General features: G+C 45.5%; 1 protein-coding gene and 1 long non-coding RNA gene across 3 annotated transcripts; both read right to left on the bottom strand.

Moving 5' to 3' along the window:
- Positions 1-12216: 12216 nt before the first annotated feature.
- TLX3 (T cell leukemia homeobox 3) lies at positions 12217-14071 on the bottom strand. The gene is made up of 3 exons (XM_071443725.1): positions 13642-14071; positions 13015-13258; positions 12217-12427 (listed from the first exon to the last, which is right to left on the bottom strand). The coding sequence occupies exons 1-3, from the start codon at positions 14069-14071 to the stop codon at positions 12217-12219; spliced, it is 885 nt and encodes a 294-aa protein (XP_071299826.1).
- A 5898-nt stretch (positions 14072-19969) lies between these two features.
- LOC139597546 (uncharacterized) lies at positions 19970-65375 on the bottom strand. Of its 2 annotated transcripts, XR_011681641.1 has the most exons (5): positions 64785-65375; positions 61525-61594; positions 58108-58251; positions 39574-39734; positions 19970-22157 (listed from the first exon to the last, which is right to left on the bottom strand). It is a non-coding gene; the product is annotated as an uncharacterized lncRNA (long non-coding RNA). The 2 variants fall into 2 exon arrangements; XR_011681642.1 differs by lacking the exons at positions 58108-58251; positions 61525-61594; positions 64785-65375 and adding an exon at positions 42226-42394.
- Positions 65376-72089: the final 6714 nt, after the last annotated feature.

Here is a 72089-nt window from a genome sequence, read left to right as displayed (position 1 = left end):
CACTAGAAGCAAGCCTGCTATTTTAATGCCACCATAGAAGAAGGATCTGCGCGCTCGGGTCTGTGTTTGCTCCCTGCAGCTGTGTGCAGCTCAGCCCGAGGACATCCTCGGCAGCACCGCCCTCGAGGGCGCACGGAGCCCCGGGGAGAGCCGGAGCCGCTCCCGCCGGAGCCGCTCCCGCACGGCGCTCGCTCCAGACCAGCCTTTGGACCCGCCACCAGTGAAACCGAACGCATGCATTTATGAAGATGAAAACTCAAACTGAAACGTGCACTGAAAATTTGGCAACCAACGGGATTGTGAAATGGGGCCCCTGAGCCAGATTTTCAGTAAATCAGAACAGCTCTATGAACGCTCTATCCCAGCATACGAGGCATCGTCGAAGAGCTCCGAAAAGACCTGGGCAGCAAACATCACGACACAGCGAGTTCCTCATCTGCCCCGAATTTGACAGACCCTGATGTTCCTGGCACTTAAACAGAGAGAAGGGGGGAAATTCCCTCCTGGCTCTGCCTGGGCTACGGCAGGACTGATCGGGGGTACACAGCCCGAGTTTATTGGTGTTACTCAGAATTCACTTTGGCCTCTACACCAGAGCTGACTGTTGCTCGAGTACTTACTGAGCTCGGTGCAGAGGGCTGCATCCTCGGCTGCTTCAGTCGCTTTCAGCCCATTCACTCCCTGGCAAGAGCGATGCCAATTTCGATCAAACCCTATTGTACACTAATGACATTCAGGCGGCACCAGCCAAGCGCTGGGAGCAGCTGAGCTCTCCCACTGCCTGGTGGGTTCAGGAAGAGTTACAGGTGTAGGATTTGGCTTGGCTGCTTTGTTTTTGCCTCATCTATTTTCATACATGTTTGAGCCTTCCATGACACGTCACTGAATTCCAGTCACAAAAATTATCTTAAAGGAGATTTATTATTTTGGGATGAAGAAAAAAAAAATGCTGTTCTCTACCCAAGTGAAACCTATAAAAGGTACGAGCTTGACCCTTCCGCAGCTACTTTAAGAGCCCTCCTCCAGCACAGCCCGCATCAGTGGGTGTCAGTCTCCCTCCCTACCTGGGGGCAGCACTGGCCACCCCCCAGGGCTGGGCCACCCCTCCGGGGCTCGGATGCGGCGGAGCTCCCGCGGCAGCCGCGGGGGACGGGCACGCAGGCGGCCGAGCAGGTGGCTGCACATGCTGCCTCTCCCACCTGCTGCCCCGTGCCGAGACACAATGAACTTGTCAGGCCGTGCTATTGTCACCGAGAGCAGATGTCGGCTGGGCAGCGCGGCCCCGCTTCGCCCGGCCGTGCTCCAGCCGCTCGCTGCGAGGCGCTGCTGGAGCCGCTTCTCGGAGCTTCCTGTGGTTCGGGGGGGCTCGCCTGCGTTTCCTCGGGCCTCATTCCTCTCTCTTGCTTCCAGCCACTTTCTTCAGCTGTTCTGTAACCCCTGCTTACTTCACTCTGCGGGATTTTTGGGTCCTTCTTGCCGAGTTTTACCCTGTTTGCTGTTTTCTGTCTTGCCCAGTGGCATGGTGATTTCTCCACGGAGCTGTCCCAGTGCTCGCTATCCAGTGGGACCCCAAAACACTGCACAGTGCCCTGTGCACTCTCTCCCTGCCCCTCAGCAGGAACTCATGCCGAGCGATTTCCATTTCTAAGGCAGTACCTGGTTGCTTGCTCACATACAGCCCCACTGCACTGAGGTTTTAAACAAAAAAAAAATTCCTTTTCCACCTGAAAGTCCAGCAGAGCCCCACGGCGCAGCTTCCCATTGCTCCAGGCATCCTCATGTCTCTTCCTCACCACTGCAGCTCTGCACAGTGCTTCCCCTGCTCTCTCCCAGGTGTTCCCATCACTCCCACTTCCAGCTTTGCTCTTGTTCATTCCTGGCTTTCTCCCTGCTTCTCAGTTTTCTGTGCACGCTCAGAGGTCTGGGATGTCTCCTTTCTCTGATCTCCCCCTGCAGCTTTCCCAGTTGCTACATTTCCATCCCTTCCTGCCCTCCAGTCCCACCAGCTCGTGCTCCATTCCCCTTCAACCCATCAGTTTTCTCACCTCAGTGCCACAACCGATGTGGTCAAAGTGTGGATCACACCTCGTGCATTTCTGCCTCTGCCCCATTGTTAATTTGAATTGATAAGAAGGAAAAGTCTTGGCCAGAGAAGAAGACGAGCAAAGCAACAAACTCCTCTGAGAAAATGAGCCAGCACTGTGGGAGGTGTTCCAGCTGCAGCTGGGAAACTGTGGCCTGGCATCCAAAGCAAGTGAGGAAGCAGAAGTAAACAGAGATGGATCAGACTGAGGGAGGGTCTCTTTTTTCCATCTGAACTAGTGAACAGTGATTTACGTTGTGCACATCAACCCAGTTTCCTCTGGTTTCGCTCCCAGCCATGGAAGTCTCATCTGTAGGACCACAAGTCTGGATGGACAAAGGACTGACAGACTCTGCTGTGTGTGGTGTGACAAAGGCCTTTGCAGACCTATCTGGGACTCTGCAGAGCAAACAGGGAAAACCAGTTGTTCATGTGAACCTTGAGCAGCACAGGGAGGTAAAAGCTTTAACAGGAAAGAGAGATTTGTGCCAGAAGGATCTCCCTCAGAGCAGTTTGACAGAGTCAGTCACACAGGGGTTGGAAGCTCCATCTAAGAATGTTTTTGGAAAACTGCCTGCAGTTTGAAGGAAAATCCTGATGTGAGGAAGGGTCACAGGCTGCTTTATTTTCCTGCCTTATTCCTTATGGCAGGGAGAAGGGGCAGTGGTTTCACCCAGCCCCTCCATGCAGCAAAAGTACATCTTTTCCCCTCTGAGCACTTGGCTGCAGACAGAGAAGGTCAGCTTCACAGAGATCAATGTAGGAAAGCCACGAGCATGACAAGGCAGAAAAAAAAAACCCTAAACCCCTATAATTTCTACCCTTGATTTAGAGAAGGATCACATTTCAGATTTCCAAAAAAGGTCCTCCAAGCATTTATATCCTGAACACTTCACTTATTTCAGGTACTCCAAAATATTTCATCCCAGAAAGGGTGGAAAAAGCTTTTTCCCTGCTCAGGCTTTCAGAGACAGTCTCCTTTTTCACACCCACCATTGACCTCCTGCTGAATAAAGGGGACAAATTCGAGTTGAAAGCATTCCTGATGAACAGTCTGAGGATAGGGGAACCTCCACAGCCCATGACAGTCTGGAAGCAACGCTGGGTACAACAGCTGCTTCGCTGGAGCACCGAAAGGCAAAGCTCCCCAGTGCAACACGACAGCTTCAGCGAGCGAGTCCCCAACTGTGCAAACTGCTTTCAGAATCAATTACCCATCTCAGCTTCTCTGGGCAAGAAGCAACATCCCACTTTTTTTCCCCTTCCAACCCTACAAAAGAAAACAGAGCAACATTAGGGTGCCGTTTGAGCCCTGAAATGCCGAGGGGGTCTCTTGGCTCCAGGCAGAGAGCAACTATGCACCTGTGCAGAGAGGAAAGCTGGGAACAGAGGAAAGCTGGGAGCAGGGGACTCAGAAGCTGCCAAAGCTGATGGAAAATAAAGGCTGGGGAGCTGCACAACACCAGAAGTAGGCAGGCTGTGACCTGAGAGACAACAACATGTGCCTCAGCCAGGAGCAGAAAGGCAACATGGAGACAGGATGCCCACAGAAGACATGTCACAAGGACGAAAAAGAGTATTTTTAGAAATTCCAGGAAAAGCATGACTAAGTACTGCTTTGAAGTTCTACTCAGGAGCACAGATTAGGGTAATCCATGATGCAGGGTGCAGGACTGCAGCTCCCCATGTGCCAGAACCAAAACAAGATTAATTACCACAATTTCTCTGTTGCCTACAAAGGAACCATCTCCTACACATCACCCTGCAGATGCATCCACCTGCCTGCCCATGTGTCAACCTCAACAGTATAAAAGACATAAGAAAAGGGATTTGATGAAAGATCTAGAAGGATCACTGTTTCCTCTTCCCAGTCTACAGTATAAAAGACATAAGAAAAGGGATTTGATGAAAGATCTAGAAGGATCACTGTTTCCTCTTCCCAGTCTACAGCTCTGTGACAGCTAAAGCATCCCCATCTTCTCTGTGCTGCTAGAGCCAGAATTGGGCACATCTCGGGGGGCAGGAGAAGAGCTGGCATGGAGGAACAGCACAACCTGGAGCCTCTGCCTGTGGGCTGCAGTCAGGAGGCTTCATCCCAGGTTGCCCTTGGAATACCTTTTGTCCAGATCTAGAAACATTTTAGCTGTGCTAAAATTCCCTATTTTCCAGATGTCCAAGGGAAACACAGCTCAGGCCATGGTTCATGACATACCTACCTGCAGCAATGGCATGAGAGAAGCTACTGTCCCAGCCACTCCAGCCTCATGCCCTCCTGGCAGGGTGCCCACCTGGTGAGGCCCACAGCACATGCCCAGCCCTCACAGGTGCCCTCGGAGCTCTTGCTCCATTCCACCAGTCCAAGGGAGCTGAAGGCTTCTTTAATTATTAACTGTTTTGCTTTGGTTTCCCACTTTACTTGAGAGCATGGGCTCTCTGGAGGCCAGGAGCAGCCTAAGAGGGCAGCAGCCCTGGTGGGAGTAGCCCAGGACTGGCACCAGCCGTGCCCACCTGTGGCTGGCATTGCCCACAGGCTGCTCCCATCACCAGTAATGGGAACAGCATGTGCAGGTGAACAAGAGGCTGGAATGTCTTTACATTATTCCACCAATTGAGCTCTCAGGGTCGTGTCCTCAGCTGATGTAAAGCAGGGCAGATGCACAGAAGTTAATGGATCTTTGCTGATTTACACCCTCTGAAGGGCTGGCCCTCTGCCTTGTATAAAAGCTGCTGAACCGTTCCAGCAGCCCTGGTGTTTAACAGCTCCATACTGAGCCAGCCTTCTCTATCACTCCAGTCCATAAACCACAAGCTTTATTAACTAATAATTAGTCCTTCAGTTAAGTTTCAGGGTCATGTTTTAAGAACTGCTGCCCTTAGAGCTAGTGTGGAGTTTTGAAGAGACCTGAAGCAGTGGAGAGAAGCAGAGCAGAGGTGCTGCCAGGCTGCCCTGAAGATGCAGAGGGTCTTTCACAACCACGTTGGCACCCACTGCCCTGTGGAAGTACCTGGCAGTTCAGCACCTCGAATTCAAGCTGAGGGATCACTCTCGCAGACACAGAGGTGATTTTAGCCCCTTAATTTCAACAAGGCTCCTGAGCTGTGCAAAGATTAGTTTGGGTGCAAGTCTCTGCCTGACCAGGGCACAGTGTAAATGCTGGGGGACATCAAGCTATAAAGCAGGGCCCAAGTGCATGGAGCAGCTCTGGCACAGGTCAAGCAGGATGATTTGGGAGGACAGACTAACAGCTACCCTCATTTTTTTTTAGTTGTACATAATGACTAGTCAGAAAAATGCTGTGAAGCTGAGTCACATCCTTCCCTTGTGTGCTGCTCTCTGGACACCCTGGTGTCACAAGTGTCCTGAGATGAGTAACACACTAGTCCAGTTAGGAGGCTAAGCTTGGGAAGAATGGTGGATAAAGCTATGAATAAAATAAGACTTTTCTAATCATAGATTAAAACACAATTTCCCAAACATTAGCTTTAGCTAATGCTCCTCTTCTTCCTTCTCGATGTGAAGAACATCGAGTGCCTTTCTGCCACCAGAAGGAATAAAAGTTCTGTACAGAGCTGGGGAATCACAACAGCCTAGCACACAAATGTTCTCAACAAGGAATGTAATACGGGCAGCTCTCACTGAGACGGTTCTTGTGCAATAACTTAAACAGTACAGATTACTACTTGGGGAAATAAAAGAAAACATAACTTTGAAACTTGAAAAGCTCTTTCTTTGTTGTAATCAATTGCAATAATCCATGTCAGTGATTTAGATGAAGATCAACTTTACCTTTCTTTGCTGATGACACAAAACTAAGAGCAATAAAAAACTTAAGTGCATTTGTGCACAACTAATGGATTGGATGTGGCATGTGCCAATGGAAGTCGGTATGTATAATGCAGCATATACTGGATGCCAAATTAATGGTATCATTTGGGCATTCTGGAACACTTGTGGCATTGAGTTTAAGTCATTTAAGGAGTCTGGCAGGAGTTGATGGCCTTCTGTTTTCAAAAGATTGAGGAAGCCTAGTACTTCTGTAGGCAAGCCATGGTATGAAAGATGAGAGACAATAAAACCAAGGCAGTGAGATCATGCCTGGGATCCCTATTAAGAAATACAAGAATGCAGATTCACCTGAACAGAGAGCTGGGGGTTCAGGCACACAGATGATGGGCCAGATGGTCCAACCTCCTGCTAAATGTGAGGACCTTCACCAGGCCACAGGGCTCACACCAATTCACCATGGCACTGCTTCCTACTTGGATTAGTTCATTTAGGAGAAAACTGGTCATAGCACGGAGTGAAATGCATCTCACTGCCAATGCGCACCATCCAGAATTACCTGATGAGCTGCAGAGATTCATTCAGGGAGCTCAGATGTGCAGCAGAGTTGGAGACAGGGCAGTTTTCTCCCACCTGCCCATTCCAGCAAACTGGCCCAAGCTAGGGTGAGGCACAGGGACAGAGGAAGCTGGGTCTGATCCCTTGGTCCTGCCATTGGGCAGAGCAGCAGAAAAGGACCCAGCAAATTTCACATGCTGGTAATAACAAAGGTCCTGCTCTCTCTGCTTCTTCACATGGAAGTGGGAGATGCTCCACAGAGGTGCAAAATCACTCCCTTGAACTCCCAGGAGGAAAATATTTGCAGGCTCAGCTCAGAACATCCATCAAGGACCAGCTCAGCACCCTTGATATCTGTGTAGATACTGCAGATGTTACAGGGAGATCTCTGGAATCCACTATCCACAGGCAGATTTCACTATTTGCTTTATTTTTATCTTTTGAAGAATGACCTAAGGTCTGAGCTTGTGAGGCTGTTTAGAGTCTGCCCAACTCAGCACAGCAGCAAGCTCAGGCTCCACTCAGTGAAGCACAGTCTGTGGATACCCAACACCACCTACACCAAAATGTCCAAGGCCAGGCTGGATGGGGCTTGGAGCAGTCTGGGCTATGGAAGGTGTCCCTGCCCATGGCAGGGGGTGGAACAGGACGAGCTTTAAGGCCCCTTCCAACCCAAACCATTCCATGATTCTGTGATCACACAGTTTGTGGGGCTGAGGTGGAGCACAGCTCACACCCCTCCTGCAGAAGTGTGGAAACTTCCATCTGTGCTGCCTGAAGAGCACAGATCCCTCTCAAATGTCTCTGCTTGGCACTCCCAGCATTTCCAGCTCTGGGCACAGCCTGCAAAGGACATGTGGACAGTTCTGAATGCAGAGATGCCTTTAGGCAGCTGGCTTATTTTGTAACAATGATCTGGGAAGACTATTTTATTTCTCATACTAAAATTAAATTAATGGGAGTATTTATCTAAATACCATTACTGCTCTGATCTTAACAACAGATTTTTAAGATATCTGAAATGTTTAGAAATGCTGAGACCCTCTCAAAAAGGGGAGAAAAGCACATAGGTGCCAAACTGCCACAAAGTGCACTATAGCTCTGCCCATCAAAGCCACCTGGGTGCCAATCAGGAGGCAAATCCAGATACCCAAAAACAAGTGGGCACCAAGTAGAAATATTTATTTTGCTGCTGAGTCACAAAAAAGATAGGAGCTTAAAAGACTCAAAAGACTGGGCAACGCACAGCATTGAAGGGAAATGCTCCAAATAGCCTAAACCAAGGGTGTAAATACCTCTTCCTCAAAAAATGCCCACCTGCACAGAAGCAAATACTTCACCCACCTGGTCCAACTCAGGCAGCACATAATCTACTGACTGAGGAGGAAGAGCTACATGAGCAAGTGCTCACCTGAGTGAGTCACAGCCCTTAAATTATTACTCCTCAGCAGAGGGGATGATTTTGGTGCAGAAATAAATGCTTCGGGGAAAGTTCAGAGGTGTGATGTAAATCTCAGTATTATTTATGTCATCTATAAATGAGCTAAATTATGACCTAGCTGAGCAAAACACTTTTGTAAACCAAGACATTGAATATTGTGTAGTTTGCATGTTTAACAGGACCAGGCTTTCATCACGGAGTGGAGGAGAGCTAATAACCCATTGATTTTAGGGCCCATTTAGGAAAAGAATTGCCTATACAGATTTGATCACCACGCATTACTTTGTAACATCTAATACCCTGGGCACAAAATAATGCTGAGAGAGGCAAATTGTGGAGCCATTTTTATCCAGAGTGTTTTTGCATGAGGGCATGGCACAGGGGCTGCTTTGCGCTGGGGCTCACAGCAAAGGCAGGAGGAGCTCTGAGGAGATGGTTGATGTTCCTCCAGTTTGCCAAGCTCTGCCTTCTGCATCCACCCACGGAGCTGCTCAGCCCTACCCGGGAGATCATTCACACAAACAATTAAGCAAAGCTTGGAAAACCACCTGTCCAAAATTAAGTCCCACTGACAGTTCTATAATCCTTAATTCTCATTGTATTTTTCCATCCTTGTTCAAGAAAGTGTTTCTGGGCTTAAAACTTCCAAACAGAGGAATTTGGGTACATAGAATGGGCTTTTCAAAACATAAATTCACAGAGGTATTTCACTTGCAGATTTAAGACTGCTTGGGAAAGATCCAAATGCTACGAATTATCAATTTCATAGCAGCATCAAGCATCAACAGATTAAAACTCAGCTTGATGGGAAGTGCAGCATCTTCAGCACTCTCAGACCACATCTCCATCATGACTTTCACTGCCTACCCTGAAACAGCCATGCTGCAGTACAGCTGCAGGAGCTTCTGCTGCCCTCACCTTGCCTGCACACCACTGATCTTTTCCAAGGCTGACTGGAGCACTTTAAGGAGTCTCCCACAGACGTAAAGGAGCATTTAGCGATGAGTGGGGGGGGGGGGGGGGGGGGGGGGTGAGAGATAAACCATGCTCCCCACATGCTCCCCCACAGCTAGCCAGTGCCTGTGCTGCCAGAAGGGTGTTTCAGAAATTGGGAAGTCAAATGGCTGCCCATACACAACAGCTCGACTTAAGTTGTCGAGCACAGCCCAAGTGCAAAATGTGGACAGGACAATCAACAGGATCAGGACAACAGCCAGCCCACTCCCAAAATGTGTCCTCTCCTCCACCTGGCACTCAAATGCTTCACAATTACAATTCCTGGGATGAAAAGGCTCAAGCTGGTAGGGTCTAAAGTCTGTGCAAGTCCGTTCAGGCATCTCTCTCTCTCTCTCTATTGACAGACCTTCAGAGAGACACAGCAGGGATCGTCAGACAATCCTGTCACACCTGAACCAGGCCGGCAGGGAACACTGCTCTCATCCACATGGACAAATACCCTGTGTTTGTTCCAACTGGTGTTTCCCTGAGGCTCCTGTAAACACTGGATTAACTGGGCAGAGTAATTGGAGGTAACCCCCACTTGTGTCCCCCTCAGCACGGCCGCACACGTCGAACCCCTGTACCGCCCACGCACTCGTCGTAGGAGACACGGATGCACGCGGCAGCCTGCGTCCCTCGTCCTCAGCACAGCTCAAAATTCACCTCGAGACAGCTCCTCGGGAACAAAGACACCAGGCACAAACACCAGCAAGCCCAAGGCAGCTCCCGGGACATAAATCCTGCTATTTGATGACTACTCAGATGGTTGAAATGGAAGTTTGGTTGTGATTTATGAAATCCTTTGACAAATTGGGGTGCCCTGAGGCTCAATCTCTCTGCCTGTGGCACAGCCCATGGGCAGCAGTGGCGAGGGGACCTCCTGGGCTGTCCCTGCCGAGCTCAGACCCACTTGGCACTGCCGTTCATTACAGGGCTGTAAGCATCCCGTGGCTTTGCGCAGGATCCTCGCCCGTCACAAAGCCGGTTCCTGAAGAGCGCAGCAGCGTTTTGTTCTCCGCAAATACACTGCTCCTGGGCTTACAGCAGTTTGGGAAAAACAGCAGGGAAATCGGGAACGTAGAGGCTTGTAGTTGTGGGATGTTCGAGCAGTAAAAGAAAAACGATGTATTGAACTAAACGCACTTTACAGATGTTCGACGGTGCAGATAGAACGCAACACCAATACACACGTGAATATGTGTGCCCGTGTATTCCATCCCCATTCAGAGCCGGATTCTTCTCCGCTTTCACTGACACTGGGGGTTCTCGGGCTGTTCTGTGTACCGTACCCGTGGGCTCTCTCCCTCTGTGCCCGCATTGGGTGCTGATGTGGAGGGGAAGGCCGAGGGCCGGCAGCCCCGGCATGGCCGCGCAGCGAAGGGCGGTGGGATAACGAATGCACCGAACAGGGCCGGGCTGGGGCTGGGGCGCAGCAGTGGCGGGGAGCTGCTGGGGACAGAGGACCGGAGTGCGGCGGTCCCTCGCACTCCGTCGCCCGGTATAGATTTCCCCGTTGTTTTTAATTTTTTCCCCACCAGAGACCTCCCCTCGATCGGTGTTTCAGCTTAGGCGGCACATTCTGGCTGGCGGATGGCACCGGTCAGGCCCAGCACCATCATCCTGGTGTGACTGGATTTGGCCCTGCCGTGGGCCCTCCACAGCCTGCCCCCGACAAACCAAATCGACCGGAGCCCGTGCCCTGGTACCGCTGAGGAAAGAACCAGTTAGGGAAATTATTTTATCCATCCCTGGTCCTGCATGGCTGCCTGGTCCTTGACTGCCCTGCTCCCCAGCCGGGGCCGGGGCCGGGACGGGCGAGCCCGGGAATGGCGTTACACTCCTGCAGCCTCCCGGTGACCGGGGCCGGGCTGCGGCCGAGGCAGCGGCAGAGCCCCTCTCCCGGGAACGCGGCCACGGGAGCGCCGACTCCTGTCCGTGGCCGGTGGAAACCCGCCTGGTCGTGGCTGCTTTCTAAAAATGTCAGTTTTGCAGCTTCCTCCGTTGTTGGAGGCCGAGGTACCCGGGCCCGAGAACTATGGGAGGTCGTTCTTAAAAATCCCCCTGCACAACGGGGCTGGGGGCGAGGACCGGAGCCTCGGCCGCAGCCACCGCCGTCCCGCTGCCGGCGCAGAAAAGGCAGCAAAACGAAAACCACCGGGCTCCGCCGGCGGGCGAGTCGGGACCGCGTAGCTGATGGGGAGAAATTACCGGGGACCGGCGGGGCCTGCACCGGCGCCCGCTCCGGGGGGCGACGGCCCCGCACTCCCCCCTCCCGGCCACCCCTCGCTTCCACGCGGCGCTGCCCACGGTGTCCCAAAGCCGGGATCGCTCCCGGTCGCTTCCCCCCGCACCGACGGAGAGCGGTAGCACCGCGCACAACCGCGCCGGCCCCGCCGCCACAGCCCCGCTCCGAGTCCGCCCGCCGTCCCGGCTCCACTCCCTGGTCCTCTGCCGCCCCCATTTCGGCTTCCCTCCTCCGTGGCAGCCGAGGCTCTGCGGCGGCCGCCGGCCACTGCCCGGCCCGCAGCGCCCGGCCCGGCGGGCTCGGCTCGGCTCTCCCCGGCGCAGCGGCAGGCAGAGAGCGGAGAGACATTTGTAAAGAAAACGTTTATTTACACGTCTCGGCAAGTACAAAGTATTATACATGGTCTGTGTCAACCCCAAATCTTCTTTATTATGAAACATAAGGCGCTTTCTCGAGAGCCGGTGGCGCAGGGAAGCGAGCGCTGTTTCGGGGCGCTAAAGCTCATCGGCTGGGAAGGTGAGGACAGAACGGCGTGTGGTGCCTGGAAGGAGCCCTTTTTACTACGGTGAATAAATTACAGCTGACATTAACTTCACCTGGGACAGATGGGAGCTACCGCTTTTCAGTTTAATAGGGTTTCCGAAGCTAATGAGTCATCACCGGCTCCACCGAGTCCCCTCCGCTAAGTGATAGGGAGGTATTTTTTCTTTACACTATCCTCAGAACAGGAAAAAAATAGCCTTTTGTTCCAAAGCCAACACAAAATACCTATGTTCAGATTTCGATATAAATAATCGAGGTTTTATATAATTCCATATTAATAGTGCCCAAAATCTCGATGCATAAATAAATTAAAGTATTAACACTTCTTACAAAAAGTGACATATTTCCCTTCCTAGTGGAACATCGACACAAATATACAAGCGGCTCCTCTCCGCGCCGGCCTCGGGGAAGCGGCTCCGGTCGAACCCGATCCCGGTGACAGCCCCGCTGGCGCCACTCGCCGCCCCGCCACCCGCCCCGTCGGGGGAGCCGCGGCCCCGGGGCAGGGGGAGCCGCCGACCGCGCTCCGCGGGCCAGTCCGCTGCGTGCCCCGTCTGCTGGGCTCAGACGAGGGAGGTGACCGGGGGGATCTTGGCGCTCTCCTCCTCCCAGGGCTGCAGGTTCTGCAGCGCGAACAGCGACGAGTTGTGCAGGCACAGCGGGTCGGGCTGGATCGACTCGTTCAGCGACTTCTGGAAGGCGTCGTGCTGCAGCTGCAGCATCAGCCGGCTCGCCTGCTGCCGCTCGGCCTCCCGCTCCTCCGCCGTCTGCCGCCTGCCGGGGGACACGCTCAGCCCGCGCCCGGACACGAGGCACGCTCCGCCCGGGACTCCGCGGGGAGCGGCCGGCCCGGGATCGGGACCGGGGCCGGGGCCGGCCCGGTGGTCGCGGGAACCAGGCAGGGCGGCCGGCGCGTCCTTCCGGGGCCAGGCACCGCCGGGCGGCCACCGCTTGACCGACAACGGAGGGACTGTGGGCGGCGGGAAGAGCCTGGAAACCCGCCGTTACCCAGTAATCCCGTTTCCAAATATTCCCCCTTTTTCTCCCAACACTCCCTCGATTTTTTTTTTCAAATTGTTTCCCCGTTTCTTCAAAAAATTCCCCGTTATTTCGAAGAATCCCTCGTTTTTACTAACAATCCCCCGTTTTCCGAATGGGGGACTATCGAAAAAGAAATATATAACGATAATAACAATAATAATTATGATAGTATTATAATAAAAATTCACCCCAAACGGTTTGCCTGCTAGCAGCTGGCAAGGGGGGCGACCCCGGCCGGAGCGGGACTCGCAGGGCGGCGGGCGGGGGACACCGCCGGGGGCAGCGGCAGGACGGGGCGGCTCCGGGGGCACGGGACTCACCGCCACTTGGTGCGCCGGTTCTGGAACCAGGTCTTCACCTGGGCGTCCGTCATCTTGAGGGACTTGGCGAGGGCAGCGCGCTCGGCCGAGGCCAGGTACTTCTGCCGATGGAAGCGCTTCTCCAGCTCGCAGATCTGCACCCGGGAAAAGGATGTCCGCGGTTTCTTGCGCTTCGGCGGAGTCCGGTTCTGGTAAGGATGCCCGATCCGCCGTGTCACGGTGAAGGGCGTCAGTGCCGCCGCCGCTGCCCGGGGGGGAAGCACAGGGGTCAGCCCCGCGCCCGCACGGTGCCGGCCGCCCCCCCCGGGCCGCCGCTCTGCCCGCCGGCCGCCCGCGCCCCGCCGGCCCCCGGAGGGACCGTGGCTCCCCGGGGTCCCGCTTCCACCTCTCATCGAAGAGCTACGGAGACGACCGGGGCCCGGCCGCCCCCCGGGTCGCCCCGCGCTATCCACGCCGTGAGGAGAGCGATTTTTCGCCTCGCTGTGAGCGCGGGGAAGGGAAGCATCCAGCGGCCGCCTTTGCTTTTATTCTTACTCGCATTACTGTTATTATTTCGTTTTATATTTTTTATTGGCCCTTTCGTTCGTTGTCGGGAGCCGGCTCGCGCGCTCCGCCCCGGCGCCTTACCTGTGAACCTGTCCTTGACGAAGCGCCTGCTGCTCTCCATCCAGGGGAAGTTGAGGCTGCCCAGACTGGGCACGGCAGGCATGGCCGGGATGGCGCTGGAGATGGGCGGCGGCACGGCCCCGGGGATGGGCCTGTGCGCCGGCACCCGGATCACGCCGGCCGGGGCCAGGCTGAGGTTCACACTGTACGATCCCGAGTCCTCGAAGGGCGCGGCGATGGCCGGGAAGGGGGCCGGCAGGGCCGGGTAGGGCGCACCGCCGCGGCCGCCAGGGCCGCCCAGGAAGGTCGCACCGTCGGGGCCCCGGGGGGGCGGCGGGGGAGCACTGTCCTGCTCGGGGCTGTTGAGGATCTGGTCGATGCCGAAGCTGATGGGCTCGTGCTGGTGTTGGCCCTGCGCCGGCCCCGGCGGGTCCATCCTCGGCGGGTCCATCCTCCGCCACCGCCGCCCTCGCGCCGCTGTGGAGGCGCCGCCACTCGCGCTGCGCTCGCGGCCCGGCCGGACCCGCCGCCGACACCAAACTTTGCGGAGCGCGCGCGCGCCGCCCCGTCACCGCCCGGGGGCCGCCGCGCGCCCCGCGCCGCGTGCGCCCCCGCCGCCGCCATTGGCCGCCGCCGCCCGCCCTCCGCGCGCCCATTGGCTGCCGCCGCCCCGCACCGGCCTCGCGCCCGGGCGCGGGGGCCGCCGCCGCCGCGGTGACATCACAGGGGCGCGCGAACAATGGCCCCGCGCGGGGCGGGGGCGGGGCCGAGGGCCGCACGTCGGGGGCCCCGGCCCCGGCCCCGGCCCCGGCCCGGGCCCCGCTCCACCACGGGCCCCGACGGCCCGAGGAAACCCTGCGAGGCGGGACTCCGTCCCTGCAGCCCGCGGCTGCCCAGGCCCCTGCCCCGACGGCAGCGCGGAGCGGCGGGCCGAGGCCGTTCCCGGGGCCGGCCTGGGGGGCGGCCGGAGCCCTGCAGGGCGAGATTCCGTTTGGGTTTTATTTATAGAGCCCGGCGCGGCTGCCGAGCGCGCTGGCAGCCGGTCCCTGACGGCCGAACGGGACTCAAGGCGTTAACAATTAAATAACGCTCGGTGCATTTACTTAGTTCTCTCTTATAAAGGGAAATGAAAACAGGGAATAGAATTTCCCTCTTAATAGAATGTAATGGCATTTGATCAGCACCTGGCAGGGCGAGCCCGGGATGCCGGAGCGGTGACAGGAAGGACTTGATTAGTTTTTAAACCTTTGTATTCAATTACCGCAACGTTCCCAATCGTTTCGCCGGCAGCGGCAGCGAGCGGGACGGACCTGCCAGGCACAGGCGCCGCGCTCGGAGCCCCCCGGCGGCACCTGCGGGCCCCGCTCCGCGCGGCTCTGCTCCGCGGCGGCCCCACGGTAAAAGAGGGTCCCGGTGTGCCTTTTTTGAGACCCCCGTGCTCTGCACGGCTCGCGGGGTTGGAGTAGGCTCCGGCCCCGACGAGGTCCGACGGCCGCGGCGAAGCTGCCGCCCGGAGCTCTCCGGCGCGGGCGCTGACGGAGGCGCGTCCCGGCCCCGGCCGTCGAGAGCGCCGAGGGACACCGGCCCCGCCTTGCCCGGCGGTCATTAACGCGACCAGTAAACGCCCAATCCCCCGGCGGGACCGCCGGATGCCACCCGCGGCCCCGGGCGGCCCTAATCGGATTGTCCCCGCTCGGTGCGACGGGCAGCGGAGCCGCCATCAGCCGCCGCTCCCCGGAGCGGAGCTAATCCGATTGAGGCGATCCCGCAAGCTGCAGAGGCCGCGGGCGCAGCGCCCTCGGGGCCCCGCTCTGGGCGGCCCGGCGGGGCGGGCGGGAGGCGACGGGGAGGGGGCAGAAGGGAAACGGAGAGGGGGGAAAAAAGGAAATTAAAAAAAAAAAAGAGAGAAAAGGCAACCGGTGGAGGATAAATAAATAAATAAATAAATAAAGTGCCACCCAGTCCTGGATCAGGGCAGGCTTTGTTAGAGAAAATTGCAGCTCGATCTGCATAATGGGAGCTCAGGCTGCCCAAGGCGATCTTTTTATTGCGTGTGTGTCTGCTGTTATCAATTTTGTGAACGATTTCACAGGGAGCCTGGCAGACTTGAGCTGGAATAATATGCAAAGATGAGCTTTGAATAATGAATGATGTGCTTTTAAACCAATTCCAAAGTGTCTGTGATAGTACAATATGAAAAGGGGTGGTAAGTAATAGTATATTTAAAAGGCACTAGTATGTTTTTATTACTATATTTAAAAAGATATCTATATTATTTTTGTGAAATGGATAATATATCACAGAGTCTTTGATAATCAGCTAAACAATACATTTTTCTTTGAGAAAACTCTCCTGGTTTTACACAGTTAAATATAGAGTATCAGCGTACAGCTCTGTAACGCTCAGCTACCTTATTAAATATTAACGCTATTTTAATATTAGCTTTTAAATTTAATATGTTGACGTTGTGTAGTTTTACTTTAATTATGTTTTATAATTAATAACCCCGGACGTATGGTATCCTTAAATGCAGCTCTCCCGCAGCCGCGCCGTCTCCCTCGCCCCTCTGCGGGCGGGGGGCGCGCAGAGCCCGCGCAGAGCCCGCGCAGAGCCCGCGCAGGGCCTGCATAAGCCCTCACAACCGCGAAGAGCCCGCGCAGAGCCTCCATAAACCCTCACAACCGCGCAGAGCCCGCGCAGAGCCCGCATAAACCCCCTCACAACCGCGCAGAGCCCGCACAGCCACGCATAGCCCCGCGGCTCCTCCCGACCCAAAGTCCGCTTGCGCTATGGCAGGTGAGCGCTCCTTGGCTCCGTGCCGGGCTTCCCTCCCGGCCCCGCTCCGGATCCGCGGCCCCGCCGGCGCGGCCCTGCTGCGAGCCCCGGCAGTGCCAGGGCCGGCCTGCGGGGCGGTGCTGCTGCGCCGCTGGGAGTGCCCACCGCAACCCGGGCTACGCTGCAGCCCATCGGGGGGACTGAGCCCGCTCAGGGCTGGCTCCAGCGGCACAGAGAGGCAGCGGGACCCCCGGGCAGGCGCACGGCACCAGCAATCAGGCAGCTTCCCATCACAAGGAGGTGAGAGACCCAGCTGGGCTCTGGCCAGGCCCCAGCCATGGCACAGTAAAGCATGGCATGGCCTGGCCTTGGCCCTTGCATGGAGTGGCACAGAATAGCAGAGCCCATGGCTGTCATGGCACAGTGAGGCAGAGCATGCTCGGTGCCCAGCCTGGGAGTGCCAGCCACGAGCAGGCAGCTGCAGGTGCCTCTAACCCAGCGCACGGGCAGCAAGGGCTGGACAGCACCAGGGGACAGAGCCGGGCAGCACCCGGGGACAGAGCTGGACAGCACCAGGGGATAGTGACAGACAGCACCAGGGGACAGAGCTGGACAGCACCAGGGGACAGTGCTGGACAGCATCAGGGGGACAGAGCTGGACAGCACCAGGGGATAGTGACAGACAGCACCAGGTGACAGAGCTGGACAGCACCAGGGGACAGAGCTGGACAGCACCAGGGGACAGTGCTGGACAGCATCAGGGGGACAGAGCTGGACAGCACCAGGGGATAGTGACAGCACCAGGGGACAGAGCTGGACAGCACTAGGGGATAGTTACAGACAGCACTAGGGGATAGTGACAGACAGCACCAGGTGACAGAGCTGGACAGCACCAGGGGACAGTGCTGGACATCACCAGGGGACAGTGCTGGACAGCATCAGGGGGACAGAGCTGGACAGCACCAGGGGATAGTGACAGACAGCACCAGGTGACAGAGCTGGACAGCACCAGGGGACAGTGCTGGACAGCACCAGGGGATAGTGACAGACAGCACCAGGGGACAGAGCTGGACATCATCCGGGGAGAGTGCTGGACAGCATCAGGGGGACAGAGCTGGACAGCACCAGGGGACAGAGCTGGGCAGCACCAAGGGACAGTGCTGGACAGCACCAGGGGGACAGAGCTGGACAGCACCAGCGGGTGACCACTGGAGCCATGCAGGCTCCAGGAAGGGAGAGTTCTGGAGGTGTGTGGGAAGGCTGCTGTGGCATTGTCATTCCCTGTGAAATTCTGCTTTCAGAATTTCAGGTAATATCGTACAGGTATTAACAGATGTGGAGCCAAGTGTGTGATGCTGGCAGAGAGGAACACGGTGCAGCCCTGTCATGCTGGGGCACAGCTCCCTGGGCCTGTCAGGGACCGTGGCTGAGCCAGCTCTGCCAGGACGCCTGGGCACAGGGACTGACCAGGTCTGGAGAGTGCTGCTCCCAGGCACCTGCAGAGGTATGGGAGGTATGATGGGCCCCCCTGGGTGGGGACAGAGTTAAGCAGGGAGAAAAGCAGCTAAAGCTGTGGAAGAGGAGTGACCACTCCCTGTCCCACTGGGCAGAAGAATCCCCTGTCCAGTCTGTCACTGGGAGTCACTGGGGACAGAGATGTGGCAGCTCTCTCACTCATGCCTGAAACCCAGAGCTGCTCCCAGGCCTGGCTGCCAGGAGGTGACAAGAAGGGAATGTGCTGCAGCCTGTCATGGTCACCAGGTTTGGTAATGGTGTGCACAGGCATTCCTCAGCCCTAGGAATGTCCTCAGGATCAAAACAATGAGGGGCCTGGAGGGAGGGTGTCCTTGCAGCACCATGTCCTCGCAGGACCCTTATCCTTGCAGGACCCCCACCATGTGCCTGACAGTGGCCAACACCACCGTTCAGCTTTTAAAAAGTGCTTCCTGTAGCAGGAGATAATCAAACCACGTGATGAGCACTGCAAATAACCCCCTGCACCAGGAAGCAGTAGCAGATGCTGAGATGTTCCTGCTGTATCTCCAGAGTTCCTGCTGTGTCTCCTGTCTTTGGCAGCAGCTCTCAGGCTGGGCAAGGCCAGTCCTGTTCTCCACAGCCTTTTCTGGATGGATATTGCTGCATAAACCCCATATGGTTTGGAGTGATTACACAACTCATGTGGAATTCAGCACGACAGAGGACACACGTTGCTTTTCAGCCATAGCCCTAGAAGCTTCCTGTGCAGCTGGTGGGTGATGCTGGTGTTCATGCAGAAGAGGGACATGTGTGATCTCTGTCCTGGCATGAGCAGGGGAAGGGGAACAGGACAGCCAGGAGCAGCTTATGTGCTGCCTGAACTCTGCCTGTAGCCAGATGTGCCCAGCTGTGGAGGGCAGTGGCAGGCAAGGGCTGAGGTTTGTGCACCAAAGGGGGATGTGGTCCTGACCCTTGTACCTTCTGCAGGGCTCAGTGAGACCCTGGGGGTCCTCCTGGTCAGTGATGAGCCGCCCTGAGTGGGGCTCACCATGGCCAACAGGCCAGCAGGCCCCAGGACAGAGCAGAGGCCTGGCTGCCCCATGCCAGTGATGGAGCAGGACCCTGGGTGCCAGCTGTGGCTGTGCTCTCATGGGGCAGCACCTGGCTCAGGCACTCAGCTCCTGGCTCTCAGCAGAGCTGACAAAAAGCCCCTTTTATTTTTTAACAAGGGTTAAATCAGCTGCTCTTTTTCTGAGGGAAGGGCTCCAATGCTGCAGAGCCAAAGGTCATTCCCCTCTGCCCCTTCCTTTGGGTTTGGAGGGCTGTGCCCCTCCTGCCTCCCCTCATCCCATGAAGGCAGAGGGGAGGGCAGGGTCATGGAGCTCTGCCCTCAGCAGCCTTTTCCCCATCAGAACAAGGGATATTCCTTATACCCCAAGATGGAGGAGACACCTGCCCCATAAGCCAAGGTCCAGACACACAGGCTCCAGCAAAACTCCCTGTCCTCCATGTCCCAGTGGGTGGAAGCAGTTAAACCCCACTCAGAGAGCCAATGCTAACAGGTTCTAAAGCCTCTGACAAATGAACATTCCTTAGTGGTTTCAATCCCCGTTCCAAAACACATCTCTGTGGGGTTGGTAACCTTAACTGTGATATTTAAAAAGCCAAAACTTTATTTCAGTTCAGAATCCATGCATTGTTCCACAAATGGCTGAGACTAGATGAGAAGGGGAGGCTTCAAGGGAGGTGCTGGGGAAGGAGCTACCCCTGAAAGGGCAGAGGGTGATGGGCAGATGGGGCTCCATTTCTTTCTGCCATCTTTAATAAAATCAGCCTGTAGTGAAGCTGACGGGGAACATCCTATTATCGTGGACAAGCCCTGAAAGACGCAGAGACATCTGGTTTCTGGGAGCAGCAGTGCCAGCTCCAGGTGAGGGGGAAGGCAGGGAGGTACCACAGGTCAGGGATAAGCCTGGGGAAGCAGCTGCTTTCTTCCTTCCTTCATTCCTATATTAAATACCAACATGCAGCTGCTGCCAGGTTTTTATACTAAATATGACTTTTGCTGGGCAAATTACATTAGGATGGATGCCACAGGTATCCATTAAGGTTTATTTATTGTGATACCATTTGTATCTCATGCTTATAAATAACTTATGTTATAGCTTTTGTTTGTAGAAATGTAACTTACATATTTTATTATGCTTTCTGTAAACCTCAAAAAGAATTTTGTCAAAGCAGTGCCTCTTAACAGCAGTCTACACCCTGGTACATAAACCTATAGCAGCATTATTTTTTAATCTGGTGAGGAAGCGTGTTATCCCGCTGCAGTTTGAGAGGTTCGCTGTCATCGTAAACTCCTTGTGCAATAAAACATTAATGAAGCCAAGGAATTACCCTGGAAGGTGTGCATATACTGGGGCTGAGCTCTTCACAGCCTCCTGTGCAAGCAGGGCCCATATTCAGTGTGCTCAGCCCAGTGCCTGCCCCAGGCAGCAGAGCCCAGCCAGGGCAGGCTCTGGCTTTGTTCTGACTCACACAGGGATGGGCACTCACCTGAACCTCAGCAGGCCCTGCCTTGCTCTGCGAGGATATAAAACACAGCTGGGGGACAACCAGCCCAGTTTTACAGTCCCCAACTCTCTGCATTGCTAGACAGGCTCACTTTGCTTCTTTGTGAGGAAATTGCTTGGGCTCTGAGCGGCATCTCCCTTTGACATTCCCCATGCCATGGTTTCCACTGTTTTTAAAGGAGAAAAAAATTCCAGGGCCTTAAGGCAATTATGTCTTTTCAAAAAATGCATAAGGCATTACACATGCTCCATGGATTTCTGTAGCCTCCATGGATTACTGCAATCTCTGTGGATTACTGTAACTTCCATGGATTTCAACCTCCATGGATTTCTGTAGCCTCCATGTGTCACTTTACCTCCACGGATTACTCCTCAGATGCTCAGCATTCCTGGAGCTCAGAGCCTTTGGCTGAAATCCTTTCTTGAACTGAGCTCAAATGTGAACAGCAAACTGATGAAACACCTTCCTTCCAGCTGTACTTCCTGCCGTTTGAAAATGTGCAGAAAAGTAACAATTGCAAAGAAGAAAACTGGAAAAGCCCTGTAAGAAATACAGGTGTGAACTTTTTCTCCCTGTTGGCCACAATTAATAATTCCCATTCTTATCTAAGAAGTGGTGAAATGTTATTGAATTCACAAATGTCAGCAAACATGACAAATATGTGAATTTTTTTTTTCCTTAGGTAAATTATGGAAAACTCAACTCAATCCCAAAGCAAGTTTGTAATTGCACATAGTAGCTTTTCCACATAATACACTGAGTTATGGTTTAAGAGGTTCTGATTTTTATTAGGTCTTCCTTCAATTCATTTTGCATCTCCCCAGCCAGCAGAGCCCCTCCTGCCCAGCACAGGACACCCACTGCTCCCCAGTGTAAGTCTCTTTTTTTTTTTTTTCTGCAGTTTTGGATAAACTTTATGCTTTGTAAAGGGTTTTAACACCATTTTTTTCTGTGGTTCTTTTTTTCCTGATTCTAAAGACCTGGAAAATGTGTTCTTGTGAAATAACACATCAGTACTTCACTAAGTCATGCTCCATCCTCTCTTATTCCACTCTGTGCAACATTCAATTTTCTTGCTATACTTATAGCCTAAAAATGCTTGTTTTCAGTCTTCTTTGTGGTCCTCATTGTCATTAACCACCTGTGCTACAAAGAAATATAGAACATATTGCAGAAAAATAGTTTGAAAAGGTGTCATATAAAGTTTGTACTGGCTTTCATCTCATTTTCAAACAAATGTGTCTTCTAGAGTGAGCTTAGAGGTTTGAACTGATGAGATATTATTTACTATTATGTACAGAACTGAGAATCGTGAACTGACACAAATTCAGAAGGAACACATATTCTTTTTTCTCTAGTTATACACTATTTTTACACTGTTTCATAAAGCGAAAACAACAGGATTATAAATTTTGATAAGAAATGCTGAAAACATTCTTCAAAGTAAGGCTGGTTTTCCATTGTTTTCACTATTATAAATCCTTACATTTAGGCTAGAGATAGAAAAATGAAGAAAATATCTTAAAAATAGTTTTCACAAGAGTAAAAAATCTCTCTAACAATATAACAGGGTCCTGGCACTTTCCAAGAGGGTTTATCAGTCAGTTCTCCGTTTCCAAAGTCCTTGTCAAATCATATCCACACCCTTGGGATTGGAGGCCCCTTTGCACTGCAGAGCTTTGGCCACATCTCTCCAGCATGCTCTGAGTGACCTGGAAAAGCAGACACCAAACATTTGGTTAAAGGAGACCTTACTGTGGGAGATACATTGTGAGAGATGGTAAAAATAGAAACTATAATGTGTATTAAATTGAGGGAAAACCAGAGGAAGACTCACCAACAGAATCACCAGGTGTCCTCAAAAGCCAGTTCTATGACATGAAAGTCTGGGCATAGCAACGTGTGAAACATTTGAGAGCCAGCAGAGAAATGACTGCAGCCAGAAGCTTTCCCACCTCACATGGCTGAGAAATGTCCTTCCTCCCCAGCCTGCAGCAAAGGGCTCCTTGGGATGTGCCATGGAGGCCAGCCCCACCTTCCCCCCTCTGGAAGATGCCAGAGTCCAGCCTGGCTGCTGAAAGGTGGGACCAGACCCCTCTGGCACAGCACAAACACACAAACCCCCCAGCAGCTCACCACCTGGGGGGTGGGGTGTGAAATCTGTCTGCTAACATCACCTGAGACTGAAGGACACCTCAGAGCCCAGACATGAACTCCTCCCCTGGAATGAGCACCTTGACTGCTGTTTGTCCCAACCCAAATCTGTGTGTTTGGTCAGATGTTCCTGCCCACGGCAATGGGGCTGGAACTGGCTGATCTTTAAGGTCCCTTCCAACCCAAACCATTCTATGATTCTATTTTTTCAAAACCGAAACACCAAAACAATCCAAAACCCACACAGAAACGATTTAAAGTACCAGATGTGTCTGCACTCCACATTTAGAGTTTTTCAAATGTTCTTTGTCTGTTGCCTCTATGCTCTTTGCTGTGATTGTGTCAGGCTTTGCTGGCTCACAACAGCCAAGCTAATAAAGTCTCCCCAAAACAGCTCCTGAGGGCTCCTTCCTGCACAGGACTGTGGGGACAGGTGCCTGCAAACTGATGGGATCTCAGCAAAGGTCTCTTTGCCAGATCAGAGGCAATAATCCTGCCTGCCTCCACTGCATGGGGATGTCTGGAGCAGTGGGGTGAGCTGGGGCTTGTGTGGAGGTACAGGATGCAATTAGAAAGTTATTCTTTATCCTAGTCCTATTTTTTAATGATTGTGCTTATATTCTTACTAATGGAAATTGATTTCTGCTCAATTTTAAGCATTTGCAGTTAAAATGAGCCTCCTGCTTCACAGAAAAACTAACAGCCACCAGGGCTGAGGTGAAGTGGGACCAGCAGTGGGTGTTGGCCCCTAACCAGCTCCAACTCACCCTGGAGAGGTGGCAGCAGCATCCTCGAGTACTTCTCAAGCCTTTTTAGGGTGGTGCCAGTTTGGGCCATCTGCTCTGGGCTCTTGGGAAGCTCAGGCATCTGCATCACTTCCTGTATTTCTCTTCCCATCATATTCTGGCACAGTTATAGGCTACTTAAAGCAGAACTTTTTAGCACCTCACAAGAATGTTGATTTAGCTTAGAAATATGAAACAGGAGGGGACTGTACAGCTGCCCACCATCCTGCTACCACAGCCAAGCAAGTCAAATAACCCTGTTCAGCCTTTATTACATTGGCTGTGTCAGTCACAGCCTCAGTCATGGCCCTGGGCATCAGCACATCCCTGGGATACGCACTTATACAGACAATTATTCAGAGGTTCATTCTGATGAACCTGTGTGCACGTACCTGGCAAGGTTCCTGAGCAGTCTGATATTGCACTCCAGAGGAATATTACCTGTATTCCACAAATTTCAGGTGTGTAACAAGAGAACTTGTTAAAGGCAGGCTGAGAATCAGCTTTTAGGATGCAAAATGTAGTAGACTTTTGAAGTTAATGTAACTTGTAGGGTGTCACACAGAGCATCAGAAAGCACAGAAGTTTGGGATTTGTTTGCCAGATTTTTAAAAAAACCTTTAAAATATTCAAACTGGTTTAAATCTTAAACAAATCCCAAATTAAACACACATCATTATCATCAAAATTACAGTTGTCTGTACATAGGCAAAAATATGGGATGGTGAAAGAAAATGTAATAAAACTGTAACACTAAGGCTAAGCCCTGACAACTCCACAGTTGTGGAGGGAGTTTTTGGCTTAATGTCTCCTTGGCAAATTTCATGGCCCCAGGACAGTTCCTCTCACAGTAATACCCTGTGTCACCATCTTTGCTGCCCCTGCAGCAGCACTGGGAGCAGAGGCAGCAGCTGATCACAGCTGGGTCCTGGAACACCCAAACCACTCTGAACATCCCCTGGGAGCAGGCATGAAGGATGCAAGACCTGCCTGCACCAAACCCCAAACCCACACCAAACTCCAAACCCCAAACATCAACAACAGTGACCACCAGCGCAGAGTCCAGACTAGAGGAGGTCACAATCCTGAGACCTTGGCCAGTGTCCACAAGTGATTTTTAGAAAAGAGGCATTCCAAGAACTTCATTCAACCCCACAATTGAAAGCATTAACAGCATCCCCAGGCAACAGCAAAGAATAACATCTCTGTGTCCCCTTCCTGATCACAGCATCCCATGGCATCCATGTGCCAACACCATGGAGCTGTGCTGAGCCCTGGGCTTTCTAAACATGCCAGTCCATACTGAGCTCCTGCTGCCTCAAGAGAGTAGTGCTGTTGTAGGGTGGACTGTGAGTATGATTCCATTTTGGATAATTAACCCTATTGGTGCAGGCATGTGTCAATCCCAATTTTTCTGAGCCCCCAGTAAACATGATGCCTTCCCTTTGAAATCAATTATGGGCAAAGAAGATCTCATTAAAACAAAAGAGCAGTACTGGAACGAGCAGTAAGACCTGGTAACTTGCATGCTTGCTATTTCTCAAGAACTGTAGAGACAGTAAAGGAAGTAAAGGAACCCATTCCCAATAAATAAATCAGCAGTGCACTGGAATGAGCCAAGAAAAGATGACTTTTACAGTTATATGTAAGAACATCTCCTACATTTTCTCAACATGAAATAAATAACCTTGATGCAAAAAGGGCAATACAAATATTGCAAATCCTATTTCCTGTTCGTCACTCTTCCAAAAGAAATATAAGACTTGTTCCTAAGTAAAGGTGCTTATACATATCCATGTCTGCTAAGCAAAACACATAATCATTAGAACTAGTCTAATTTCAGTAAAAAGAATATTCTGACAGTCACAAATTTATTCTTTATGATTTACAGCTCCATGGTTTTATCTTCAAGTGAAATATTTAATTTCTTCTTATATTGAAGCATCAAAACCATATAATTAATATGTAGTCAGGCTAATCCTTAAGCACTATAAATCAGAAGCATTATATAAACAAAAGTGTCGTCTTGAACAAGATTGGGAGTGCAGAAAACTACTTATATCCCACTTTTATAATGAGGCAGTGACTCAGAGCAGATAGAAAATGATTAGTTTTCCTTCCAAAGTAGAAAATATTGCTTCCATCTGTAAAGTATAATATTGTGATGTCATAAAGTTTTCCTAAACACTGAATTTACCCTTATTCCCTCTCAATCATTTTAAAAGAACTGCTCTCTCTTATAGAGCTTGGATTTAAATCACAGTAACACACCAAGAAGATGAATGACATTGCTGTTAGATATGGCTAAAATTGGATCCTTCAGCACAGGTGAATGATGAGACAGCGCTTCTCTTCTTGATATATTTTCTTCTTCTATTAGTTTCCTTCCATGGCTGGGATTTCAGTTTGAATTTTAATGTATGCAGTTGCTGCTAATCTTAGTGTCTGATTTTTTTTCCAGCGCCCTCTTATTGTATAGACAATTCATTCTCCAAAGCAGTAATACACTGAGGCTTGTGACTGCCCAGGAGATAAAGCAATTCAGAATAAAGTTAGAGCCAGCTCTGCAGAAAGGCACAGACAACAGGTCAATATTCTCAGAAACAACCCCTCACCACACAAAAAATGCACACCTTTGGAACAAGGCACAGGCTTTCCCTCAGAGGGCTCCCATCCCACATATTGCATTGCTAGGAAGTCACCAGGGGAACATGATGGGCATATCCAAATTCACAGCTTCAGATTTTATTGAAAGGGCGAATTGCAGCCTATTTCCTGGTTTACAGAGTCTGCCACAGATGCACACAACCCAAACTGCAATCAATGCCAGTAGTTAAGTGTGAGCACTCAGATAATCCCCCCCAAAGCCAGTTGCTCCTGGAAAACCATTCAGAGAAAGAAACTGGTTAACTATTTTTCTAGGAAGCAATTTTTCTGATGTGATTTGCATGGTGTTGTTGTTTTATCTTTCTATCTAAAAGACTGATGAGCTTGCATATCTTCTGCCTAATTCTGGAAATATGAAAACAAAGTTTATTAGGAAAAGGTTAATTATATCCTTGCATGATCGGAGGTTGGGTGTAAAGGTTGGGGTAAAAGTTTGAGAGGATTTTTCATCAAAATGAACCCACTCAACTCTGGGAATGATCTGTAAGAGGCTTACAGATCTGTAAGAGGCTTACAGAGTGCATGGGCTGAAATCCACTCTTCATTCCTAACATGAGCATAATGGAGCAAGGACCAGGGACAGAGATGGCAACTGAAAGTGCAACAGGCAGCTCTGTTCTATGTGTAGTAATTATTTTTACTATTTTGGCATGTGATCGGGTGGAATTTCCTAAACATTCGCTTTCTCATTAAGAAGTGTGAGTCTAAGCAACAGTCTTGACACAGGCCATTGGTTTCTTCAGTGTCCAAAGATGATGGTGTTCATTAGGACTGACATCACCTGAAAGAAAATTCAGACAGTTTACATGAACATGGATGCTGTTGTTAAGCTGTGTGATGTGCTGAGAAGGAAAAATGCATGAAACCTTTACTAATCCTGATTAAATCACTGATGTTTCCTGTATGAACTTGGAATTACAAAAGTCCTTCTTCCAAACAAATATTTCTATAACCAAAACTACCAGCTGAAGACAGATAGAAAAAAATATTGCCAAAGCTCATCTCTAAAGCCAAAGTTGAATAAAACCTGAAGTGTGAACTGACATTTAGAGCAGAGTTAGTTGAGGTACAGACTTTGAAGCTCCCTCCAGGATTTTCCCCATTGTCACACTATTTTTAGAGAGCAACACGTGTGCTCAGCAATCTGTCCAAGTTTGAGACAAAACCCAGGCTGCTCTTCAAAATTCTGGTTTTCTCACATTCAACTTTCTCTGTGTAGGACACTGCCAGGACTGGAGAGGAACACTCCCTATTTCAACCAAGGCAATTGTGATTACAGCAAAAGGTCTTTAAACCTGTACCCTTTCCACCATAGTTACACACCCAGCCTCAGAGTTTAGACATTTGATTTTATTCTCTGACTTGCTTTACAGAGCTCTATAGCAGGGATACAGCCACTTCTCAGCTCTATAAAGCACTGAGATCTAGCAGCTCACACACTTAGGTTCTGTTGGCACCTAAGCAGAAGCTGCACAATTCACTTTGCCCTAGAGCCCCACAAAGCTCCGACTCTGAGTCCTCTGCTTGTTCAGCTCTACTCCTGTACCTCTGGTGTGTCTAGCTGGGAAGGATAAGACTTATCTTAGTGATTGGCACCATTCTTGTACAAAGAAATTACAAAATAACGATGGAATCCATTTGAAGATAAAATGCTCTGAGATAGTCCCAAACGCCAAAGGCCACAACATATACAAACCTAAAAACATTACTTAGAGATTAAACAGAGAGAAAATTTGTAAAATGTCACCAGTAAATAGTTTGACTCACATTTATAAAATATCCACACCCTAAAACCAAACACAGAGGAAGTAGAAAATCATTAAATCCTTTCTTGTAGGCCAATGAGCAGCTGTGAGCGGGGTCTCCAGAGAGCTGCCACACAGCAAACTAGCCTGTAATAACTGGCCAAGGCAAAGTCAAACAGCATGTTTCACTAAATGAAAAAGATGAATCCTAGCACTACAAATCACCTGGAACACAGAGATCCACAAATCATTTCAGCATCCAGGTTAGGAACACATGGTCTGGCATGGGAAGGGCCAGTTCTTCACTTGATTTCACAGTTATGCATCACACCAACTGTGCTCCATTACTCAGAGGACAAAAACTGTTCCATTCTGCTTTGGAACCAGAGCAAACTATTCCAAACCTCTGCACAAGCACCAATAGGGGCTTGTTTTCCAAACATGAAGAATAATTATGACTCCTTATAATTCATTCCTTGCTAGGTTTTCATCTTCCTAGCTTGTAACAAAGCCAGTTGTTGGGACAGAAGCATTTTTAAAGTTATAAAGCAAGGAAGCTGGAAGAGAAGCTGCCCTTCCATTGCAAAGGCTGGTTTGCTGTGCCAGGTTATCAACAGAACATTTGCATCACTGCAAGTCCTGTAACTCACTTCTCTTTGCCATATGTTTGGATGGATCCTTTACTATGCTGCAAAAAATCACATTTTGGCAAAAAAACCCATTACAGTAACACCAGAGAAGGCACTACGAGTACTTCTTTACAAAGGATTTAGAAGGGAACATGCACAGATTTTAACAAAATACTTGTCTGCTAATAGCATTCATTGTTTCCATTCAGATCTGAAAAATCACCTTTTTTTTTTTCATTGTTTAGCATATAAAATTTGGTTGGTTTTTAAAGCTCCAGCTTTGGAGAGTCTGCTCTTAATTTAAGATCTGACTAATTTAAATGTCCTTTGGAATTCTTAGTTCTTTCATCATCAATTTTTCCCCTATCGGTAAACAGATCATAATTTACTAATAACACTAGGAAGATTTCAATACTCCAGGATTATTAATTACCTTAAATTTTAATCTGTTTTTAAAAATATTTATTTACTAGAAAGTTTGGCTTTCATATTGATATTTTTCATGTTCAAAGCTAAAATTTCCAGATGAAATGCAGAAAATAAAGCCTTTATTTACCTTGAAAGCAAGAATAAACCCATTATTCCTGAACTAAAAATATTTAACTGTCAGAAACAGCACATCAGCTGAGCTTTGTAATATATAAGAGTTTAAGAACCACGTGCCTTTCCCCCCGCATGATGAAACCACATTAGTCCAAGACAGAATATTATCAAGCTGTCCAGAGCAGCACGGAAGGTTGGTGACACTGCAGCTCCCCTCCCTTGTGACTTTCATATTTCCTTCCTTTTCCCTCCCCAATCCCTCCCATCCTGTTGCCAATTTCCAGGACATGTACAGGAAGAAGGGAGGAGTTGTGGCAGGAGGGAGGGAGGGAGGGAGAGGCAGAAGAGGCATCAGGCAGGAAACACGGGCAGTCCGTGAGCCCAGGCAAGGGATCCAGAGCCCTTTCCAAAGCCTTCCACCTGCCCTCGGGCCAAGCCTGGCATTCCTCCCCGCACAGACCAGATTCCTCCAGATTCTCTTCAGAGTATGTAGCATTTCACCCTCTTTATGCACACTTCCAGTATATATATATTTAAATAAACATTAGTAACTAAAATTTTAGGATTCAACAGTTGAAGCTAAAAAGTGTGAGGGACCCAGTTCTGTACCTCTGTTGCAACAGTTCAACAGGCACTGCCCTTTTTGCCTACTTTTATGAGAATTACGTGCAAATGGCTGAGAAAAAACCCAATCCTGGTGCCAGGACAAGGCATCTGGGAGACACACTGCACACCATAAACTAGAATGTGCCAGCAGCTGATGGACTGAAATATTCTCCAAGCATGTCTCTCACAGGGTATTCCCATCAGTTTTACATCCTGCTGGGAGACTCCCATTCTCCCAGTGTCCAAAAGGGTGATGTGAAAAAGGAGCAGCTACAGGGAATGTGGAGCTCTGCATTTCCCAACAGATCTTCAGAACTGGCCAAAGGGCTGAGTGTGGGAATTCACTTAAAGCAGACCCAAGTCTGCAGCAGAAATAGTCCTAAAATGAGCCAGCAGAAATAGTCCTAAAATAAGAGTGTGTGAACTTAGGTCAGAGCTGACTTTGTATATAAACATGAGCATAAGCACACTCTCAGGACACCCTCAGGACAGGTTTAGCCCCTGCCATGTGCACCAGAGCCATTGTGGTCTGGTTCTTATGTTAATAGCACAATAACCCAGAGCAGGAGTGCAAAGAGCTCCTTCCAAAGCTTCCCCTCCTAATTCCCTACCTTTAGCCAGCAGCCCTTAGCCTTCAAGGGCGTTGATGCGATTACAAAGCAGAGGTTTGTGCTATGCCACGGAGTCACCACAGCACTGCTGGGCAGGGGCAGCAGCTACAGCCTGCACCTGAGCTGTTCACAACACAGCTCTGCCCTGCCCCAGCAGGTTTTCCAACAGTCATTGTCTGAGACCCCATTCCTACATGACAGAGTAAGTTATTTTCAAATTGCAGTTGCATCTGAATTTTTCCCAAGAAGGACTATCACACATCCAGTCTCACTCATCAGAACTCGGTCCACCTCTGTCAGGGGACACCGTGCTCCGGGGGAGGCTGACACCCACCAGAGCTGCAGAAGTGATGCCAGCTGGCCAGTGTAGACTGCCCCAATAGGAAAGCACTGAGTCTCACAGGGTGGAGCAATTTTGCTTGGTCTAAGGGCTGGCTACATCATATTCTGGGAGCAGAACAGTTAACAGCAGCAGTACTGAAAATGTCTGATGAATGAAATCCCTCCTCCTTCTGAAGGATATATTTCATTAATTATTACCTTCCAGAGTGTGTTGACTTGCTCCTGTCTGTGCTGAATTTCATGTAAACCCTCTGTTGAATGTCACATGCTCATGCGCTGCCTGAAGTGCAAGATTTTGTATTTGGGTACCTGCTGTAGCTGACAGATGTTTACAAACTCATGTATCTGCACAGCTTCTTCCTGCCTATCCATCTGTGCTCCCTGTTAGACAGCAAGTTATTCCACCTTAGGCTGGAATAATTGAAGATTGTGACATCAATCCTTAATCTGCATTTTTTAGCTGGTAGCATGCAGAGATTTTAAGTTACAGCTACTAGACTGTCATTTTATATTAATCTAAGCTGCTTATTTAAGATTCAGCTATTTCTAAACAAGTGGCTGTAACTATATGATGCTACAGCTGTTTTTAATGATGACAGGACTGTGATAACTGAGACCTGTGGAATGCACAACCTGCCATAATTTGTAACAGAAATTTCAGGATGGTCTGATGTACCAGAGGGCTGAGCCCTTTCAAAACCTCACAAAAAAAAAAAAAAAAATTAATACCCATTCCTCTCTGCTTTAACAGCACATGAAAAAGCAGACAGGTTCAGGGCTTTCTAGCACAGGCTAATCTTTGAGGGTCCTTAAGCATCTTTTACAGTCCCCATAGTGAGAGCCTCTCTCTGTCCTGTACAGCCAGCCCTCTTGTCTGAGAGGTGACACAGGATGGAGCTGGGGTCTCCTGCAAGCATCTCTACCCCAGTGATGAGTTACACATTATTTAATCCTCTTGGGAGGACAGAACATCAATTTCACCCACACCAACACCTTCCAGTAAGGGCTCAGGGTGGGGCTCAGGGTGGGCTTAGGGTGGGCTCAGGCTGGGCTCAGAGCAGGCTCAGGCTGGGCTCAGAGCAGGCTCAGAGTGGGCTCAGCTCCATGGACACATGCCAGGAGCAGAGCCAGAGGCTGCCCCCACACAGCAACAATAACCAGAGACAATTAGAACAGGGGTAATTATTTTACCCATATCAATTGATATGGAGATGATTAGCAGGGACAAGAGGCAGGGTGGGCTTTAAACCACCCCTTGAAGGAAATGAGAGTGGTAGAAAGGCAGCAGCTGGGCTGTGACCACTGTGCCAGGATGGTCTGGAGGGCACAGTGACCCCTCTGCTGGCTCCAGCAGAGCACTGGACCAGTACACAACTTAAAAAGCCTAAAATGAGTATTAATTACCCATTGACTAACAGATTGCAAGCCTCTTCTGTTTTCAAACTGTTCATAAATAGATTCTAATTTCTTCTGTGGAACAATTAAAAGTGTTTTTGTTATCCTGATGAACTGAACTGTAACCAAAGCTTTTGCAAATAAACACAAAGACAGATGATAAAGCTGGTAATAAGCAGATTGCTCCTGTGTCCTGAGCAGCCACCAACACTTGGCAGTGAATATCATCTTTCACAACAACAACAACAAAGGCTAAGAGCACACGGCTATTTCATGCAGTCATCAAAACAAAATGCACTGAATATTATATTTCATACTAAATACATTACCCTGGCAGTTTGACACTCAGCATTTCAATAGATATTGCATCTCTCTAACATTCTGCCTGAATTTCTGCAGATGGACTTTTAAGTATCAATGGAAGATTACTTTACTTGTCATGCTAAAAAGATTTTAAAGAATGGTTGCACACACTTCATTTTTAATTTTTTATATTTCTTTTTTTTTAAAGGAAAACGACTTATGAATTCAGAAACATGGTTCTACTGAGAGGTCAAAGCCCATGTTGCTGCAGCCCTTTGTGTGTGGTGCTCTTCCAGACACTCAAATCTCTCATTTGATGTGCCCAGCAAAGCACAGGGAGGATTTCTTCAAGTTAAACTCAGCTTACCTAGACAATGCTGGGCTAAGCTGAGAGAAGATAACAGCATTCTCAGGTCTCATCAAACCATTGTGACGTTGTTTTTTTTTTAAACTGTATTTTATTTTAAAGCTGTGAAGCTTCCTGGAGACATGCAAATACTCAAGAATCTCAATTCTCAGTAAAAACTCCAAATGAGTATGCACCAAAGGAATAAAACCCAGCTGGAGGTCATGACTTCAGAAGACATCTTGAGCACACAAATATCTCTCAGGATCACAAACAGACAAAACCAACAGCATTAGCCCATGAAAAATGTGTACTTTGAGGTTCAGTTCCAGAGTCCTGAAAATCAGACATCTGCCAAGGTTAAGTGGGACACATATTTAGTGTCTGCCAGTCACTTACAGAGTTTTGGGCACAAACCAGCCCCCTCACCTGCACGTCTCTGCTCTGACTCCCAGTCAGAATGCCCAGGAACTGCCTCATCCAACCCTGGACCTCCACACTAGCACCATCTCGGCTGCTGCCTTCAGATCCAACAGCAATTAACATCCTTGTAAGCTGCAGCTATTCTAGAATTTCAAATTTACTTTTTTTTTTCCAGATGGAGGAGGGAGTTCATTCGCAGAGAGCGAGTTTCATCACTCACGTGGCAAATCTGCCAGTAGCAGATCACAGAATGGATTGTTACCTTTCCCTATCCATTTTGCAAAGATATTGCTTTCTTTCCAGACTGCAAACATCACTTCTAACTGGATTTTGAATTATAATGTGAACTTTACAAAATTATTGGTGCTATTCATATCACTAGTTAGATTCTATGGAACAGTGATATTTTTTGACCTTCCCCAAACCAGCACCTCTTAGTGTTTATTATCATAACAGAACCACAGCCAGCAAAAATTGAACATTTCCAAGTAAAGTATTACATTGCAGGGAGTAAACAAGGAATAAAACATTTTTATACTTCTCCCTAAACTTATTTGCTTTTTGAAAATACTTATGCAGCACAAAGACACGAGTTTAGTGAGAAACACAGCCAATTTCTCTCGTTTAATTGAAACATTTATGCTTTTTGTTCTGCTAGCAATGAATAGTAATATTGCAAGATAAATACACAAGAAACTTATAGATATGATTGTAAAACAACATCATCCTAATGTTTCCACTTAATTACCCTGAAATGTATTCTATTTAATATTCATTACTCAAAAGCCAATTTAAAAGAGAATGAGGTGAAGGGACTTATTCAGAAAGACGGACTGTCATTCACTGCAATAGTTATCTAATATACAGAAGTTAATAAAGCAGATTAATCTACAAGTCCCTTTAAGCCATCACTGAGTTTAGAACAACTGCCTCTTTGACCCCTAACCCTCCCGCTGCGCACCAGTAGCAGGTGCCAGCTGCGCTGAAATGATGGCTGAGGCGTTTTAAGGCAAAGCCTTTTCTTGCTTTGCTTCTGACCAGCAGCTGACCCTGTAGAAGCGATTGTTTCATGTGCTGGCCTAAAGGCTACACAAACCAGCAAGGGATAAACAAAAGCAGACACGGAGCAGCTGCCTCGCCCGGGGCCCTGCGGCGCCGACACCTCGCGCGGCCGTGCGGAGCTTTGTGCTCCTCCCCGGGCTGGTACAAAGCGCGCTCGGAACTTCTCCCCAGCCCAAAACTGCTGCTGCCAACTGCAGCACAGCTTGGATGATTAAGAGGGGATTCCCAATTTGATTTAGCGCCACTATTAAGACCGTGAAATCTTCCGATAGATCACTAATGATGATGTATTTTAACATTAAAAGTCTTAAAATTAAATTACTCAGTTCACATGATAACGAATCACAATGAGGCTTTAAACAAAGTGGAATTAGAAAAGACACTAAGCTCATTAATTTTTTCGTTTGTTAATTGACAGCACACATAGTGATAACTATACATTTAGCAATATACTTGGGACTGGGATTGCTGCCATTTTTATACATGAACAGTAAGAAGCATGTATAAAAGAGAAGCAACTGTAGCTTTCATTAATATAACACAGCTTTGACATAGTTATTTTGCTGATGCAAATGACACAACCACAAAAACAATCAGAGTAATGATTAAATGCAGTTATGTACATGGGAGACTACTAGTGCAAATGTTAACATATTTAAATGGGTTCCTTCATTAAAAAGATTATATATGATATTAAACCATCAATCAAATTGAAACACTAGAGTCTAAATGTATTGTCACTGGTTAAAGTAAATGACTTTGAGACTGAATTTTGGCTCACTCAATATGATGTCTTTTCTGTTGCTTAGCCACCCAAATCTCTGCTGGCTTGGCTACAGCTGGTATATCCCCATCCCTTTCAATTAATAAAGAAAGTTATGGTAGTATTGGATAACATTTTTAAATTGGGCTAAGAGGCTGAAACAGATGTCCCAGGGAAAATCCTTCTCACTATTTTATCAAAACTTTCAAGCCTTGAGCCAGCAAACGCTGAGCACCCTCATCCTGATTCAGCTGAGCCTTTAAACACATTTGATTTTAAGCATAGGAACAATCACACCTGTGGGTTTGATCTGCTCTTAAGATGAAGTATATGCTCACAAATATGAGTGAGGGTCTTAGGCACTCAACATCTTGCACACCAGTACCCTCTGCCAATGCCAATTAGATTTCTTTGTGATGTGCTTATGTGTAAGTGCTGCTGCCTGGGCCATGAAGTACGTGTTATAAACACAGCTCCACTGCAGGTTTTTATCTCTATTACTGTGCATAACTCCACACTAGCTGTATACAGCACTGAGCTTTATCTGAAAAACAAAAACATCACTTATTTCACTATATAAAAGGGAAAGAAGGAAAGTTCCAATTTATAATACTTTCTCGTTGTAGTAATGCCACTTGATTTTTCATTGCTACTGGCACCTCTGCTTTCTGGTTTCCACTTTCCAGGCAGTGCCTGTTGTGCCGCTTCACTTGGTGCCTCCCATCACTGGGTCCTTGGTCACTGGGCAGCCCAGGCAAGTTCCTCAAGACCTCACCCCCTCTTCCTCCCCAGGACCTCCCATCCCGTTCTGGCTCCTGGCTCCAGGCTCTGGTCTTTGTTCACCTGCATACCTTCCCTCTTACCTACTGCGACACTCCTGTCCAGAGGTCCCTCTCCAGCCCTTGTATTCCACCAGATTCTCCTCTGGCAGGGAATGCTGGCTCTTCCCATGTCCCTGCCAACCATCCCCTCCTCCAGCACTGCTCACCTGTTGTCCCCTGAAATGCTGAACCCTGGAGCACAGCCTCAACCCACAGACCCAGCCCCAAAGCACCTCTCTGCCAGCGCTGGGGCTGAGACATGGAGCAACCCTGCCCATGGCCAGGGGGAACCCAAACACTGCTGCAGTGCTCAGTCTCATCAAAAACCCAGTTCACTGTCCACATGATCTTCCTGAAAATGATGCACAGCAAGTAACCACTGGCACTGCTGACCCTCACTTGGCCTAGCTGTACTTTACATCCCTGCCCAGGAAACACCCAGGAAAGAAAGTGAATACTGGAATGCCACTGAAATCCTGTTTCTATTCAACCAACCATCCATTTATCCCCTCTGCAGCCAGCACAGAATCATTTCAGAGATGCAATCAAGAATTCTTTACCTATTGTGCCTTGTTCATAAACATTTGTTAGAACTGCAGGTGAAAGATGCTACAAAACTCATCAATTTTTGGAAAGAACTAAAAGGAATAGTATTTTAAGACACAAAAATTGAGCTAACAGCCTAATGTGTAGAGTTCAGCAAGATCAGCATTAAGAGAGGGTAAAGGTAGCTTCTTAAGACCAAAAATTACACTTTCATTTATAAAGTGAAGTACCAAAAGTCTCAATTTGAGAAAAATTACAAAGTAGGAGCTTTTTTTTAAAAAACTATTTATCAAAGTGCTTAGAACAGAACATAACATCAATAGGTGAGTGCAGTAAACTTAATACCGTGTTCTACCCATACATCTGAAATTACTTCCCACATTAATTCGGAGTGGCTGTAAGATCCCCTCACCAAGTGGATATATGCAGATGGAGCTCAGGCTGCTCGCCCGGGGCTACGAGCCCGGGCACGGCAAAAGCCGGCCAGAGCCAACAGCCACTGCTGAGTTTCCCAGGGATGCCGAAATTTGCTCCTGAGCATTACGGAGCTGTTTCACTTCCATGTTCTCTATTGCTCCCTCTTCATACAGTCACGTCAACCCATTAAAGCCCCGAGCTGCTGCGGGTCACACGTGAGGGATCAAGGTAGGATCGAGGGGGGCGATCCCACAGCTCCGCTGCTCGGGGCCGCGTCACACCGCGCTGTCCGCAGCGGCCGCACCGCGACCGCCCCGCTGGGCAGCGTGGGCGTGATGGGGATGATGATGATGATGATGATGATGATGATGATGATCATGATGATGATGATAGTGATGCCACAGGACAGCGGGACACCCGCACTCGCGGCCGGGCGGGCGGCGGTTCCTGTTGCGAGAGGGCCCCGGGCCCGCAGAACCGCCCCTGCCCAGCCCCAGCCCCTCCCGCCGCCCGCGGGCCCGGCCCGCACCTACCGCCCGCCGCCTTCTCCTCCGGCGAGGCGGCCGCTCGGCCCCGGCCCCCACCCCGGGCAGTTCCGGGCAGTTCCGGGCTGTGCCGGGCTGTGCCGGTCCGTGCCGGGCAGCTCCGGGCTGTGCCGGGCAGTTCCGGGCTGTGCCGGGCCGGCGGAGGCGCTGCCCTGCCCCGGGCACGATGGGCGGGGGCGCGGGGCCGGCGCTACCCGAGTTCCCGGCGCAGCCCGGCACGGCCCGGGGCACACCGGCGCCGCTGCGGGGCCTGAGCGGGGCCGGGTCGTTGTCCGGCTGCCGCCGGAGCCTCACGGCAGCCCCGAGCCCCGGCTGGGAACTGTGCAGGGGGCGCGCCAGCGGCGCAGGTACCGAGCCGCCAAACCCCCAAAGTGCAGCACAGTTTGGCAGCAGGCCGCAGGTTTTCAGCGCCGTTAAGCGTCTGTGACCCGCTCCTTAACAGGGTTATGCATTACTGAGACCAAACAGATGTCCTGAAAACTGAAACCGCTGGTTAGGAAGCAGCAATCTTGTTCATTAGCTTCTATGATAGTCAAATCGTCCATAAACCCAGTGTTTAATGGCCAGCCAATGAATAATCAATGTCTCACTTTTCATCCGAGTGTGAAAGAGAGAATAATCTAATACGCCGTGCCCCCGGTAGTGCACCAGGCCCTGGGTTCCGCTTCTATTCAGGGCTGATTTATAACCCAATGGAAACCTGATGTAAACATATGATCAATGAGTCCCATCATTGCTAATAATAACCCCCAACCGACACACTCCCTCATCTCCAAAGCCATCCCTTTAGGCTATTAGTTTTGTCCAGCTAATCCTCTCCACTATTCCTGCCTGCTGCTTTTACCTTGGCCATCCGTTCAGTCCGGCAGACTCAGAAGTAATTTTATACGCAGCAGAGAGCGGGTGGAATTGATTTTTCGCTCAGTACTCAGTTCCCATCTGAATAATTATCAATTTTACTGCCTCATAAAGGGAAGAGTCAAAATTTCAAATCAATTCAAAAGAGCTTCTGAGACCATAGAAACTGTGCATGAGAATAAAGGTCAAAGTTGTCAGTGACCTCGGGAGATGATGTCAGATATTAGTACCCTGAATAGTTGACATCAAAGGCACTCAATATGATATGACTAGTGCTAATGCAAATCATATTTATGCTGACTGCTGGAGACCAGCCATTAATATTTAAAAGAGTATGTGAAAGCCTGCATTCAAAATAAATATAACGTATTCCGCAGAATCTGAAGTTAATAAAGACAGATCGCTGCCTAGTCATATGCTGTAAAGTGAAAGATTACTGCATATTAACAGACAAAGTATTACATCAGGACTGCCATAAATGGACCAGCCTGCTGCTCTGCCCCTTCAATCACTGCACGTGAGGTGCAGTGTGGAGTAATCCAACAGCCCCAAACGCTGACTGCTGCTTCCAGGAAACCCCTGTCAGGCGTGTAAAACATAAGAACCTGTAATATGACAAGGGAATCATCCTATTCTGGTAATGATGTCAATAATAAACACCATTAATATTCTTGGAATTTAGTGCCAGGATTATATTAGCTACCATTAGTTCCTTTTCACCTTCAATTAGAACAGCAAGCAAATGCCAACAACAACTGGTGACTGCATGCCAGGCTTTTTACAAATGACGCCCAGCTAGCAGGGAAACACAAATGATCACACTCGTCATTTGCATTTAGTTAGATTAAAAGCCTCCTGACCTGTGAAACACACCTCCTTAAATGCCACTGCATTAGATTCCTGTAAATAAGCATTTCCAAATAGTTTAGTGAGAATTTAAGGGCATGTGGCATGGGGAGATCTGTAGCTATGAACATCTTGGTCTCTCTGTAATGCACTTGGGCTGTGAAAACCTGAGGGAGTTGAGAAGGGGCAATCTCTCCTAAGCACTACAGAGGCCACTTCCTTTTCAGAAGCATGAGATTTAATTTCTATTGTATTTACCTTTAATAGAAAAAAATTCCAGTGAGTCATCTACTGTAAAATAAAATATTCAAACTTGGCAGCATATAGACATTCAGTTTGCACATTTCATTACCAAAATGTGTAGTTCAATGCCAGAATTTTTTCTTCTTCCTCCTAAAATACTTTAGAGACTTTTCTTCCCATTTGTCTATAGAAATGTATTGATGATCTCACATACATTTTTTTTATCAGCAAAAATGAAACACTCAGTTGTAAGATGCTGTACAGACAAGTACAGGGCCTACACTGTTCAGTGTGACAAAAAATACCTTCAGTCCTTGGTTGTCATGAGAACACAGCTGAAGCTACTCAGGGGTTGCATCCCAGAGTGGGGACATTTGTTCTGTCACTAAATAGCCACTGCTACGTGATGTTAAGTACCGCAAAACCCAGGAGAATTCAGAAATATAGTAATACCCCATAGAAAAGGCTGTGAATTCACCTGGTGTAGAACTTCTGGGTTCTGCTGCATGAAGTGGAGCAATCTCTCTCCATCCTGTGAAATATCTCTACCTCTGTGAGAGTCTTCTTGTCTTTAGTGCCTGAAGAAGCAGATGACAATGTAGTCTAAAGTAGCTCAGCAGCTGGAGGAGACAATTGTATCTGTGTAAAAAATGAAACAGTTTTGTAATTGTTTCCATAAAAACAAAAACTAATAATGACATTTCACAGTACTTCGAGAGCTCAAGTTTAATCTATTTGACATTAGGCTAGATGATAAATCACCCAGTCTCGTTTTGGCAGAGGGGCTGGGCAGCTTTGAAGACTGCTTTTACTAAGGCCCCTTTGCTGTTGGGGAACTGGTTATTCATGTTATACCATGTTGTGGGATATCTACATGAAGGATCCTGTAACTGCAGCAAGCCTCATTCAGCACTGTATGAACACTGGCTGCTCATCCTCTGGCAGGATGAGGGCTGACATTTTACTGGTATTCAGTTTCACATTCAAAAGACTGCGGATTCCTGGAAACTAAAATTCTAGTTTCATCTGCCTACTGAGAAGAAAAGGTTAAACCCAATAGAGCTGTTATCCAGGCTTTCCTCAAGAAGGGTTTCCCAGTGTTTCTGTGCCCCAAGGAGCTTATAGTCCATGTCAGGTGCCAAACACTGAACAAGGGTCATTAAAGGCAGTAAAAAGGTCATCACGAACAGCCAGTTAGTCAGTTCACTCACTAATGAGTAATTGAAGTGGCTAAAGTGTATTAAATCCATTAAAAGCAGTGTCCTGGCCTGTGGTTCTCATGCACTCTTCCCTTGCCTTGCTCTGGCAGTGTCAGTGTCATCCCCTGCCCACTGCCACCTCCTTGAGATGGCACCCAAGGGACTCCCTAGCCACCCGGACACAGCCCCCTGTGCTGCCTCCAGTTCCCACCCTGTAACCCTTGTTCCACAGCTGCCAACTCCATCCCAACACAGCCCCTGAAGCTCCTTGTGCAGGCAGCAGCTGAACCTGCTGGGTGCCAAGCTTAGCCCTGATACCCTCTGCAATTCCAAGCATCCCATCCGAATGAGTGGAGTGTTGAGGGCTACATCCTGTTGCCACTAGCTTCAGCAAGAACTTCTCTAGGCCTTTTATAGTTCACAGTATTTATTTTAGATGGGCCACTGGAGTAAGGGATGTGGGGGTTGCAAAAGGAATTAAACTGTTAAAATGCTCATTCTAAGGGAAAAGGGATTAGAAGGATCCAATTAAATGTACCTTGAATTCTTTAAGCTATGCTAATTTGGAGGCCTGCCAACCTTGCAGTGTTCATTTAAACACATCCCTCTAGACACTGGAGTATTTTGATCTGTGTCTATTTAACTCCTTGAGCTCTGTGCTGACACTATTAACCCTTCAGAATCTAAATCTAAACAGCATCTTGCTAAGGGTGTTTTGGAGGAAACACTAAATGGACATTTAGCCAGAGAAGTGGTCTCCTAAGGCTTGATCTTCCAAAGCAACCAGCTGGCTCAGCAGCAGGAGCTGGGAGTCACCTAACAGCTCACAAAAATGACCTGGAGCCTCTCAGCTCTGTCTCCACAGGACCCATGAGCTTCTGAGGGCTGAACTCAATGGTACAAGAGGGCAGGACATTGCTGGAACAGAGCTGAGTCCAAAGCTGTGAGTGTTAACAAAGCCAAGGCCGCAGAACCTGGTACTGTTGTATTCCCAACCAAAACAGTCCTGCATATAAACTAGAAATGCAATGCAATTGCATGGTGGAATTGAATCACCATCAATAACAACAAGTGAGAGATTTGAAAATACATATTTCATAGGAGGGCTCTGCTGTATTTCCTAACCAGTGCTTAACTCTATTTCTTTTTAAATTGAATAATACAAAGTAAATCACTATCATCACTTTACAAAACAGCAGTAGTTCTAAACATGCTGATACTGTGCAAGTAGGTATTTTACACTCGACAGTAAGTGATTTTAGCAGGACAGCAGACAGTCTACGCTATCATTTGCTCATGAGAATCTGATAGGAGTGTTAAGAGCTACTTAAATTTGCCCATAACTATATATCAAATATGCTTCCCTATGCTCATTTTTCCTTTTGATTGCAGACAGGGAGTGTCAAGCAAACTCCCTTGAATGACTCTTTTGGGCATGTGGAACCCTGTGCTTTGCAGAACAATGTTCTCACTAAATCTTAGTGAGACAAGCCAACCAAATAAATAGAACAAACAGGAGCAATGAGGAGCTACCAGCTCTAGGCTATGGACAGATAAATGGGTGAGAAGACAGAATAAAGATGTAATTACAAAGGAAACAGAGAAAAATCTTGGTATAATCAGGAAAAATGCAGTCAAACCATGCTTCTCACTTCTGGTCCACTCAGCTCCATGCCCTGTGTACAAATCATTTGGATCACCAAGCGAGCAGGTCATGGTTACACAGGCACCACCTCCAGCTCTGGGTGTGTCATCAGGGAGCAGCAGCACTTCAGCAGCTTTGTCAGGCAAACGGAGCCCTCTGCACCTCCCTGATGACCAGCTGGGGACAGGGACCGGCCGAGGACATGGATGGCAACTGTGGCACCAGTCACCAGTCCCTTGGGTTTCTGCTTTGCTAGCCGGTGTTCATTTCAGATTTGGGGCCTTACCTGCACTTCTCTGTTATCTGTGTGGTTTTGCCTCCTGTATGCAATTCCAATCAGCCATCAGCTCATTCAATTGCAGGTTGAGCATGTATCTTAGAATGGGTTATATTGTTTTTTAGAAGAGACATCAAGACCTCAGAGGACTTGATGATGCCTTTTGGTCTCAGCAATATGACAACAACCTGCTGGAAGGAAATTGTTTTTCAGTAGTTTAATGACATTGCTGAATCTCTGCAAATTAAAAGATTTTGGTTTGGCAAGGAGAGGGAGTTAAGTGGTATTTTCTTTGTCCGTCAACTGCTTGTAGTTCAATACTGGCATTATTTGCCTTTGAGACTAAAGCTGGAAAGTAAATGGATTTAGCAATTTAACATCTAAATTAGGCAGCAAGACAGAAAAAAATGTTTTACTTTTTCCTCAATGAATAGCATCCTATACTATTAATCATATGAGAATTAGAAAAGCTTTTCAGAGATTAGTGACAAAATGCCAGGCAGACTGCCTTAAAAGGCTCTGATCCACTGAGTCAGCTGTGAGAAAGCCAGGTAAACACTTTGGAAGGGAACTGCTGCAGTGTTTATCCTCCCAATAAAAGCGGGGATGAGGGCTTCCGTTACAGCTGATTTGCAGTGAGGTGCCTCAGAAGGGATACATATTCCTTATAAAGTGGGGAATCAAGAAAGGTATTTACTCAGGATCAGAATGAGCACTCCTCAGGAAAAAGAATTTGGGGAATGGTTGTCCTACACCTGACTGCAATGATAGTCTCAAAGGTTTCACATACATAAAGAGAATGGAGAAAAATGTCACATACTTTTTTTCTGTGAAAGAGAAGTGATCTCCTTGTATATAATTTTTAAAATAAAAAAGACAGCTATTTAATTTATATAAACATTTCTGAAAATGACTTGTGTGTTCTAATCAGTTTAAAACACAATTCCCCCTCACATGGCTTATAGCCTTGAGCCCTACTATTCTGAGATGTTCTTGTGGCACTGATACAATTCAGTGAAAAAGGCAATGCTTGAATCTACTCACAAGGTTGTAGGTGGCCAAATAACACAGAGGACGTAAATTTATATTTCACTGTCTGATAATTAATAATGTCCCAAATACCAACATTTTAAAAGGGATAAAACATTTAGAAAATTAGGAAATACAGTGACAGGTGAGACTATTGCGATGATTAAAATCAAATCAACATTAAGAGCCATAAACTGTCCAATAGTTCTTCTGGACATGTCATTACAGCAGTATGGAAAATAACATTTCTTTAACACAAATGAAGAATTTAATGGCTGACTTGAATATTAATTCTTGATACATGATATTAAGGAAAAATAATCAGTTTGTCACTGCAACATGGAAATTTAAAACAAATGAAGCCTTTTTCAGCTGACTAATCATGGGAAGTAAGCACAGGCATTTGGACACAACCAAAACATGTCTTGGGGAGCTAACATGAAAACAAGTGAAAAAGACCAGCGGGATCCTAAAGATGGAGGCAGAAACCAAATGAGACCATTGTCCATCCAACCTCCTCTTAAAACCAGGGTCAGCACCAGACAGGTCCCTCAGGACTTTTTCCAGTATTTGGGAATATCTCCAAGGATGGAGACTGCACAGTGTTTTGGCCTTGTATGTTTGTACTTCTTTTTTTGTGCTGTAAGGACATTGATAGGAACTGAAGGAGAGCATTGGATAAGCAAATCTAGGGCTTATGATAAAAAAAGTGAGCTGTTAACATTAGGCATTATAGAGTATATAAGTGAGCAGAATATTAGGCATTATAGAGTATATAAGTTTTCTAAAATGTTCCTAAAAAAAAAAAAAAATCAATGATTTTTGATAATTAAACTCCCATATGCCTAAACCACAAAAGTTTGAAGCTAAAACTGGAAAGACACAATTTTCTTACTCCTCCTACCTGCCTTGAGTGAGAGATCAACACTTTTTGAGAGGGAAAAATAAACAGAACACCTGAAAGCTGAAGCTTATTTAGCTTTTACATTTTCTTCTCCCCCTTTTAGTTAGTTCCATTTGCTTTTCAAAGAGATGTTAAAAGTAAACATGGTATGCCAGTGAATTATGGAAATGAACATAACCAGTGTGTCCCATGGAAGAGGTGTGGAGGATAGCAGAGCCCAGGTCATGGCTTGCTGAGCTGGCCAAGGTCAGGTTCAGGCAGAATACCCACCTGCAGGGCCAGCCACGGGCAGGAGCCGTCGTGCCATCACCACTGCGACAAAGCACTCGGGATAACGGGGACATGGGTTTTGTTCTAGAGCAGAATGACCTGAACACTCCTCGTGCTGCGGCTCAGCCCTTCCCTGCCCGCTCCCCCTCGCAGTGCTCCCTCCCAAGTGCTGCCCGGGTGTATTTAGCAGAGGATCCCCTCCCGAAGTGCTGCCTGGGTGTATTTTACAGAGGATCCCAGGATCCCCTCCCGAAGTGCTGCCCGGGTGTATTTAGCAGAGGATCTCAGGATCCCCTCCCGAAGTGCTGCCCGGGTGTATTTTACAGAGGATCCCAGGATCCCCTCCCGAAGTGCTGCCCGGGTGTATTTTACAGAGGATCCCAGGATCCCCTCCCGAAGTGCTGCCCGGGTGTATTTAGCAGAGGATCTCAGGATCCCCTCCCGAAGTGCTGCCTGGGTGTATTTTACAGAGGATCCCAGGATCCCCTCCCGAAGTGCTGCCCGGGTGTATTTAGCAGAGGATCTCAGGATCCCCTCCCGAAGTGCTGCCTGGGTGTATTTTACAGAGGATCCCAGGATCCCCTCCCGAAGTGCTGCCCGGGTGTATTTAGCAGAGCGAGAACCCCTCAGTGCCTCTGCCCTCCTGCGGGCCCGGGGCAGCAGCAGCAGCTCCTGCAGCCACACCTCCACACGCTCATGGTGTGGGCTCCTGGTCCTTCCCGCAAGAACTCCCCTAATCAAGAAACCTGACTGAAGGGTTTGAACAGCTTCCCTGGCAGAAACTGCAGGGTATTCCAAGGTGACCAGAACGTAACTGCATGATTTATTTTTTCTTCCTTCAAATGCTGTCTCCTTCTCCATATTCCAAATTACTTTAGACTAGGACTCCCCAGCCCAAACCCCAAATATTGGACAGGCATCTGGTTCAAAATCATTAATTAAACAGTGCAAACGAATTCAGTGAACTGCAATTGGATGCTGTGCTTTATCATACCAGGTGTGCTTCTGTGGCTCTGATCCTCCCCTGAAGTGTTTTCAGGAAGTACTGAGTAACTGGTTTCTTTTTTCCATGGGCAGATACTTTTACATTCCTCAAATCACATCACAGCTGTGCAGAACAAGCATTATTTACACAATAGCAATGCTGATCAAATAAAACATAACCCCACAGATACTTGTACACACATTAATATTTTTCTTCTGTATAACAAATGCATGAGTTTTCAGTACGATTCCAGGAGAGGCACATTAATAAGTTTAAAAATTCAGGCTTCTATAAAAACACTCTCTGTAAAAATCTACAGGTTTAAAAGAATTTATCCAGTAACCAAAGAGTCACATTCTTTGGCTATTCAAAATCCAAGTGTCTTCCAAATTCCAAACATCAAAATTCAACATCTTCCATTGTTTGAAATATTATTATTTTTTTTGAAGATACACATGAATGTGCTGCCTTGAAAACCTGAGCTATCTAAATACTTAAATTCTTTCTGTAGCCAAGTAAAAGCAATTCCTATCTACTGCAGCGAGTCCTTCAGATACTGAGGTCAGAATACAGACTAAGATGTTACTTCTAAACAGGCAAACAGGCAATGGAACTCATATGATCCTGGGTGAGACACTTCAAAAAATGAGTTATAAGAGTGGCTTTGTTTTGGATATTACTGAAAAAAGGAGTACACATTCATAGAAAATACTGATACTACCATTGACTAATATTAACAGTATTAATAGATGACACAAGAATGATCTTACAGATTTGATGAGATGATAAATTCTAAACTAGCCAATAAATCAGAATATTTTGAAAGACAAAATATTCTCTTGTCTTCAGTAGATTTCAACTTTTCAAATTTACCATTGGATATAACTTGCTATTAGTTTAAAATAATAAGCTCAGGATATTCCAAACCCACTCGAGTGCTTTGCTATCTGCCACAGCTCCCAGTCCAGGAAGAGTGGGATGGCTCTGTTCAGGACTCCAGCTGTGTCTTGCCTTCTGCAGGAAACCTCACCTCACCAAGATTTATCACAACCCAAGCCACCTCAGAGAGACGCTTGTTTTTGTGCCTAAATGAGCTCCTTTAACAGGCTGTGTGCTGGCACAGGTCCCAGCTTGAGCCCACCAGCCCAATCCAACCATCATCTTCCTCTTAAGGATTCTTGTTTAGGGAATTAAGCATTGGATATATGGGAATGTTCCCATTAGGCATGTTTGACTATACAGACCATACACTGACTTAACTGAGAGCAACTTACCACTTCCATGGACTTTCTTTATGTCTTTCTTTATGAGCAAAAATAAACGTGAGTGTTACCATCTTTAACTACCCTGGATTTGTCCCCTCCTACAAGACAAGGACAGCTCTGAATGAAAGTATCACAAAGAAAAAGTCACAGTTTGAATTCAGGCAGATATTATGTAAGATCTGCTGTTTTCCTGTGGAGAAGTGGGAACATGGTGTACTTTAATTTTAAAGTTTCCCAGTTTATGGGGAATACACAGTGCAGTGACAATTCACAGATTGAAACTAATTGCAGAGTAGCTGGATATATGAGGATGCTTTACAGTGCATGCAGGAAACAAAATGGGTTTGCAAGTATAGAAATGGAAAAAAAAAATTGCATTTCTCTCTTTTACAAGCCTAGCGGGAGTTCTCAAAAAGCTCTTGTTTCACATGGCACTTCAGTCATACCTGTATTTCAGATGTCACTATATAAATAAATTCATATAAGAGAACTGAAAACTGCATTTGAGCTGTTCTAGATCCCTCTCATTATACCAATACAAAGCCTGTGGTGGTATTATTTCATATTTCACATAAAAACTCCCAAGATGAGTAATTGCTTACTAGCAGGTCACTGTGGGATACTGAAAACAGCATTTTGACACAGGCCTGAAGTACATTGTCAAAGTGGTCGTCCCTGTTCAACTTGAAGACACCAAAGCTGACATAATTTCCACATAAGGCAGATTTGAGTGGAGAGAAACAGATGGAAATGCCCTTGACTTTCAGCAGATGAACTTGATCCCATGAGAGAGGATCTGATTACATGTTAAGAAAGAAAGGAAGAAAGAGAGAGGAAGGAAGGAAGGAAGGAAGGAAGGAAGGAAGGAAGGAAGGAAGGAAGGAAGGAAGGAAGGAAGGAAGGAAGGAAGGAAGGAAGGAAGGAAGGAAGGAAGGAAGGAAGGAAGGAAGGAAGGAAGGAAGGAAGGAAGGAAGGAAGGAAGGAAGGAAGGGACTTTTATTTAAGCAGCTGCAAATCTAAAATATTTTGATGGCACTATCTAAACTTATTTTTTGCCTCTATTTTCATTACTATTTGGAAGAAATATGTAAAAGATGTAAAGATGCAAAAGATGTAAAAGATCTGTTAAGTAAGCATGACTAGAGTTTAAAAGCCACCAAGCAATTAGTATGCAAAATTAAAATTAAAAGCTCCTAATCCCTGCCACTGATGTACAGCCAGACCATGACTGGGTCTATCAGCATGAATTCCTCAATCTGAACAGAGTTGCAACACATGGTTTTGTAGTTTCTCATGCCTCAGCCACAGCAAAACCTGGTTTTGATCCACTACCAGAATGGTCTCTCGGGTCCCTTGCTGACAGATACACACCCTAAATGTATTCCTCAGAAAGCTAACATGTCCTTTTCAAAAGCCTCTGTTTTACCAGTCACCGATGGGAATGACTTTTTAATTCAACTCCATGTTTATAATATAAAAATAACAGCAACTGGTAAATATTTTTGTTGCTATTAACAAGCAGTAATGACTTTTGGATCCATCGTGCAGCAGATCCCAGTGCAATCCTCTGTACAGATTCCTGTGCTCACAAGGTCTCATTACCATGTTTTCTTAGTACCTTGTAACAATTTAATGCTCATCTTCACAGCACCCCAGAGGGAGTTTGTCTTCATGACAGTCTTTCTCAAACCTAAGGCAATTAATGAAAGTGAGCTAAAATAGTGCAAGAGCACAGCAAAGCCAAAGCTCTTGCCCACCATGGAGCAGCCTGACTCAACTGAGCCCTCGGATGTGACCTGGACAAACCTGGTCTGCACAGAACCCAAGTGCCAGACTTGCCTTTGTTACTACTCATCATTCTTGGCAATTTTAACCAGAGGAAAATACCACAAAGCTGTAGGTTTTTGAAAGGATTCTCATTAAGAACAGCCCACAATGAGATGCTCGGCTCCTCTGCTCTCCGTGCTGTCCTGGCTGTGATGACAGCTTGGATCAAGGAGCACTGAGCTAAGTGGGCAGTACCTGTACTGGTTCACAACCCAAACATTGCCTGCTGGGAGCGGGAGTTATGACAATGCAGTTGTGATTTTATAGTAGGCAATTAAAAAATGCCCTAAAACCTTGCCTGAGATTGCACAGATGGAGCATCATTTAACACGTATTGAGGCCTAACCTTAAAGTGGGTCAGCCTCTGCACAGCTCTCCTTCCCATCCAAGCAAATTCCCACCTGCAAATCATCTCCCTGCCTCATTTCAGTTCTTTCTCTTAATGCTACTGGTTACCAGCAATGACAAATTTACATCATGCAATTAAAAAAATGAAAGGAAAACATTGTTTCCAAACACCTAATGCACTGAAGTACCACCCATTTGGTGTCACCTGATGTAGGGTAGAAAGGCATAAGCTACTGTTTAAAACACTAGTGTTGGTCACCACTTCTAGCAAGTGGTGAATTTATGCAAGGGAATTTATGCATTAGGGTGTCAAAGAAAAGTAGATGAAAAAAAAAAAAAAAACCGACTGGGAATACAGTCAGGTAATATGCTTTAAAAAAGTAACTGGGGTCTGTAAGAAGCTGGAATGGTAAATTAGAATTACAGAAGAGAAGAGGAAAGCAAATATTTAGCTAGGAAAGATGATCACAAAATAAAATCAAGCCTTCCTAATTAAACAAAAACTAATTTATGAATGAGAATCCAGAATGGTTTTCACATTTGGAAATGGCGCTGCAGCACCTCTCTTATCTCAAATGCTACAGTCAGGAACACAGGGTAACTGGGGAAGACATACCATTCCAGACATTGTTGCTGCACAGAAACTAGTTCCAAAGGGTGTTAAATCTCTGTTACTAAACAGGAGCAGAATCTAAAAGGTCTTTGAAAAGTAAAACATAGCAAAAAAAGAAAAAAGTCTTATAGTGTACCTGAATATTAATTTATTTTAATACTTTACATAAATAAGAGATTTCACTTACAAAAACTTAAACTCCATTTAGCTTCCTACAGTGTACTATTTAATACATCCCAGACAAATAATCTTAATTACAATTAATGTCTTTGACAAGTCCTGGTGTAGTTACTGAGAAGATCAATGAACTTCAAATTCTGTGGGGAAAAAAATAAAACTAAATACAAAACTGTCTGTGAGACCAAGTGGGAAGACAGACACTGGTTTTGGAAACCATTGTTGAAGAGTAAAATTCTCAGGGCACAAACAAGACAGAAAAGCAAGAGTGCTGTAAATTAACCTGAGCTGCTCTTCCACTATTAAATTCTCTGTTGAAAATGTCAACTTCACTAACACAAATATATACCTGGCTTCAGAAACAAGCAAAGTTCTGGATCTCGGAAAGGAAGAGCCTTGAGTTTGTAGCCGTCGAAGCATTACATCCTGCAGCCACAGGTCCTTCAACTACTTGGTGTAAAAAGCAATGAAAGAGCTCAGGAGTTGTCAAGAAGGCAATTATGTACTTAATATGGAAATTAACTGCAAGCTGAGATAAAATATGGATGATGAGGAAAGAAGCTGGAAAAACCCTAGGAACCCCTTAGACTGGGAACATGAATTCTAGGAAGTATCCTCAACTGCTGATGTTCCATCACTTTCATTACTTCAAAAAAAAACCACCCTGTAATTAAAACCCCTTGATGAGCAGAAGGGATTGGGTGCAGGAAGGGAGCAGGGGAACACGGGGCTGTCCCTCCCCAGAGGCACTGAGGAGCCTGAGTCTTGTGTGAGAGTAAAAGCTGCAGGAGAACAGGAGAAGTGTCCTGTGCTCATGGATCCATCTCCAAAGGGCCCAAGGGTGGGAGCAGCCAATTCCGAGAGCACCTGTGCTGAGGGACTGGTGGTGCCACTCCCCACCCCGCCGCCATCAGGGCACCAGTGCAGAGCAGTGTTTCAGCATTTATTGAACAAAATATGAACTACAGTGCCAGGCCTGAGTAGGTAAAAAAAGAGAATGATCTCCTTGTAACATTTAGCAGGAGCTTCAGGGGAATATTTTTATACACGATGGATACTACTGAACATAAACTAATTTATGGAGGTACTTGGAATCAGGTCAAGAACAACTCCTCAGCTACTGAGGATATGCTTACATTTATAATCCCTGTAGTGGAAGACCAAAATACAATTTTATAAACTCCTATTGTTAAAAGAAACCATTTAAAGAAATTAATTCAACATAAAAGTGACTTTTGACATATTTAATTCAAAAATTGTTTTTGAAATTCATAGCTCCTATCAAAACAACAACTCTGTAGAGATAATCACTGAAGTCCCTGTGCTACTACTGAGTTAAAAATCAAATGAAAAAATCCAACTTGCACCAATTTCTTCTTGCTGTGGGAGAAATTGCATCTCACTACCTTAAAATACATTGGCTTTCAAAATTCTCAGTAATTTCATTTAACCCAAAGTTTTGCCCTGCACTTCATGGCAATGTCACACAAATTAAGAACTCTCTGTGACTCAGGGGTGATACAAAATTCTGATAGGAATATGAAAGGGGTTTTAAAAGATATTGGTGAAACTGCTGGAGAGGAAATACAGGCTTGAATTTGGCTGCCAATTTAATGAGCTACTTACTGAAAGACTCCTCAGTACAACCAAAGGTGCTGGAAGAAAAAGGTGTCTGTGCAGAGGGAAGTTCCAAGGCAGCCAACAGCAGTCTGGGCTGCTGGGGCTCCAGGGAACGTCCCCAGGCTCAGGACCCACAGCCACCCCTTCCCTCCCTCCCCTGGATGCAGGAGATGTCAGCACACACAGATTTCCCCTCAGCTCTTCTCTTTCATTGCTTTTACAGGATGCTATACATACATATTGGCTTTTTGCAAATATTAAAATGGATTTTATATGTGTGATGTAAAAGTAATTTTTCTTTAAAGATATCATTTTTATTTCTGTTGTTAATTAAACTTAGACATAGTAGTGAAATAGCTATGCTTGTGTTAAAATGCCTGCTTGGATGGGATAACATCCAATGAACACAGGATGAGGACACCTGCTACAGATACGCCAACTATCAGCACTCACCATCTGAAGAAAGTGTGGACCAAGGCCCAAACTGGAAGTGATAAAGGAGCCAAAACCACAGCCAAGAAACATGCATGCTCTAAAAAGGCGGACCCAAAGAGGGACCATGTAAAATAGTTCCTGGAATATGTAAACTATTTATGGATAGGCATAAGGGTCTATGAATATGCAACAGGCTGATGTAGGGGAAAAGGTATTTAAGGGGTATCCCCAAAGGTAACAGTGTGGTCTTGGCTGAGTGCCAAGATGCACCTGCCATAATAACCTTTGCTCCATGTCCTTGTCTCCTATTGTCCTTTATTAAACTTTTAAATTTTCACAGGAGACTGAACGTGTTTTTCACGTAGGAGAAGCTGTAACAAAGAATGATTTCCTTATCGCTGAGTTCATTGCAGCAGGGCTTCTTCTAACCAATTTCAAACCAATAAACACTTTGGATGGTAATAATGTACCTGAATCATATTTTAACATGTGTGAATTAGATGAAGACTTTGGTGAGATTAAACAAAGGTTGTGAGAACTTATCATATTTATAGAGAAAAGCAGGTTTTGCCTCTCCTCCTTTCCTATTTTTATTATTCACCACTGCCCATAAAGATGGCTTGAGCTACACTTCAGGCATTTAGAATGCTGGGCAGTGCAAAGAAGTGCCCAGACAAAAAAGGAAAATGTGAATCATAAAGATGAGAGAGAGCTTCAAAAAGTGTTTTAAGGCTTCCATAACTACAAAATGTGCAGAAAAGCTCTCAAATCAGCACAATGAGTGTGTCCAGCACCAAGATAAATTTGCTGAAAGAAAGCGATTCTGAAACACAAGTTAGAAATGCAGCACAATATATTGTGGAACCACCACTCCAGGAATGAGGAGGGCAGAGCAGTGCTGCTCAGAGCACTGAGCACGCCACTGCCAAGCTCAGCTGTTGCTGAGAAATACCTGTTAGACTGCAAGAATCCGTTTAACCAAAATTTTGAAGAAGACCTGTTATCTTATGAAGTTGACACTGAATGGATTACCACACTAAGTTTTGAAATACATGTTCTGGAAGCAATTTAAAGCTCATTAGAAATAATTGTGTCTGGCCACTGGAAAATGTGGTAAAATTTAATCCACATCCAAATGCTACCTGAGCTGTGAGCACAGGAAATTGTTTTGTGCTACTGTGGCTAACCTCCTTGCTGACCCTTAGCAGTAACTGCTACAGCAGCTGAAAGCTGAAGCAAAATTAAAAACTTACATCAAAGTATATCATGACAGAATGTAGATAAATAAAAACAGCATATTGAAAATATTATTTTTATGTCAGCTTCCTCTAATGAAAGGGAAGAGGTTTACTAAAATGTAAAGAAACCACAAAACAAAAAATGGATGGTCGCAAGATGCATCGAAACATTCCTGTGCCACTGGGAGTTCAAAAACACACGGTAAGGAGACCTGTACATACAGAATTAAAAGTGAAATATATTGGGGATGAAGAATGGTGAACTACACTATTCCAACTCCTCTCAATTCTCTCTGCTGTCTATTTTAAATCACTATCGCTCCCTCAGACCGGCTCCAGCCGTAATGGACAAGACACAACAGCCCTTGCCAAGAAGCTGTGGAGCCCCAACAAGGATAATTGCCTGACTAAGTGCATCCTACGCCAGGCTTCCCATCTTCTGAGCAGATCACATTAGCAATGGCATCTCAGAGCTGTCTGCAGCACAGGATCAGTGATAAATGAACAGCAGGAGAGGACACACCAGCATTCCCCCAAGCGCACAGCTGGATCTGTGCAGCACAACTCAGCACTCACCAAGGTGCTCCTCTTCAAAGCTACAGAAAAATTCATCTTTTGAATTTTATTCCCTGACAACTGAACATACGTGCATATCTTAAAAACAGGCATTTGGGGATGATTTCTGCTTTGCACTCAAACACATGGAATCACTATATGCCAGTCTAGGGAAAAAAGAGTCTCTACTCCAGTCTAATACTAAAGATTTCAGCATCCAGACTCACAAGCTTTTGTGTACATTCACCCTCCCAAACAGTTTTACCCTTTTTTCCCCCTTCTCTCTTCAGTCCAAGCACAGACCTTACAGCTCTTAGAGAAATGAAATGGAGGGATCATTCAGAATAGACATCACAAACTTAGGTTAAACTGAAGACAGATAGAAAGAAAGCAACACACTGGATGACTAATGTTTGTTTCAGAGTCATTTCCACTGTTATTTCCTGCACACAACAGTACAGGACCCACATAGAACAAAGCCACATATAAATTTTAGCTGATTTGCATCACCTGAAGAAGGCCATATGTGTGAAGTATCTCTGTGTTAGTCAAAATTGCCTTGATTGGTGTAGTCCAGGCTCAGGAAGAATGCACATGATGCCAGCAATCACCACCATGGGTGAGAAGAATCACCTGATGCACCTCACTTCTGTCACTAATTCCTTGTCAAAGTGTTGACTGGACAGAGGTGTATCTCAGATCCCATTTTTATATACCTGTAGGTTTACATAGCAAGAAAACTCCCAGTTGACCTAGGACATAACTAGAAATTTTTGTGTTTCATTTGGTGCAAATGAAATTCCTGAAAACAATACCTTTACATGCATTTTCTATATATCATTGCATATGAAAGAGGAGGAAAAATCCTGTTCTAAAACAAATTTAAATTTCACTTACCAATGAAAGCACAATACCATGAAGCCATATTTTTTTTTATTGCTTTATGTTCTGTTCTTCTCAGAAAAAGGAACAGCCAGGCTGAGCTATACTGTCTGTGGAGAGGGACCAAGTCTTTCCCTACAGAGCCAGAGACAGAAACTCAGTGTCAAGGGCATGGCAGGGAGGAGAGGGGAGAGCCTCACAGCTGGAAGCCAGGTGCTCAGACAAGGGTTTGCCAGGGCTCCAGGTGGTGGAAAATAGAACTTCCTAGGGATGAGAGGAGCCTGGGCAGAGTTTATGGCAATCCTCTCAGTCAGTGGATTAATTGACAAAGAGATTGAACGGAAGCGCCTTCCTGCAAAGGACAGTGTGAGGAAAGAAACTTCTATTTCCCCCCTCTGCTTCATGCCATCACCTTGTGTTTCTCCCAGTTTAAAAAGGAAATTATTATAATATAAATTTCAGTCAAATCTATCTTGAGTTAAAATGTGTCTTTGATCAGCTCTGAGGAGCTCACCATAAGCTGCAGGCACATACAAGAGGTCTGGCTGACTTGGTAAGATAAATGAGCACATTCTGTCTGGTGTCATCTCCTGACATTTGCTGTGCATTTCCTATTTTTTTCTAATACTTCAATCATAAAACCATGCTGAGTGAGAAAATCTCAACTATTTTTGTGATTTTAAGTTATTTGGAAGAATGGTACAGAAGAAAACTTGAAAACTGAGTCCCAGGATTAGAAGGCATGTATGAGTTTATTCTTTTATCCAAATCACACAATTTTTCAGAATTGGAAAATTCAGGGTCTGGAAACACTGTTCAAGAACCCAAAGTGAATTTTATGATCATTACTTGCTTTACTTGTTTGTTTTACCCCAGATGTCTGCCAAGATTACACAGGCTTAAAAGACAAATACACTTTAAAAGATCATAGACTTTTATGGATTACAGTTTTCCTTAAAAATAAAATTATTAAGATTTTCAGGAGGGCATTGGAGAATAATGCAGAATTCCTTTACATCAGTACTTTTATAGGAATTTGTAAGTTCAAAAGATCATACTTCATTAATGAAGCACATTTCCAGAAGTTACATTTTTCTGTACACTGGAACAGAAATCTCAGAAACTACCACTTCGTGACAAAAGCTAAAAATCCTAACAGCCATGATTCAGTGCTGATCAGTTGTAGTATCTTGAAATATTTACAGTGGGCAGGGAAACCTTCCCAGAGCAGTGTGAAATGGGGCTGAGTGGGGCTCACTCCATGCCCAGAGCCCAGCAGGGTGATGGCCAGGCTGTGCTATCCAGCTGTGCCAGCTGTGCCAGCTGGATCCTGTGAAATCCCTGTTCCCACATGGACAGGGTTCGTGTGGGAATAAATCCTGGGGTGGATTCCCAAGAGTGGGCTCTGCCCAGAATAAATCCTGGCAGTCACTCACCCAACAGAAAAGCTGCACAGTTCCTCTTAAGTCACACCTGAGTACTGGAGGGATCACTGATGGGACCCTGATGTTCACATGCATGTGCTTTAAAGCAAAATAAACCCCACAGACGCTGGGGGAGGCTCTCTCCCACACCTCAATTTTTTCTCTGCTTTTAGCTGATGGGTGATTTTAAATGTTTCTTCTGGAGGAGATTAAGCACAGTACTCCTCTTAAACCTGTGCTGGGTGAAATGTCATCCTTCCCTAGGAAAGCAGTTATAATATACATGGAAGAGGACATAGGAGAAAGCTCTTGGGGGCAGAAGATACCCCTGCCCATTGCAGGGGATGTACTCAGTAACCTTTAGCAGGTCCCTCCAACCCAGCCCAGTCTTTGATTCTCTGCTCACCTCCCCTTTTCTGTGGTGCACACCTCTGAGGAGATGCCACACAGTCCTAAGGATCTCTCCCATAATTTAGCAAAGAGGGTGATCAGACTTTGGACACAGCTCCCACAGGCTCCACGCCTCTACTGCTCAGTTTTTACTCCCAGATCTGCACTGGGCTCAGAGTCCCTTTCCCACCACACAATTAAATCCCAGCATGAGTCAGAAAATGCTGTCTGGTCCTTATGTGTAAGAGCTACCAATACCTTAGGGCTGGGAATTTTATCAACTGCATACACACCATAAAAGCTGCAATTGAAAACAGAAGGTTTCTTTACAAAGGTTTTTGGGGATTTTTTGGGCATGAATTAGGAATGAAACAGGTTGAAAACAACTCGTGTGGTTTACTCAGCAAGGTTTAGAAACTTGATGCCAACAACTGAGCTGAATGGATGCCCAATAATATGGTTATGTTTTTCCTAAGTGCAGAAAGGATGGTAAAGGCTGATGGAAATAAATTAAAATAAAAAATTAAAAAGGAAAATATGATTGCATTGGGATCAGATACCATAAGACAAATAGGGCTGAATCATCATCATGACTACACTTTATATTTTTTTAGGTCAGCTAAAGGTTTGCCTTTTATCTTTCACACATTTTCAAAGCTTGTTTTTATTTTGCTTAATCATTTTAACAAATTTACTTAAGAACACAGCTGAAAAATTTTGGTCACTTACAACACAGTACATTTGCAAAAGAAACAAAAATTATTTTGCAAAAACTGAAAGTTACTTGTGTGTAATTTTTTTTCTGTTACAAATAAATGCTTTAGGCATTGCACAGATACTGTTTCCATGTCTGACAGATCAAATGCAACATCACATTTGAAGTTTTTTATAAAGGCAGCCATGTAACAAACAATTTCCAGACCGAAAAATCAGTCTGAATGAATGCAGTAAAAGCAACTTTGATGGGCCAATTTTCTTTCTTTAAATGAAACAAGCCATTAATGGCTTTTCCAGTTTACACAAACTACAAATGAGGTTTCTCTACAAAAACTTGGTAATGTTCCTTTCTAAATATTGAGAAAGCAAAATCATCTGCAATGTCAGTTGGGGTGTAATACCAACTGCTAGTGTCAGAGACCTGTTGCAGTTGCAGGCATGAGTGGGAGTAGTAAAATGGAGCAACTTATTATAAACACTTTTAACAGTGCTCTAGGGTAGAGCTGTTATGGTCCTATTATGTTTTGGAAGAGCTGGAATATAATTTGAATCCATAAAATCATCCCACACCTATCAATCAGCCTGGACCAAACACCTCATGAGTAGGTGCATCTTTGCTGGAACACATCTGGAACACATCTGCAGCTGCCAGAGTGCCTGGGGTTAAAGGGGACATGAGCAGCCCTGGGGTAAAGGGGACATGAGCAGCCCTGGGGTAAAGGGGACATCAGCAGCCCTGGAGTAAAGGGACATGAGCAGCCCTGGGGTAAAGGGGACATGAGCAGCCCTGGGGTAAAGGGGACATGAGCAGCCCTGGGGTAGAGGGGACATGAGCAGCCCTGGAGTAAAGGGACATGAGCAGCCCTGGGGTAAAGGGGACATGAGCAGCCTTGGGTAAAAGGGACATGAGCAGCCCTGGGGTAAAGGGGACATGAGCAGCCCTGGGGTAAAGGGACATGAGCAGCCCTGGGGTAAAGGGGACATGAGCAGCCCTGGCACAGGAGCAAACCCCAGGCCAGGGACCAAGAGCTCCCGAGGCCTGAGCCCTGCACTGCCAAGATGGCTCTGGCTGCAGCAACTCCCTGGGGATTCCCCAGTCCTGGTGGGGATTCCCCAAATCCAGCCCTGCTCAAGAGTAACAACTCATAGAACTTTTACATCACATGCCAGGCAAAGGATTACCCTGCAGAGGAACCATTAATGAATACCTACCAATGGACACATCACTTTACTGGCTTCTCTGAAGGGAAGAATTCTGTTTGGAGATATCCATCAACACTTAAATGCTGTGATTTAAAAAATAACAGAAAAATATTCAGATCTTCATCAGAGCTGAACACAGCAATGGATTCACTTCTAAAAGAAAGAAAGAAAGAAGCAAACAAACACATTTGCTGATTACAGAGTACAATTAAATGGATTTACATATACATATATATATAGGAAGGGTTTCACACCTCCAGGCCATGCAGCGCCCGCTCTGCTCTGGGGTGGAGATGAAGTCCAGCCACAGCCCTGCCAATCAACGGCAGCACTGCATGGACAGATGGACAGACAGACAGATGAACAGACAGATGGATGGATGGATGGACTGCTGCTGCCTGAGGCAGCTCCACACTGCTGCATCCTGCAGCCACCTGCCCCAGGCTCTGCAGCTGAGCTATAGAGGGGAAGAGGCTGACATGACAAATGTACTTTAGACCTTGCTTCTCTCTCCTTTATGGAGTTCCTCACATTTGGAATCCAACAAACGAGTTAAGCACACCATGGAGAGCTGTCCAGTAATAAACTGGGATTTAAATTCAAATCTCACTTACCCAAGATATTCTCAAAGGGCACAGATGACCCACGTCATCTCATACCTCTGAAAGCTCACTAATGGCAGCTGCATTTTTACCGAGGTAGACTTCCAATACAGCTCACTCTCAAGAGAGGGTGGTCAATTATCCAAATGCAGCAGATGCCAGGTAAGCTACAGAACTGAGCTGTGTTACTAATTCTCCTAAGTCATCCCCATTCCTCGGCCTTCTGAGCACCCCCCTGGCACGGCAGGGAGAGGTGCACAGACTCACTATGGAACTTCATGGCATAGAAAGCAATCACCTTTTCAGATTTCATGGCAAGGAGAGTAAATTGACAGCCAAACCCTCCAAGCAAAATGTAAGCCAGCAGCAAAGGCTGCTGATACATCCAGGATACATCTTAATTCAGAAACTTGAAGCATTGAGTCCATATTCATTGACCAGGAAAGACTGGAAACTACAGTCAAATTTTATAAAAGCCAGGGTCAACAGAAAGGCTTTGGCAATTTATTGCTTCTTTTATAAATCAAATAAGATGGAATAAATTGGTTTTAAGCAGAGTATTATTTTTAAGTGTTTCTAACCATAAGCTTCAAGGAATCTGGCTAAGGCATGAACTTAACCTGAGCAGTCAGCTCAAGCTCAAAGGAATTCAAGCTGCAAAAAACAATACTGAGGTTTAAGTCCCTGTAAGTGGGCAATAACTGATCTTACAAAATTACTGCCTCATGAGAAATGCATTCTCTTCTTGTGATTAGGAAACTTCAGTCTCTGCAGCAGATTGGATCTTTCAAGTTTGTACCTAAACCTTAATAGTTAAAACACACAATCAAAAATTTAGTTCTTCATAATCAGAATAATATTGAAGAAGCCATCTTACTGCTGTTCATGGTTTTATTTGCTTAAGAAATATGATTTGAATTTGGACAAATATGTAACACTGTCAGTTTGGTGAAAAGATTGTCCTGCTTGTCCCAGTAATCCACAATTGGAGCAGCACAGGATCAGCCAGCCCAGTGGCCAGCTCAACTGCAAGTTTTAAATGAGCATGAGATGAACCCATCCATGGCAGGTAATTTTTCTGTGAGCTCAGTGTCTGTGTCTGTACACTCAGGTATTTTCTATAGGCAGCTTCATGCACTCACCCACAGACATCAGGTGTGATTGAGCTGACTGCAGCTCTGACTAAACCTAATGATTTCATTTTTCCGACCCATTTTCTTATTGCAACCTCTTTCTTTTAGAGAGAACAGAAATCCTTAAACCCAAGCTTCAGCTGGGAGGAGCACAGGAAAAGATTGCTCTGGGTTCCCACCTAGCAAAGAAACACTAAGTGAAAAAACAAAAAGGTGGATATTTCCCTGAACTCATAACTGAATTTTCATGGATGTATCTGACTCCAGGCTAAGAATCTTAGACTGCATTCTGGTATTAGTATGGAAAAAACAGATTAAACACTCAACATCTTACCCAGGCAGCCTGGAAGTAGACTAAAATACCTAAGGAGAATCACCACTGTTGGGGGAAACCAGGCTTTGCCTGTCTACCTGTGGGTACTCAGGCTTTGCCAAGGCCACACCTGCTCATTCAGACCTGACCCACAAACTACAGAGCCCACATGTTCTGAATACAAAAGACAAATAAACTTTCCCAAGCTGTGGTACTGCAATTGTCATTGACAGCTTGACATATCAATATTTCAGGAAGAATAAATGACTTTCATATCCAGGGGGTTGGTTTTCTTGGTTTGGTTATTTGTGTGTTGTTTTTTATTTTGTTTTGTTTTTATTGTTCATTACTGGATACTTGGGAAGATGCTACACTTAACACCTGAAGCTGCTTAAAATATTTGGAAATATTTTAATGAAGTCTTTTGAGAGATCACCTAACACAACTTAAAAACAAATTTTACTATTATTATAAATATTTTCTCTTCATCCCTTGCCAGAGGAAAACTATAAATCTTGTCTCAGCTGAATGAACACCATTTATCATATTCATTTTCTTGTCAATACAATTATGAAAAGCCTTTGGCCTTTTTCCAAGGAGCCTGATTTGCTGGAGAAACTCAATTAGTATAAGCAAAGCTGCTCCAGAGCAGCCCTGTTTGGCAGCCCAGCACAGCCCTGGTGTACCTGCAATGTTCCTCTGAGCCAGGAGCCCGACAACTCCATCCTGGTGCTAAAATACAACTGTGCCCTGCCTTCCCTCTCTCTTCCCTGGACCAAAAGGACTTCCAAGAAATTATTTCTGCTCATTTTTGCCATCTACTGGACAAAGCTTAAATCCTAAACACTGTGATCAGGTGAGAGATTACCCAGTGTCATTTGTTTTCTTACAGACAGGCCTTAGACCCAAAGTATTTCCTACAATCACTTGAAAAGTTTATCAAGACATTCTTCTAACAATGATTTATAAGCGACTTTTTCTGGTAGTACTCAATACAGAATAAACATCACCTTAAGATATATTAAAAGCTTAGTCTTTTATCTCTTGCCTCTTTGTATGGTTTATTAATTGAACAAATGTAAGTAAACAGACATTATTTTTTATAATATTCTGTGTTTTCCATTTTCAATATTGAAATACTGGGGCTTCAAACATAACAGAATTTAAAACAATTTTTCTTTGCTATTAAGCCCATTTTCTGATGATGTATTTGAAACTAAAAAAGAAACATGCTAATATCAAAGGATATTTAAACTTGATACAATAAAATTGGTACCTGACCCTCCCTTCTTTTTCCATTTACCTTTTTGTTTTAACTACAGCAAATAAGAGTTGTGATCATAGCAGCTCATTGTGCTGTAATGCTTGGGATCAATACCTGGGTGCAGCTGGACTTGTCTGAATGAGGAGAAATCCACTGAACAGAAGCATGCACTTCTCCTTGGCAGCTGAAGGGGATGAAGAAAAACATTTTGAACCTGTGCAAGGGAAAAGAAACTGGGAAGGCCTGAGCCTTGAATTCCACACAAAGGTACATGTCCACATATTTTTACTGAGAATATGGAATACTGAAATCCAAAAGTTGGATTCTGTTTTTATTTATTTGAAATGAAATTAATCCATGAAGTGGAAGGACCAAATTATTTTTTAAATATCAAGAAAGGGTCCTGAGGACTGTATGTCCTGAAGCCTTCCATAGAAAGCCATCTGCATGGATGCATCTCTTTCTTTCCAGAGGAGCAGAGGTAAGATGCTGTTACTCCTACCACAGCTGGAGGTTTGCAGTTCTGCACAGGAGCATGACACTTGTGGTACACAAGGCAAAACAAAGTCAAACCAATCTGGAATGGAAGCAGCACTGATCAACTTTTACACATGTTCCTGATTTTATGAAGTTTTAGGGTAACACAAGCACAAATAGCACTAACAAAGTTAAATGTACCCAGTGGTGCCCACTAGAAAATGAGATGCTAATTCACAGTTGGCCTCAGGAGTTGGGTGGCTTGTTGTTGTTTTTGTTGTTGTGGGTATTTTTCCCCCTCCAGTCTTCTAAAACTGAAAATAAGGGATGCCTTCCACTGGTTTTAGGAGAAATAAAGCTTACACTGCTTCTGTTTTGAATTTACTTTCTTACTACTGAGCCTCCACAGACAAAATCCCTGCAGGCTTGTAAGGGTCTTAAACAGGGATTTTCTGAGTGGTCATCAGGATCCTACTCCCCAGCATCCGGGCATGGCAGGGGCTCAGATCATCAGGGGCTCCTGTACAGCCTGGCAGTCCTGAAAGGATAATTCCCTACTTGTGATTTAATATTGATGCATTTTTCTTTCTTAACCAAGAAGATTATGAGAGAAAAGTAAAGCTTCACAATTGACTTAAAATAAAAATATTTTTTAAAGCTTCGTTTCCTGTAGATAATGTAATTGTTCTTAAATGTTATTTTTTTCCATAAAACAAATACATAATTAACTTTCATAGTTTTGTAAGATCTAAATTATAAATCAAGTATTTTCATAATCCCTCACTACCTATTTCAGCAGTTTATTTCCAACATGACCGTGTGCCTGAGAAAGAGCTACAGCTACTGTATTTATAACAATACAAAGCATTTCTCTGTAGGGTTAAGAAAATACCCTGGGGCAATATTGTATGTGCTAGTTTTAAAAATGCACACAATATTTAAAGTAATCAGAGTTCATTATCATTACTTATTGAAGAAAACTACAATGTAAAGGTTTTGATTTTGTTTGCAAAAGTCCATTTTCTTTTGGATCAAGACAACTGCAGGTGTTGGGATATTAATAGACTTGACATAAATAGAAAGTAACTGACTAAATTAAAGACATGATTCATACCAGAGAAAGAAATCTCCCCAGATAGCACTTGTATGGTATTTTTAAGCACTTTCAATGTTAAACCAAACGTAGGTACATTGTGTTTGGAATGAAAGACACAGGTTTGGAGTTTTTTTTTTCCTATGACAACATTAGGGATGTACAAAGGGAAGTGTTGGTGAAGATGAAACAGGAAAGCCTTATAAATATGATTGCTTGGCAAAAGATTTTGAGAATATAGAAATTATAAGTGAGATTGACATGAAAGCAAGCTTCGAGATACCTTAGCTACTGAACAACTGGAAAACAATGGTGTGGCCAGACTGAAGGTAATGCCCTTTTGATGGAACAACACCCTCTGCTTGCAGACAGCTCCAAGGGGCAGAGCAGACCCTGCTAGCTCAGCAGAAGGGGTCCAAAGAGGAGTTTTTAGGGTTTAAAGTATAACACAGTATGGTAATGTAATGATTCTTATAGATTGTATGTAAATGCTATAGGACTTGTACTAGATTGGTTAGTGAGAAATAGAATATTCAACACAGAAGAAGATTTATTGTATTGCAACGGGAACATTGCCCTCTTATCCTCCTTTACTCTCTCTCTCTCTCTCTCATCCTCATTACCACTCTCTTCACTTCTCTGGGGCCTGCTCCGAGCTGTGCCTGGCAGCTCCCAGCAGGGCCCTGCCCCCAGGCCCTTTGCAATAAACCCCCAGTTCCAGGACCTGGTTCAGAGATCTCCTGTCTTCATCCGTCCTGACCGTTCTACCCCCCATCGTTCCTACAGGGAAGGAAGCGCCTTGGATGTGTTCTAGGCTGGCGGTGTGAGGGCGAGGAAACCGCCCTGCTGCGCTGAGCTGCGCCGTGCTCTGTTCCGCCCTGCCCGGCCCGGCCCGGTCCGGCCCGGCCCTGCCCAGCCCGGCCCGGCCCTGCCCAGCCCTGCCCTGCCCGGCCCGCTCTGTGTGGGGCTCCAGCGCCGATCCCGCCCCGCGGGGCCGCTCCGGGCGGGGCCGCTCCGTGCCCAGCGCCGCTGCCAGCGGGAGCAGACTCCCTAATTGATTTTCACGTTAGCGCTGAGCAGATGGAGCAATAATCAGCCAATAATGGGCACATATCTGATTTTGATTCATTAGCTTAAATGTCTTGCTCCAATCTGCTTTTTTTTTTTTTTTTTTTCTTCAGAAAACACACAAAGGTCCTCGGATAAAAAAAGATTTCCACAAGTTTTCTAGTGCTGACATTAGGAAAATGCTTAGGAAATGCCTTGGATTATTCAATATGCTCTCACAATGAATAATGCAAATAAAAACATTATATATGAATACTATGTATTAACGTTTAAAAGTGCTTCCTGTATTAATATATTTAAAGGGATAATAACAATAAAATGTTAATTTAAGTTTGTAATATTTTGAATGGTGTAAGACTAACTGATACTCATAACAAGCTCCAATTAAGGCTGCATTGAGACTCCCATTGTACTGTTATTTTAACATATCTTTTGTTGTTTTCTTGGGGTTTTTTAAGTAATTTTCCAAGAAAGTTTTCTTCAAAAATGATTTCTCACTTTAGAGGAAACGATGCAAATCTGCCTGTGTTAACATTAGTTCTGAGATGCACTTTTTGCCCTTTGATGACTGAAGTGTGGCTGCAGAATCCTACCTGCTCCCCTGCAGACCATGCTGTATGAAGACAATTAGCCCCTACCAAGGGGATGTTTTCAGGATAATTAATAGACATCAATAAGAAACACCAATGAATGAAAAATATTTTAACAACATAAATAAACTTTTTGATTTACTCACACATAAGTATTCTTCTCTAAATTGCAGGTGGGATTGTACTTTTTACAAAAAAAAGTCACCATTCTACAGAGTCTGGGGAAAAAAAACAATCACAGAACCATGACAAAAAGTAAGGAGTTCCCTTTTTAAACCCAGAGTTTTCAGTAATGTACTGCTTGGTACTACCACTGCAATATTTATAGTGTTGACAAATACAAGAGCTACATATTCATTTTACTTGATCACATAAAGAACAAATTATGTCTGATGCCTTGTAAACTGCTCCCTGTGAGCTCAGACCAGGCCTAATTTCTACTTTTCATATACAGACTCATCAGCCTGGCTGACCTGGGCGGCATAGACATAGATTTATCCCAGGACAAATGGAGTTCTTTACCAAAGACTACTGAGGTTGCTGGGAGTATTTTAATATTTGCATTTCCTTTCTGTTGTGCATTGAAATGGCCTGAACTCACAAAGATGCTCAGAGGTCTCCACTCTCATTAACTTTAATGGGACTCTGAAATCACTAGAGAGGAAGTGTTCAATACTGAGAAGATGCAATATAAAATTGTAACTTTATAGTCATCTATATTTTCATACTTGGTGTGCTGCTTTGTCTGCACAGAAAATCACTGTTCAGCAGACAAGGTGGCCAAAACATCAAGAATTAAAAGAACTTGGCAGCAATTATTTATACATCTCTCTGAAGGCAGCCAGGGATGCAGCAACAGATACAAGGAGTGGAAATAGTTCACTCTGATTTTGGTTCCCTTGCCCATGCCAGCCACAAAAGAAGGAGATAACAAGGCTGCACAAAGCAAGTCTGGGGCAAGGGAGAAGGGGAGCCATCACAGCCCCTGGAAAGACAAGAACTCATCTTTGTTCAGGCACTGCTGGGGACAAAGAGCTCCCTTCGTGTGGCTTTGTGGGATGGGGCTAGAAAAGGACAGCCCAACCCACAGGCCACCACCAGGTTTATTCTGTCTCCACAAAAAATAGTTTAAGAAAATGCTCTTTTGCAAATCTATTTAAGAAACAGTTTGGCTGTGAGACTTTAAAAACTATTAATTAAAGTAGATGCCCAACTTTCTTTGAACTGCAGCCCCAGGTTTCTGGGAACCTACACGAACACTTGGCAGCTTCAGACACCTCAAATTCCAGTGAAAGAACAATGACTACTACATAAACAACATTTTTTTGTTTTCTGTTATTAAAATTGAGATATTGTTATCAAAAAGCCCATAACCACACTTCTTAATAAATGATCTCAATCTGCAAGATCTAAGATTTAGATTTAATATCCTTGTTCTGTAAAATCCCAGCAAAGCAGTGATTCAGATAGGATCCATGAGAACACAGCTGTGTAAGATCACACTGCCACAGCCAGCACCAGATGAACAGCCCACAGAACAGCCTCCAGAATCCCAAGATGAATCCTGATCCATTTAAGTCATTGGTACAAAATACCCTTAAACTCTAATAGGAGCAAAAATCACCCTAGATTCCATGTTTGCTTACCTCACATTCAGTAAGAACCTATCCCCCAATCTCCTAAAATCCCAAGAGGATCTAGTTTTAGTTCACTGTAAGTAATCAAATAGCACTTATGTGCATAAAATGTATTAATGACAAACAAGATTACATACTTTTACATCTGCTTTTTGTGTGCCATCCCGTGGGATCCCGAGTGCCCTGCAAACTTCACAGTGATGGCAGGAATTGCTGAGGCTGCTGCTCCTTTCCCAGCTATATCCCAGCCCTTCCCGGGGCAATGGGACAGCAAATGGCATCACCAGCAGTGGCCAAAGAGTGAGAGGAGGAGTAAAGAACAGCAAATACAGGAAGCCCAGCAAAAAGAGCTTGTCAGCATTCTGGGGGTTTACACAGTCCTCTTCTCGATAATGTGGCAATTTTGTGCAGATTTCAGTTTCAGAATATCCTTCCCTGAATGTCACTGACAGGTTTCCTTAAGATTTAATTATAACAAAGCTATTTTTAAAATAAATTCAGGTACTTGGTTTCAGAATCCTGAAGCCCATTTTTCAATGATTTTTTTTCAAGGGAAAGGAGCTGGAGATGTAAATATTCCCAGAAAAGCCCCTCTGACTTGCCAACATGTGCCAAGTGTCTGACTGAGGCCATCTAAAACACATGAGTATGCTCACACCCACCACCCCCAAAACAGGGCTGGTAATGGAAAGTCTGACAGACCCTTAACTATAGTGGCACTACTGGGTGCAGCTATAATATTACCCTCATAATTCTACTATATAATAACAACAAAGGAAAAAAAAGGTGAAGGGTCATTGTGCTTTGTCTTTAGAATTAAGATGGCTGTCTTCATCCTTACAGCATACTCTTAATTCTGGAGACACATCTTAATAACCTCTAAATAGTTCCAACAAAAGAGCCGTGTCAGAGGAATGAGCAGGCCCCAAGGTGTTTCAACTGGAGTGTTTTCATCTGCCTTTATTGCTCTATCCCTCTCCAGAATTAAGGCAATAACCTGTGATAAATTATTCAGGAACTGCTACAGGGATCAAAGCAAAATCATTCTGTTAAAGTGCTGTTTGCAACATTTGGCACTTAGTGTGAAAACTTTTAATGTGTGCAAGCTGAAAATCAACGATTTTAAATAATTTAACAGCATGGAGTTTCTACAAACCAGCTAAAGATAGCATGTTGCTATTTAACTGCCTTTTCTTCAGATCCCTTTTCCATGCATTTGTAGCAAATCTGAGGATGTCACAACTATAAACAAAGTACTACTGAGATTCTAACTGCCCAAGCAATAGATTCCTTACCCACATTGTCAGAAGAAATCTTGACATTCTTAGGAGAAAATTAGGCACTGTTTTAATACTGGAAATTTTTCCTATTAGTATAAAAACATGAAGAAGAAAGAAACAAAACAAAACAACAAAAAAAAAAAGGCAAAAAGAAAAAAGGAAAGCAACATGTATAATGACTTCTTCAATTACATTTGATATCCCTGAAAAAGAAACCTAACCATATGCTTAGTATGCAGATATAATGATTACAAATGTATTTTAAAAAGAAAGATCTCTCTTGTTACAACTGTTTTTCAGTGGTGTATTTCAGAAATATTAAAAACCTAAAAAAAAACCCTAGCCAGTTAGAAAGTCCTAGTAAAACCCACAAATTAAATGAATTTGGCAGTCCTGGACCATTTTCATAGTGATATTTTAACAGTGTCATCTCCCTGTGGATTGCAATACTAAGCATTTTATTGAAGAACTGAACTGTTTTTGTTTTCAGTACTTGCAAAATGAAGTACCTGAAAGCACTTTTGCATGTATTATTTATTTATTATGATAGAAAAAATAGCTTTAACCTAATAAATTGCATTTAAGATAATTTAGAGCAAAAGTTTTGTTTATGATAAAGCATTTAGTTCTTTATCAGTAGCTTAAAGCACCAAGTTTTCTTTATACAAATTAGACAGATGGTGCTTACAGTAGAATTTACTAAAGGTCTGTCACAACAAATGCAGCCAAGCTGCATATTTAATCACTGCAGAACCTTGTCTACCTGCAGCTGCCAACTGCTAATCCAATTTCCCTGATAAATGTGGCAAGAGACACGATCAGCAATAAAGAGCATCTAACTCCATTTTCCTGCAGGGCGTCTTTTGATGAACATTTAGGACGGAAGCAGGAGTGCACTGTGTGGCCCTGGCTGGTGGCAGCTGCATGCATTGTGGAGACACAGTTCTCAGGTTACTCACTTAATTCTGCCACTATCATTATGTTGCTATTGATCTCAGTAGCTCTTGTCTACACAGCATTACTCTAGATGAAGCTGAATCAGGCAGTTATCATGCATCAAACTTGCTCAAAAGCCTGGAGATTTCCCCTTAATTACTTGTGATTTTATTTGCAAATACCGTTAAAGTGTAATCAAGCAGTCACTTTCCAGGGTCGTTAAGAACTTGCTAGTTTAGGAATATATCACTGGCACTCCATTAAAATTTCTCTACTAAGACAGTTTCAAGCAATCCAGACAGGACAATGGCAAAATTATTTTAATAAATTGAATCCTCACACAAGAGGAATCCAGTTTCTTACAGAAATGGTTATGTCATCAAATGACCTCCTTGTTCTAATTTTTAGGGTTTATAACTTGAACACAGGAGAGGTGAATCCAGGACAGGTGAACTGAGTCTATTTTATACATGGAAAGGGATTACAATTAAATACATAAAGCAACAACAAAGAGGAAACCAGAATTAAGTAACTGTTGAAATAACCTTTAGTATGATTAAAAAAAATATTGTCCTAATTCAAGCAATGACTATGAACTGCACATCTTCTGGTACTGTCAGCCACATACTGCAGCCAATTATTTACCAAATACATCCAGCACAACTGTTTATTTCCTTGTGAAAAAAGCAGATAAATATTATGAAGCAGTATTTCAGTTGCCACCATATTTTAAAATAGCAAATTAAAAATTACTGTTAGGATTTCTTCAAAATGACCCTGTTTAGCTGAAGTGAGCACTCCAGTGTGCAGTTAACTATTGATTCAGTGATGGCAGAAGAAGATCTCTTTAATGCAAGAGTGCTCCAATATATTATCATTCCTGATGATGTACCTTGTATCCAGTAAGTCTTTTTCTTCCCTAAAATATACTGTTGTTTTGACACAAACAGCTTGCTACACTTAAGGATTTTACTAATAAAACATAATGTTGTGTTAGATATTATGACTGTTGCCACAGCTGAACTGCCTTGTCAAATCAATCCTAATATGGCTCCCACAGGCACATAAAAACCTTATTTAGCTATCAGTTATCCTAATCACTTTGTTCAGTTTAAGGGTGCAATACTTCAAGACCCGTTCCAATTTATACATATATGCCCAGCCATTTAATAAAGTCTTGATTTATATAATAAATTCTTGTTTGGGAAAAAAATACTTTAAACCAGCAGTGTTTTATCAAGTGTGTTATATGTCTCCTCATACCCCCAAATAAATATGTTAATATACACAAAGAGGATACTTGCATGGAAAAGGGGAATATGGAACAGATAAGCTATCGCTGAAGAAAAATCTGTCTCTTTGATTATAAATGAGCCTTAAATGGGGTCCCCTGATTTGCAAAACACGGGAGAAATCCCAATGCCTTTGAAAATCTTTGTACAAAGTTTATCTAGGATAGTATTCACAGCCTTTGTACCTCTGATGTCTGAATTCCTAATAAAACAGATGTATTCAGGAATAGACAGCCACACGCAGATGCTCAGCTGTGCAGAGGTGCCAAGCTGCTGCTGAATGCTTGCCCCACTCTCAGCTCTTCCCACACATTGTTTCTTCCCCTGTAATAGAAATAAACCTGCCTTTGTTTCTTCTTGTTCAAAACTACTGTTGAGTATCTGAGTGATATTCAAACCTTAAATCAAACTGTGAGGGGGAGCAGGAAATTCTCAAACTCATCCTCATCTTCACCTACAGGAAAAGAAACCAGAACAAACCAGCAAAGGCCTCATCTTTGCACGTGTTCAGAAGGGTCAGGCTCTGAGGCTTTCACAGAGAAATCTCACATTGTGGGAACTTCACGGGGCCTACAGGAACAAAAACCTGAGCTAGGACACATTTTTACTGAGCTACAGGGACCACAAATCATTGATTTCAAACAACTTGTATCTAAGACTGGTTCATGTCCACATTTCACACCTTCCTCCTTTTGATATTTCCTCTGTTAACCTGCAGCATTTGTTCACTGACCTACAAGAATATTCACATAAGAAAATCCAGATTCAACAGTTAGAAAATGGTAAATTTAAAACTACAATATTAAAATAGATGCTTTCACATGTGTAGTTTATGATATTTAAATGGTAATCTTTTCCCTTCATATACTGTTTTTCCTGCCTCTACCTATTTGGGATAAAGAATGAAGCTGCCCTGGAAATGAACCTGGGCTGTATTGGGATTATGTGTAACATTGCCTCACTTGTTCCAGAATATGTGAGTTTAGTAGACACAAGATGCTCTGAGAAGGGAAAGAGATCAACAGCTGAAAGGTATCCTGGAAGATTTTGTTTTGTTGTAATCCCAAACAAATTAACTGGGGACAACTCTTTAGAAATGGCAATCTGCACAAGGATCAGCCCTCACCTACTCATCTTTAGGCTCTAATGAGGCTAGCAGGCTTCTCCCACGTTCATTCCCCTTGAGACTAATTCAGAGTAGGAATTTAATTTATGTTCTTTAAAGGGCTCTTGGCTATAGGGCTTCTCTCTCTTCTCTCTTCATGGGCAAACTCTGGGAAGCCAAGTGACAAATGGAATTAGGAGGAGTCTTTTGTGTGTTAAACTGGTTGTGCAGAGTTAGTGTGAGCTTCACAGCTCAGTTTCCACACTTCACACAGCCATCTGTAACACAGGCCTAATTCCAGCCCCTTACCTTTGGGGATGCTGCCCAGACCAGATCACTCACCCCAGTGCAACAGTAAAAATGACAGAAAATGCCAGAAGAGCAGTCACAGGGACTGACAAATTCAGACAACATCCTGGAAAGAAAAAATCATAGTAAGTAGTAGGTTTTCTTGAAGCTAGGATGACACATCTTCTGAACTGAAAAAATCAAATATCCTCTGAGAGAAGTAATTGTGATCCTGCAATTAAAACTGCTCTGTAACAATGCCAATATTTACAGTTGCACTGGCAATCCAAGCCCTGCCATTTCCTCAGTCCCAAATATCCAGCTTTGTAACCTGAACTGCTCTGCTCTAATACAGGCCTTTCCCGATTTTTCTTAAAGCAAAGGAAATACATTCAATAACTTACTGTTGCTCACTGGTCAGCTCAGTTACAGAGCCTTCAAAGCACAATCTGTGCTCAAGGACTTTCTTAACCTACTGAAGGGTCTGCCCAAATCTGTGAGCTGCATCCTCACCTGCATCAAACCCCAGAGCGAGAGGGGCTTTCTGCTGGATCCCAAAGCTGCTGCTGGTAGCAAAGGGTCTGATGGACTTTGGGTAAACCCAATCTGAATTTCATCTAGAAATACATACAATAGAGATATTCCTTAGGACATTAAAGACTGTAATCTGTTATTAATTAAAGCAATTATGTTTCATGGTATATATTCTAGTCACAAAAGAGACACATGAACCCAATTACTTTTATCTCACTTGTTTCAGTTACAAGAGATAAAAATACATCCCATCCATACTAAGCCATGTCAAACACTTCACCAAAGCTGAAACAGGGCCGTGGAGGTTCATCACTTTTGACTTCAGCAAGGTCTTTGGCACTGTGTCCCAGAACATCCTGAACTCACAGACATTCCACAA

Source organism: Agelaius tricolor, unplaced genomic scaffold, assembly GCF_023055355.1.
Source record: "Agelaius tricolor isolate 1412-34295 unplaced genomic scaffold, bAgeTri1.0.p SCAF_18, whole genome shotgun sequence".
Taxonomy (NCBI): Eukaryota; Metazoa; Chordata; class Aves; order Passeriformes; family Icteridae; genus Agelaius; species Agelaius tricolor.
The sequence above is the reverse complement of the archived record's forward strand: the minus strand, read 5'-3'. Positions and strand labels throughout refer to the sequence as shown.

What these genes read in the sequence shown, in the direction of transcription:
- TLX3 (XM_071443725.1), bottom strand. Translation starts at nt 14,071, where the DNA reads ATGGACCCGCCGAGGATGGACCCGCCGGGGCCGGCGCAGGGCCAACAC. An exon ending in CGTCAAGGACAGGTTCACAG is followed by an intron (nt 13,259 to 13,641) that starts GTAAGGCGCCGG and finishes CCCCCCGGGCAG; the next exon opens with CGGCGGCGGCACTGACGCCC. An exon ending in AACCGGCGCACCAAGTGGCG is followed by an intron (nt 12,428 to 13,014) that starts GTGAGTCCCGTG and finishes GTCCCCCGGCAG; the next exon opens with GCGGCAGACGGCGGAGGAGC.